Source organism: Podarcis pityusensis, assembly GCF_964106645.2.
Source record: "Podarcis pityusensis genome assembly, chromosome: 8".
Lineage (NCBI taxonomy): Eukaryota > Metazoa > Chordata > Lepidosauria > Squamata > Lacertidae > Podarcis > Podarcis pityusensis.
The window spans coordinates 17,415,833-17,486,295 of NC_138033.1; the positions used below are offsets into that span (position 1 = coordinate 17,415,833).

Genomic DNA, 70,463 nt, shown 5'->3' on the forward strand with positions numbered 1-70,463 from the left:
AGAGGCACGAAGTGCAGAAAGGGGTGTGGTTGACAGCTTGTAGTTGAAGCCGGTACTTCAAAAGGATGCCCCTTTTAGATTTCTTAAGAGCTTTTTATTGCAACGCCAAAGTGATATTGGACAAAAAACAAAGAAAAGTTTTTAAAATATTGCATTACATGTGATAACTGGCTTACAAATACGAGGAGGCCTGTGTTAAGAAGCAAAAATGTTTGAGTATATGTTTGCTGTTGATGCAATTATCACCACCTGCTTTCTGCGTTTTGCTCCCATGTGACTGTTTACAATCTCCCTCCCTGAATCGTGTAAATATATCTGTAACTCAGGATAATGCTTCACTGTCTGATGAAGATTGACTGTAGTCCATGACGCCTTATGCTGCAATACATTTACAGTGGTACCTTGGGTTAAGTACTTAATTCATTCCGGAGGTCCGTTCTTAACCTGAAACTGTTCTTAACCTGAGGTACCACTTTAGCTAATGGGGCCTCCTGCTGCCGCCGCACAATTTCTGTTCTCATCCTGAAACAAAGTTCTTAACCCGAGGTAATATTTCTGGGTTAGCCGAGTCTGTAACCTGAAGCGTATGTAACCTGAAGCGTATGTAACCTGAGGTATCACTGTATTAGTCTTAAATATGCCGCAAGACTCTTAGCTGTGTGCGCTGCAGTAGACTTAAATGTGACCTTGTGCCTATAGCTCTTTGAAGGGGCTGTGGAAGGCAGGAGCCCAAGCAAAGTGACGCCTTCCCCAATAATTTAACAGTTACAGAACATGTTGTTCTTTCTTTCTTCAAGGGATGCAGGTTCCCTCACTAACATTGGCATACACATGGTAAAACAAAGAGGTGATAAAAGACTCGGGAATATAAGAACCCATCTTGTCCAAAATCCTGTTTTCACAGTGGCCAAACAGATGCCTCTAGGAAGCCCGTAAGGAAGACCTGAGAGCAACAGCAACACTCCCCACTTGTGTGGTGCAGTGGTTAAGAGCGGTAGACTTGTAATCTGGTGAACCGGGTTCGCATCTCCGCTCCTCCACCTGCAGCTGCTGGGTGACCTTGGGCTAGTCACACTTCTCTGAAGTCTCTCAGCCCCACTCACCTCACAGTGTTTGTTGTGGGGGAGGAAGGGAAAGGAGAATGTTAGCCGCTTTGAGACTCCTTCAGGTAGTGATAAAGCGGAATATCAAATCCAAACTCCTCCTCTTCTTCTTCTTGTGGTTCCCGTAGGGCTGTGCGCACAAACCTGGTTCCAGCCCCAAATCAATTTGGGGGTTGGAGCTTCTGTTGTAATTCCTCGCCCCCTATACTGTGAAGGGCAGCAGGGCCAATCCTGCTGTGCTCTCCTCCCCAGCGTGTTCTCTGGGGCATGTGGTGAAGCAGACCCCTGAAGCCTGCAGTATTGCCCCCTGCGTTCTCCCGCTGCTGAGCAGAAGCTTCAGTCCTGTTCGGTTTGACAAATGTACCTGTGTTCCCTTGCTGGGAGCAGGTGTGCACGGCTAAAAGGTCCTGACACTCCTGAATCACTCCAGGAGACCCTGGAAAATTGGGTTTTCTAACTCAGCTGGGGATTTGGAATTTGGCATAATTTGGGGAACAGCCCTAATTCCCAAGGAGGCCTACTAATTCTCTGACAGTGGAGGTAAGAAACATTGATAGCCTTATTCCCTGCGAGTGTATCTAACCCTTTTTTAAAGCCATTCGAGTCAGTGGCCATCGAGACATCTTGTGAGAGTGAATCCCATCGTTTATAACTGCACAGAATGAAGAAATACTTGCTTTTGTCCTGTCCTGAATCGTCCTTTTCCATGCAAACAGCGGGTGATTTATTAACGGACATGTGGGGGGGGGGTGGGCAGGAAACAAGTCAATCTATTCTGTCAAATGCCCGGAGGAAACGGTGCGTTGCTGGCGTAATGCCAATATGACGTGTGCCCGTGCACCATGGATGTCTGATAAGCTTCCAGGCAAATCTCGACTTGTGTTTACTTTGGGTTTATTGGCTTGCAAAGCAAACATGGTTCCATGTTCACTTTTCTTTTGGGACTGAAGGGACACGTGCCGGGCAGAAGCAGAGTCAGGATCTTCCTGCTCATCCAATTCTGCATTTGACCACCAGCTCCAAACTCCCATTGGCCATTCTGACTGGGGCAGATGGGAAGCAGGAGCCCCCAAGCTGGAGGGCCACAGGCTGCCCAAACCTCTCTTTTAAGTCCTTGCACAATGCCTTTTATTTTAGCGGACTACATTTCCCACGAGCCCAGGCCAGAAAGGCCAAATGAGGGTAATGGGAGTTATAATCCACAAAGCCTGGAAGGCCCCCCCAATTGGCTACCCCTGCTTTTATCTGGAAGCGTTACTAGTGGATTTGAAGGGAGCCTTTTTTGCAGAGGACGAGAATATGAGGGTTGTCCTTGCCTTTCGTGTTTGCTTGTTTTTTTAAATCAAGGAAGTAGATGCACACTCCCAAGAATGAGCATAGCTCACAAAGGCAACAGCCACAGAATGCAGAGTGTCCGTTGGAAAAGGAAAACGGAAAAACGAGTGGGTGTCGGGTAGAATGGTTGCCTTGAGCTCTTTCAGTTTATGTAATCCCAGTGGAGGAGATGGCTGGGCAGCTGGCACAACGAAGGAGAAACAAGCCTTACTAGGAGGTGAGGTATTTTACTACAGGCCCCACCTGTTGCTTTAGCCTCTGGACCTAGAGATATTACTCCCACACCTGTTTTTCCCCCTTACTTGAGGTGTGTGGTGAACTTTCTGCCCTCCAGATGTGGCTGAACTACAACTCCCACTGTCCCCAGCCATTGGTCATGTTTGCTCGGGTTGATGGGAGTTGTGGTTCAGCAACAACCCCAGGCGTTTGGCTGATTTGACATCTGATGCCCTTTTAAATGTACTGTGGGAGTGGGGGGATTATTGGTTTGCCGTTGTTATTTTTATTATGCATTTTTTTGTTGTTTTGCAATTTTTTTGTCGTGAACCTACGGGTGAAGGGCGGTATAAAAATTTAAACAACATTTGGAGGGACAAAAGGTTCCTGTGCCTGACACTTCAACACTGCTTACTGTTTTGGGGTTTTTTTTGTGTTGGTGGGGGGTTGTTCTTGCTCATTCTGCTGAATGGGGTCCTAGACGTTTGCCACAGACGGCACCACTGTCTGAGGTTTTACAATGAGATTTATTTATTTACAGTGTTTTACAGACACACACACACACACACACACACACACACACACACACACCTTTTAGCAGAAAAGACTTTTGGAGCAGCTTACAAAAATCAGTCCTAAGACAGGCCCTGCTTTCAGACAATTTAAAAGGATATGGCACATAAGGAAAAGGCAATGGGAGGGAGGAGGGGAAAGCAAGTTCTAGTGCAAGTTTTTTGGAAGTTGTGGCCAATGGCTGTGGCAGTTTGGGCAGTTTTGATAAAGGGCAGCCCCTCCCTTGAAACACTGTTCTGCCCCCACTAGATCACATCCAGGAGCAAAGCTGGTGACAATGTCTAGGTCAGGAGGACACAGCATCTCCTGCCACGCAGCTCTTCCCTTGGAAAGCAGCGATAATCCTCAGAGGAAGGGTGCTTGATGGAGATACTCTCCTCCCTTGCCAATATCAGTAATTACTGTTGTGAGCAATAAAAAGAAACACTTCAAAAAATTCCCTCCTCTCACAAGATCCAGGAAAAAATTGTTTAAGAAAACAGGATCTGGTGTTTGCAAATGTTAAAAAAGTGGATGCTCAGCCCCCAAAGTGTAAAAATATGCTATAAAGAACCCCAACTACTTCGGTGGTTTGTTCACCTCCTATATTTGTTCAAATGTTTATCTATCTATTTATTGGGGCTTCCCCTGGGCATCAGGTTAGTCACTTTGAGAGTGTGAGGTGCTGGGGTGAGATGGACCTGTGGCTTGACACAGAGGGTCTTTTCTTATGATCTAATTTTTAAAATGTCTACCCACACTTTTTGACTGCAAAGCTTCCCCCCCCCCCCCAGCAACAGCTTGCAATACATTTAAAAAATGGACGGTAAGATAAACAAACAAGCATAAAACATAGTCAATATCAGAATGCTAATACTGGAGCCCAAACTAAAATGCCATTCAAGAACCTAAGAAGGCCCATCTAGTCCAGCATCCCGTTCTCACTGCCAGTGGAAGCCAAATAAATAAAGGAGATAGGGCAAAACAATTCATGTACTGTAGTTGTTCTTTCCATGCATATTATTTTTCTCCTTGGGAGGCTGAGCGTTCGTCTGATGTCAAATTCAGATTGTGTAGTTATAGTTGCTTAGAAGGTCTTGTGCAACAAACCCTCATCCCCAAAAGTCAAAGTGTGGGAACTGTATGGGATAAAGCTTGCTCTGATGCAACATCGCCAAACCTACACCACCTACCGTATTTTTCGCTCTATAAGACGCACCACACCACAAGACGCACCTAGTTTTTGGAGGAGGAAAACAAGAAAAAAATATTCTGAATCTCAGAAGCCAGAACAGCAAGAGGGATCGCTGTGCAGTGAAAGCAGCAATCCCTCTTGCTGTTCTGGCTTCTGGGATAGCTGCGCAGCCTGCATTTGCTCCATAAGACGCACACACATTTCCCCTTACTTTTTAGGAGGGAAAAAGTGAGTCTTATAGAGCAAAAAATACGGTAATCTCCATGCAAACAAATCAGCATGACTGCTCAATAAGCAGGTAGCCTGGAAGTGCCACTGGTGCTGATACTCAATAGGCTCCGCTCTGTGCCCTTGTAGCAAGCTTTGAGCCAACCCAACCTCCAAAGGAGGCACGGAGCAAGGCCTCTAATGGCAAATGTACCTGGTTGGCAGAGTTGCCTTTCAGGGCCTGCTAACTTTTTTCGACCAGGAGGCACACCTGTAATTCCGAGAAAGTGCTGTTGGCGCGTTACAAAATGGCTGTCATGGGGTGGGTGGGTGTTACGTAGCACAAAATGGCTGCTGCGGGTGTGCAAAATGGCTGTCACATCGGAAAGGGCATGAAAAGAGGCACTAGCGCAAAATGGTGCCAGCATGCCTCTGCATAAATGGGGGGGGGGACCGTATCACCCGCAAGGGCCCTGCCTCAGAGAGATGCTCTTTGTGTCTTTCCTCTGGTCCCATCTTAGGCAGTCATATTCAAAAAGTGCAATGGCTGCACAAGCTGTTTCTGTGTGTATATGACGTACTGGCTCCATGTTTGAGGAGACCCTCTGGGCAAAGTGCTCTGGTGGACCCCCCCCTCTTTTGTTAATAGGCTCTGGCACGCTTAGCTGATAGCACCATGTTGCAAGTCTAGGGGCATTGTAGGAAACTTAAATAGGCCTAGTTGCCTTGGCCTGCTTGGAGTTACTAGGCCACAAAATTATTTTAAGGGGGGAGTCCAGAGCAGATATCAGCAACCCAAGGAAGCAGGTGCCAGTCTGTATATGCATGTGCCTGTGTATGTAGCGGAGGAGCTCTATTTGTTCCGAAACAAAATTGTGCCATTTGAATGCTGGGGAATTCACTTTCCCTACAATGACCTCAAAGACAATGTCTGGGCAGCTCTCCCACGAATGAGTACTGTACATTTATTGCACATTTTAAAATTCCATCATTTGGAAAGGCCCTGCTTTTGTCTGCCACCATGAAATGAGTCAGGAGGCTTGTGTGTGTCTTGGAAAGGGTGCTTGTTTTGAATAGCACACCAAAAATGTTTAACTATTCCTAGGAGTACATAACTGTTTGGCAAGGGAAGGACACCAGTAGCTGATCCAGTGCATACCGCAAAGTGCATGGCTGCATGCTGAAAGTGCAGTGATGTCATATAAACAATGGCTAGAGGAAGTAGGTTTGGATGTGGGTTCCGGTTCCATTTAAGACATCATCTTCACATAAGGAGAGGCAGTTGTCGGATAATGACAGCTTAAAGAAGCAATACAATTGTCTAGCAAAGAATGTTTACATTCCTTTTGAGATTAAAAAAAAAAAGAGGAAAATGTAGCATCTTAAGTTTGATTTGGAATGGCTGATCCTTAATGCTGAAAATGTTGTATTTGTGGACTTATTTATATACTGCCATGAATTTGCGAATTCATGGCACTATATTACAGGCCTCTGCTTCTAGGAGTCTACAATTAAAGTTCACAACTGAGGAAGAGGGAAATGGGGAAGGGGCAACGCTCAGCGGACGAACATCAGTGATCAGTCCCTGGCATCTCCAGGTACCAGGGCTGGGAGAGACCCTTGCCTGATGTTCTGCAAAGCCTCTACCTGTCAGTAGTAGTCAGGGGTAGTCAATGTGGTGCCCTCCAGATGCTGGGACTAGGGCTTCCATCACCCTTGATCATTAATCATGCTGTTGTAGCCTAATGAGTTTTTCATTTAGAACATCTGGAGGGCACCATGTTGGAGGGCACAGTTGGTAGAGCATAAGTCTCTTAATCGCAGGGTTGTGGGTTCGAGCCCAACGTTGGGCAAAAGATTCCTGGATTGCAGGGGGTTGGGCAAGATGACCTTGGTGGTCCTTTCCAGTTCTACGATTCTGTGATTCTATGAAGGGCAGTGGTTTCACTGTGTAAGGCAGCTTCCTAAAAGGAGGGGTTCACTGGAGAAAGAGGCATTTATTTCACTTAGTTACAGTGGGTTATGGAGACTAAGGAATTAATGTGTCACCCACACCCACCTCATTCCCGGCAGTGGAGGGTGGCTAATTGCTGGTGTCAAACCATTGCTGGAGACTCAGTTTCTGTGGAATAAAGGGCAAGGAGTTGCTTCTGCTTTGAAACCTGGTCTTCTAACTACCGTATAACTAAATCTGAGATCTTGTTGATGCATTTTTAATGTTAAGCATTAACTATCCAGAAACAATAGTTTTACACCTTGCGCAGGCACATACTCTCTGTCTTCCTCTCAGTCTTGCAGCAGCCTCCATAATTGGGCAACTATCCAAAGCATAAGATTTATTTATTTTTTAAAAATGGATTCTTCTCCCGAGCTGCGCAGCAAAGGCAGCCTGGAATTCTGATTCCACCGAAGGAAGACATGCGCTGCCGTCCCAGTGATTCGCTCAAGGTCAACGCGACTCCCCAGGCCTGCCTGATCATTTCCCCCGCCCGCAACGTTTTGGGAGCGGAAGAACCCAGGAGTCCGGGCTGCCAGTCCCGGTCCGCTAGACCCCTAACTTTCTCTGGCCCTGGGCAGGAACCCAGCTTCCCAGATCCACTTCCTGATCCAGAAACGAACCCCACGAGAACCCAGCCTGCTTTGCCAGCCTAACTAGGCCGCTCCCCCCCCCTTTATTGGGGTGCGTGCGCGGAATAGAGCGGACCCAGGAGTCCCGGCTCGGCTCCCCGCACCCCCCGCCTCCTCTCTGCTCTGGCCCCTCCCTCTCCGGCTTGCCTTCGCTGCCGCGCTGCGCGGGGCTGGAGCCGCCGGGGGTGCGCGCAACGAAAGGGGCGGCCGCCGCCGCCGAGGAAGGAGGAGGGCGGGGAGGGACGGAGGGAGCGCGGGGCCTGCCTCTCCTTCCTCTTCCTCTGCGCGGCACCAGGGCCGCCGGCCGGGACCAGCGCTCGCCTCTCCATCCCGGCCGGGCGGGGAGGGGGGAGCCGCCCGCCCCGCCGGCCGCCTTGGGCTATGTTCGAGTAAGGAAAGCGCGGCGCGGGGGGACCGGGGTGCATGGCCGGCGGGCGGGAGGGATCGGCGGCGAGCGATGCCGGCCGCGTCGGGAGCGGGAAGGAGAGCCAGGATCGCGCCGAGGGAGGACGGCTCTTGGCTGCAAGCAGGGGGCGGGGAGATGGGGGGATCGGGGCTGCGGGGATCTCTCAAGCCGGGCTGGGAAAGCGGGCGACCGTCTCCTCCTCCTCCGGGCTTGTGCCCGCTCTCCCAGCGCTTCGGAAGCCGGACTGGCCACTTGTCAGCTGAGAGGCGGAGAAGGATGGATGGAGGCAGAGGGATGGACACAAAGGAGCTGCCGGGAAAGAGGGAGAGGGCGGGTGGCAATGGAGGGTTGTGTTTGCGTGGGACCCGGGAAACGGGTTTCTTTCTCCCTCTGTCTCTCTCTTCGCGGAGGTGCAGATCTTCCAAAACACCCGGCGAGGCGGAGGAGCAAAACCCTCGGCTCCTCTGCCTTAATCTCCGGAAGGCGGTGGGGGAGAGGGGTGCGCGCGCGTGCGTGCGTTTGCAACCTCTTTTTGGAAAGTCTTGTAGGATGGGGGGGCGAGGGGAGGTTTCAGATCGGTCAGCCCCCCCCCCCCCGCTGCACTCCGATTTCTCCCACCCACTCCCTTTGCTACAGGTGCGTGTTTATCAGCGTCTAGTTCTCTCACGGTGTGACATCAGTCTGTGTTCAGCAGTGGTAGCAGCGTGGTCTTTGTAGCGCCATCGTTGGGGAAGCCTTTGTTCCGCGTGTCCCTCCACGCATTTACGTGTGCTTGTGTGTGCATATGGATGCAACGAGGAGGGGGCTTGAGATCCCATCCCCCACTGCAAAAACTGATATTCTCCATCGCAATACTGGAAAGTGTAAGGGTGCAGGGAGAGTGTCGCCCGTTGTTCTCCCCTTCATCTACTTGGGGAAGGGGTCGATGAAGGCGAGACTTGGATTGACAGCTGTGCGGAAGGGTAATGGGCAGCAGTAGCTCTTGGCCCATCTGGGAGTTAGAACATAATTCTCTGGCCTCTGCTGACTTCTTGGGCTTGCGTGTTTGTGTATAAACGAATAATAATAATGCCTGTGCTAGCAGACACACACACACACACACACACACACACACACACGTGCCTTGTGATTAAATGGGGGAAAGTTGGAACCAGGATCTCCTGAGATTCCTTCTTTACTCTGGGGAGGTATTTGTCAGTGGCTTTTTAGTAAAAGGAACAGGCTTGTGTGAGGTTCTTCATGATTGGGCTTTTAAGCTAAGGATCTTTTAATTTCAATATACTTTTTTGGGAGTACAGGAAAGTAAAGGGAATCCCTTGAGAGGTGTGTGTGTGTGTGTGTGTGTGTGTGTGGTGTGTGTGTGTGTGTGTGGTGTGTGTGTGTGTATGTGTGTGTGTGTGTGTGTGTGTGTGTGTGTGTGTTTTCTTCAAGCTTCTAATTTAAGTGCTTGTGGTTAAAGCGGTTTTACAAATTGGTTTTACAAAGTTCTGATTTTATTACTTCAATATTTTAAAGGCCAGTCTTAGGATATTGAGAATATGGAGATTATAGGACTAGGGGGTAAGAAAGTAATAAAATATTACATTTGGCCCCAATACAAGTTTTTCAACTCATGCTGGAGTAACCAACATGGTGCTATCCAGATATTTCTGGATTGCAACTCCCACCAGCCCTGCCCATTGGCATATGGAGACCACCATGGTGGTTATAGATTAGAGTCTTCTGGTGATCCAGACCACTGAGTGTCACAAGCAGAAAACAGGATTCCTGATGACCAGGTAGTAACAGGTTACTTAAGTAAGTGAGCCAAGTTTCGTACATCAGACCAATAAACAAATGCGGTATATAGCCAAATGGATCTGGAAGAAAGTGTTTTTTAAAAAATACACACTAATAAATAGATTAGATCCTGAACATAAAGGCAAACCTATCGATGTTCATTTCACCCATCACAGGAAAAAACAAGTCTCTTCATTTCTAGTGTGGATAAGTAATATACTTTCTGTACCATCTGAAGGTCATTTGGATGCCTGAAAACACACAGAACATGAACTCCTGGTAGTCAAAAGACATTCACATTACAGGAAGGTCACAGTTGCCCCATGGATCTCATTGACATTAGCGAGTTATCAGGGAGGCTCCAGATGAAAACTTCTGAAGTATCTTTCCTTACTTGAACCATGGGTTAAAACCACAGGGTTTAGCCCTGAATTCCTCCGCAGCTATACAGTTAGGTGTCTTTTACACATTCTCACAGCTCCGTGAAAACTATTTATGAGCAGCTCCTGTGCAGCCACTCGGGCAGTCAGCTAATCACGCAGATCTTTCACACAGAATCAGAAGTGCTCCCTTGCTGGTGCAGTTCTAATTCCATAGAAAAGACTTAACATCAGGGATGGAGAAGTTGTGGCCCTAGGCATGTTGCTGGACTCCAGATCCCATCACCCTTGACAAATGGTCTCTCTGGCCAGGGCTGATGAGAATTTGAATCCAACAATGAAGGAGGGCCGCACAGGTCCCCCCCCCCCCCCGACCTCTACAATCAGGCCTCTCAGCCACGTCACTGGGTTATTTATGCATTCTCAGTGCATGGGAGCTGCTGGCGGTTACAACGCTTTCAGGAGGCCAGGAAAACATAAAAAGGCATGTCAGGGCAAGGCTGACCCCAACCCACCTCCCCCAGGACATTTGGCTACCCAAGCAACTCCACAGCAACTTGGGTAAAGTGGGCCTCAGGATGCCTTCCTTGTATGTGTGTGGCTCCACCATCCTTTCGCAAGTGACCTTCGGGTGTGTCTTTTGGATCACGTGCGGCCAGCACCTCCGAAAACCTTGTTACCCTAATCAGCTGCTTGAGTTGCTTGTGCAATTTTGATCAGCCGCAGTCTACACTGAGGGTGTTTCGAAAACACCCTGAAGTGTGGAGAATCCCTGTGACAAAAGCTTGAGCCCTTGGGGGGGGGGCACAGCCGCCCCTGTGCCTTCCTATTCTGGAGCTGAGGAGCCCAGGCAATGGAAGTGGCTCACAGGAAACTCTTGTCTCTTCCCTCCTTCTCCCCACAATGCCTGACATCTGGGGCATCATCCTGCCAATCTGGCACAATTCTGGCTACAAATGTGGTTCCTGCCTTGGCACAGGGCTCTCTGATCTGAATCTTCAGCCTCCCACCACCTGCGGGGATGAACTGTCGCTCTCTGTCTGTCGACCCTTTCCCTGTCAGCCCTGCGGTTCCTGTGACAGCCGCCCCCATCTGCTGAAGGCCTGACCTCTTCCTCCCTCTGGACACCGGGGTCTGCGTGGCACGTGGATGGGAGGCAAGGCGAGGGAACTAGGTTGCTCAATGCCATGCCAAGGTCGGCCCCAGAGAGAGCATTAGCATTTCATTAGAGCGTATGCTGTGGCCACATAGAGCATGGGAGAACAAGGAGCATGACATGCACAGTCCCCTCTTGTGCTTTATGAATAGGGAAACAGTGCATACAAAATCTGGGGCCAGCCATGAGAGGTTTTAAGAGGGACTGATCTGGAGGCTTGACTAATTTTGGAGGGTGTTAATGACAGGTTGGGGTGACCTCTGTCAAGGATGAAGTAGGAAGAATTATTTCCACAAGCCTCAAAGATCTGTAGTGTTAATTCTTTACAGGCCTAGGATCCACTCGCTTTAACTATTTTGCAACATAGGGCCTATTTATTATTTCTCATCCATTTACGTTTCTCTGTTTCTCTCTTCTTTCCCACTTTCTTGTGGCACAAAGCTGGGTACAGTTATTGTTGCTGTGGATGTTATTTAATTTACATACAGCTTAATGGCAAACTAGGCATCTAAGGCATTTATGAGTAAAAAAAACCCATGACAGAAACATTAAACATTCCTAATTAAAACATGCAACCAAGCTATCCCATTTAAAAAAACATTGCAGTTAAATTGGGTGGGCCCTTCCTAGCAAGTATGGATGGCATCTGTCTATCTCGGGAGACAATGGAAGGGTGTGCCTTTGGAGGTGAAGTCAAACCATTGGAGAGTTACACCACCTGCTGTGGCTATAGAGACGGATACGGAAGAGACATGTTTTGTTGCAGTGGGGGCAGATGAAGGTGTTTGGCTGCAAGTATACATGCAGCAGTAGGCAGCAGCTGCAGTGCCACAATCAGTGGGTAGCTGTGAGCTGTCCACCATTTTTTTTGTGTCAGCATTGGTAGGCCCTCTGGGGCTCTAGGCTAAGGTTGCCAGATGTTGCGATTGGCCTGTCGAGGCATATCTGTGCTGCAGTCACAACAGTCTGTCTCGTCTGCCAGGGTATCCTGGGAATTGTACTTGTAAAGCTACCTGAGTTGGCAGCTGCCACCACATCTTGCAGTAGCAAATCCTGTAGTTTTTATCTTTGAAGGTGACCCAGAAACTACAACTAATTCAGAATGTGGTAGCTAGACTGGTGACTGGGAGCGGCCACTGAGACCACATAACACCGGTCTTGAAAGACCTACATTGGCTCCCAGTATGTTTCCGAGCACAATTTAAAGTGTTGGTGCTGACCTTTAAACCCCTAAACGGCCTCGGTCCAGTATACCTGAAGGAGAGTCTCCACCTCCATCGTTCTGCCTGGACACTGATGTCCATCGCTGAGGGCCTTCTGGCGGTTCCCTCGCTGTGAGAAACCAAGTTACAGAGAACCAGGCAGAAGTTCCACCCTGTGGAACGCCCTCCCACCAGATTTCAAAGAGAAAAATAACTACCAGACTTTTAGAAGACATCTGAAGGCAGCCCTGTTTAGGGAAGCTTTTAATGTTAATAGACTATTGTATTTTAATATTTTGTTGGAAGCCGCCCAGAGTGGCTGGGGAAACCCAGCCAGATGGGTGGGGTATAAATAATAATAATAATAACAACAACAACAACAACAACAACAATAATAATAATAATAATAATAATAATTATTATTATTATATCTGTGTGCTGTCTGAAGAAGTAGGAGCACGATCTAGTTGTAGAAACGTAGGAGAAACTGCCTTACGCAAGGTTTCCGACAGGTGATTCCCAATCCTCCCTAGAGATGCTGAGGATCGAACCTGGGACCTTCTGAATGCTGTGTGGATGCCCTAGCAATGAGCTGTGGCCCCGTCCTTTGTCTCTAACCAAGCTTGCGGCTGATAAACACCAACAACATCCTTCACCTGAAGCAGCCGATCGAGAGAGGGCATCCTCCTTCAAAGCTGCCTCTTGTTGCTTGTCTTCCTCTCCTGCACAGCCCTAATCTTGAATGCTCCTTTTAATCCTCAGCCTCATAAGAACTCCAGATCTCACCCCAGCCCCCCTCTTTCCCTCTCCATACGAGCTCTCCTCTGTTTTGGTCTCTTCCCCCTGCGCTTCACAGCTGCGAGGGGCAACGTAACACCAGCTTTCTTTCCTTTTCTCCTGGGTGAAAACTGTTAGGCAAGGTATCCCTGTTCAAAGGCAGTGTCTTCTATCCGCTTCCGTAAAGTGTAAGTGAATATCGACGAGGCAGCTATTTATTCTCATCACCCAGGGGCAAAACAAAGAGGAGCCATGCTGCCATTTATTCCCAGGAGGGAGCTGGCTAAGAGCCCTGGGGAATATTGTGGGTTGCTAGTTTCCTAATACTATTCTGGAAGGCTTGCTCCAGTGGCTGCAACTTGGGTTTTTGTCCCCCTTCCTCTTATAACCAGTGAGGCCACCAATGAATCTTCCCCTAGGGATGCCTCAGAATCAACACAGGCAGCCTTTTCTTTGTCTGGATAGAGTTGCAGGGCAGGGGTGAGGTTCATAGAGAACATAAAGAGTCCTGCTGAATCAGAGGAAAGGCCTGTCTAGCCCTGTCCTTCTGTTCCCATGGTTACCAACCCAGATGCCTATTTGTAGTCCACCAGCAGGACATAGGGACACAGGAAGCTGTCTAGCTCAGTGTCGTCTACGCTGATTGGCTGTGTCTCTCTAGGTTCCAGGCAGGGGTCTTCTCCATCCCTACCTGGAGATATATGGGATTGAACCTGGGGACATTATGAATGCAAAGCAGGTGCTCTGCCTGCTGAGCTGCATGCCTCCCACGGTTGTTCCCTAGCAACTGATATTCTGAGGCATGCTGCTTCCAATGCTGGAGGTGATGTGTAACCATCGTGACTAGTAGCCTTGTAATCCACAAATTTGTCTTAACTGCTTTTTAAAAAAAGATGTCCAAATTGGCGGCCATCTTTACATGATGTGTAATTAGATGAGGAGGCAGGCTGGCATGTTTGTGTATCTTCTGCTGTCCTGGTCCCATAGACCGATTGTTGCACCATTTTGCTCTGCAAAATGCAACTAGGGATGCATACACGCCATAAATTTAAAGGACACCAAAATCTTGTGGCCCCCCCAAATAATCATGGGATCTGCAGTTTGTTAATTAAGGGTGCTGGGAATTGTAGTTCTCTGGGGGATAAACTACAGACCAAAGATTCTTTGGGGATGTGCTTTAAATCTGCTTCAGATATATGGTGTGTATGTTCACTGGGACTTATGTTCCCTCAGCTGGAAGTGGGTGCATTCTTTCCCTCCAGAGTCTGCAGCTGCGGGTCCTAGATAAGGCCAAGCAATGGTCCATAGAGAAGAAAACAGGGTCAAATGGTACGATTGGCTGAGAGCCACAGCCCTCCCACATGCTACCCAGAACTTGGTGTTCTGAAGTGAAATTCAAGGACAAACAGGAATTAGGAAGAACGACTTGACTCTTCAGTGCATATTTTGACAGGTTGAATTTATGCGGTTATTTTATTTGGGAATATACAGTAACGAAAAGTGGGTAAGAATTTTTTTATATAAATAATAATACTGATAGTAACAACTATTATTAAGAATGCATGTGAAAAGCAATGAGCACTTCCTAGGGATGCTTATGAACTATTTGAGTTGTCTAGCCATTTCCTTTGCTGTTGAAGGTGGGATTCTATATTCTGGTGAAATTTGGAATTTATGTGCGTTTACACAGGGTTCCCCCCTGCAGAGTTGAGAGCACTTCAATTTAAAATGAAGCACTTAAGGAAGCGCACAGGTCTGTGTGCTTCTTGGTGTCTGAATCTGACACCCTATGAGTCGTACAAGGGCATGGTCCAGAGACCCGCCACTCACAGCAGCCTTGGCTGAAATTAAGCAGATCTGGGGCTAGTATGTGCCTGCCTGGATAGGAAGCCACCACGAATCCTGTACGGAGGCCTCACTCTGTCTTCACTGGAGGAAAGAGATCCAAAACTTCCGGCAATCCTTGGTGGTTTGGCAAAATTTGTCCTCACTAAGATTCTGCTCTCACCCCTGAAAGAGGAGTGGGCTTTTTCTCCCTGACATCACCCTGAGTTTTAGGGCTGGGTTCATCCTTCTTCTCCAGTTGTCAATTGGTGATAATCTCTCTGGTGCTGAGCCTTCAGCCCTAGTCTATACATGCCACAGAATGAGATGTAAGATCCTGAGATGGCAGGGTGGAATGGGCCACTTCTCACTTTCGGTGGGGGATGCCATTTTTTGTATGGTAACCCGCTAATTATAGACAGGGCACCCATGGGCACAGTGATACCCATGGGGATTTTCCCTTGTTGCCACAAAGTCTTTAAGCCCCCATGCTGTTGGTGTCTACCATTTTTTCTCCTTAGAAAAGTAAACAGAGCTGACTAAGGAAGTTGGAAAAGTGATACTCTTTCCCATCTCCTTGTTCAACACATATGTGCCTTTCAAGGCTCAGACTGATTCTATCAGATGTACCGGTGTGTAATTTTTACCAAGACGATCCCTTGGAAGAGTGAAATGTGTTAGTGTATTCTTTCTTTCTTTCTTTCTCTTTTGCTTTCTCTGGGGTTTCATCTGAGGTTGAGGGGAAGGAAGTGACGAAAACTCGCTCAAAACCCCAAATCTGCCCAAAGGCCCAAAAAACTTTACAAACTTGGCTCTAGAGCATTGAGGAACAAGTTAAAAAACATTGGTCCCAGTACAGAGCCTTAGCATCTGGCTGGCTACTGTGGAAAACAGGTTGCTGGATAGACCTTTGATCTGATAACAGCAGGGTTCTTATGTTATTATATATTTCAAACAAGACTGCTTTGGGCAGGGCACCCAGTACCATTCTGGACCTGATCCTGTTGTCCTGGGTGGAACACTTAAGTGTTAGCTTGGAGACTTAGGTGTGACTGACTTGACTTAAAACAAAACAAGGCAAATGCAACAATGCCACATTTTTTATACCAGTCATACTTTCAAGGAACCCTTGATGTTTTAAACACCCACACTGTGTGGAATTGGATAGAATATCAGATTTGAAGGTTGTAGGGGGAGCATACAAACAGGAAGGGGGTGTAATGGGTATTTGGGAGTGTGGGTGGGTTGCCAGAGGCCTGCCTATACCTGGAATGGCTTTTAGGCTGGTCCCAGTAACTCCAGGGTCACTCATGTGGTAGCAGTGATTAAAAAGTTTCACTAAATCCCAAATGCCAGGCCAGCCTAATTCAATAAAGCTTGATGCTGATGAGGGGCATAGGATGGGCAATTGCACATTGCAAAAAGGAAAAAAAGAAAGGCTTCAACATAATTTTTTCAAACTTATTTATTTGTGCTTTTATGTCGTGCTTTTATCTTGTACCGCCCTGAGATCTTTTGATAAAGGGTGGTATATAAATTTAATAAACAAAATGAGCATGAAAGAGGTTTAGTGATTTGCACATGCAAGTTGACGTGCATAAATGCAAATTTAGGATGACTTGCTGCAATCTAAATAGAAACACAATGCACCTCCCCATAGCGGGGAAGACTGTGACCAGGCGACCTATGTGTCTGCTACATCTATGCACAAGTGCTTCCTGCTGATGGGCGACATCAAGCCCCGTCCTGCTCTCCCTTCTTAGGGTTCTTTATGTTTAAACCAGACTCGGTTTAAATAGAAGTGTGCCCTCCAACAGCCCTTCAGGTAGCAGGGTTGCCCCTTGTAAAATCAGACACGTGGCATCGGACACAGTGATGGTGAGGCCCAATTTTAGAACAGTGAAAGGAATGGAAACTCAGTTCACAGAACCCAAGCGGCGTTTGAGAAGGGACTTGGCAGGATATGCACATGTCGGGGGAAGGAGACCAGAGTTTACACCTCACCTCTTTGGGCAGAGAGCCAGGGGGCTTGGCTTTGCCTTGGCTTTTGCCTCTTGTCCTGGTATCAAAAACGTCGTGCTCTTTTCTAGGAATTAACTATAGGCATAGAAACAAATACTGATTTTGGAGGTTGGGGGGACTACAGGCTGGCCAGACAGAACTACACTCTCTGAAGAGGCTTGGGTGCTGCAGGAAGAGGATAGAGAAAGCGTTTGGGACAGCCATCCTCCCAAACACTGGCCTGTGTGTATGTTTCCCCCTGCAGCTGTTCAGTGCAAAGCAGCCACCTGCTGCAAGGGGCTGTCCGGGAAGGGCAGACAGAGGCGGGGTTTGTGCGCACGCGGGTGAGCGAGGGCCAAAATAATGGTGTGAGCTGCGTAGCCCAAACAGCTCTGCAGATCTTTTTATCTTGCTCTTATCTTCTTTGGGTGCCCTTCTCTTTCTGCCTTTCTCTCTCCCCCCCCACCCTGATTTCTTGTTCTCATGAATTTCCCTCCACTCTCTTTCTTTCTTGCTCTCGTTTGCACCAGGACACAGGGCAGATCCTTGGGTGGCCGGTAAGTTCCTTGCTGGATCGGGGCAGGTCTCTCTCTCTGTATGTGTGTGTGTGTGTGCATGATGATAAGCGTGGAAGTGTGAGGAAACATGTCTCCTGAAACCACCACACCCAGTATCCCGGTCTGTGGGAGCCTGGCGCTGCCTTATTCCCAGATTCCCAGCCCTTGCTGTTTGCAGATTGTCGCAGAACCTGACATCGCCTCCAATCGCATGATACTGGTGCCTGGCATTCCATGCAGCAGAGCGGACAGAGTCTGAAGCTTTGTCTGGGCAGGAACGGATTCAAATCCCACTCGGCCTTGAAGCACAGATAGTAATCTTGATCTGGCTGCTTCTGTGTTGGCCTCATCCACCTCAACAGGGTTTTTGAGAGCCTGAAATGGGAATGCTCCCATTGGGTGTGGGATACAAGCTCCATAACTTGGATCCCTTACGCTGGCCCTGTAGACAGTGAACCACAACTACCCTGTCTGCAAAAGGAAGCTAGTATTAGCCATTTGTGACTTTCCGATGGCTTGGAAAGGAAAGGAACCAGCTCTTTCCCAGTTTGCCACAGCTTCCTTGCTACATGTAGACAAGTCTTATAGGCAGTCAAACAAACAAACCACTACAGTGGTACCTCGGGTTACAGATGCTTCAGGTTACAGACTCCGCTAACCCAGAAATAGTACCGCGGGTTAAGAACTTTGCTTCAGGATGAGAACAGAAATAGCGCGGCGTCAGCGGGAGGCCCCATTAGCTAAAGTGGTACCTCAGTTTAAGAACAGTTTCAGGTTAAGAACGGACCTCCAGAACGAATTAAGTTCTTAACCTGAGGTACCACTGTATTTGCCAGCCTGCCCCAAATTTAAAAACTTCAGATTTCCCGATTCTTCCACATTTAGGAGGTGGAGTTTTGGTTTATCTTTCCTTTATCCTTGTTTTATTCTTGTTGCTTGCTAGATTTATGATTGAAGAGGTACCGGGGGTGAACCTGTAGCCCTGCATGTGTTGTTGTTGGACTACAACTCTCATCTTCCTTGGCAATTGGCCATGCTGGCCATGGCTGATGGGAGTTGGTGTCCAACAGCCCCTGGAGGTTCCCCATTCCTTTGGTACAGCTTATGGGGCGTCCACATGGGTCAGTCTCTTATTCTGTTTGGTTTTGTCTTGACCAGTTTCAGCTCTCTACTCTTCCTTACTATAGCCCTAGCACGGATTAAACTCTAACTCTTTTGGCAATCCTCACAGAACTCTAGCCCAATGGTTGCCATTAATCTGATTTGAATTAATTTTATAATGAAATGATTTTAGAATGTTGTATTTATTTTATTGTTGTTAGCCGCTCTGAGCCCGGCTTTGCCTGGGGAGGGTGGGATATAAATAAATTTTTTATTATTATTATTATTATTATTATTATTATTATTATTAAATTAACAGTTTAAACATAGGTTGCGTTTGCCACACAGCACATAATAAATAAGCCTCAGACTATTCTGATCACTCTGATTTCAAGGATGGTGGGGGGAAATGGAGTCCAGCACAAGCCTATATGTGCATTTGCTTGGAAGTAATTCCCATTGTGCCCAATGAAACATTACCCCTAGTTCAGCCTTTGCCAACCTTGAATGCCTTCCCAATGTTTTGGACTACAACTCCCATCAGCCCCAGCCAGCACATCAGGTTGGCAAAGTCTGCCCTTGTTACTGTTCAGGATTCCATCCCTAAATGAGATGGTGATGCACTTTAACCCCTTCCTTTTATTCACATGCTCATAATTATTAAAGCTAGGGCTGTCAATGAAAGAAATAATTTTGTAAAAACATGTTGGGCAACTTAAAACAGCCTCCTGATCAATGAGGCTTCATTGTTATTTAATCATAATTCATCTTTATTTAAAATGAAGGTGATTTTAATGCAGCTCCTTTTAACTACCAGCTCTCTTTTAGAAGAATTATTTCACTCAAGAGAGAATGCTGCTTCTATGATGATGCTTTGATATAGTCATGCACCGTTGAAAAACAAATTCCCCCCCAACCCCCCCCCCATTGTTTTATTCATGAGCAAATTTTGCAGATTTAACTAACGTATTTATCGGTTAACGCTTTTATAATCGTTCAGTTAATATTCCTCCAATGAAGTGACAGCCCTAATTAAAACATAAGAAAATTTGTCTGCATGGGAATATTCCTTGATGTGATGCATGTTTTCCTGTGATCAGGGTGTCCTGGTTTCAAATCCTTGCTTAAGTCATGAGCTGTCAGAGCGGCCTTTGGCAAGTTGTATTATTTTAGTCTCGGTTCCTTATGCCTTTGCTTACAAGGCTGTCATGGGAGTAAATTGTTGTAAGGCACTCTATGCCAAACACTTAAAAGCACATGACTTCCCCCAAAGAATCCTGGGAGCTATAGTTTGTAAATGGCACTGGGATGGTAGCTCTGTGGGGGGGTTACTGTGGTTCCCAGGATGTTTTAAATGCATGGCTTGGATGTTCCATAGCTTCACTGGTTCTGGTGCTCATAGGTGAGTGCAGTTGCTTATGTCGCTAAAACAGCACGGCCCATTCACAAGATGAAGGTATCAGGTTTGGGGGAACCCCACGGCTTGTAGAAGCAATCTTCAAGCAGGGAGAACACCTAAACGCTGCTGGTGGGGTTTCCAAAAACTTCCCAAGGGGAACTGAGCATGCTCCAAGGATACACGGTACATTAATGACCTGATTAGCAGTCATATTGTGGGTTTTTAAAAAAACAAAATGCCAATTGTAGGGGGCTGCAGAGCTCATGGGGAGGAGAGGTTTACGCCTTCTCTCCTAGATGCAGTCTTGATTTTGAAAAATCACTGCTTGCCTCTGTGCAACAATCTGCATAAGGAAAGACATTTTCCCATAAGGCTACTTGCTAATTTGAGGAGGGCAGTTTTTTTTTTTAGCAAGACTGCGACTGAGAAGGTTTAAAATGCGCCTTGAGCGCTGTGGTGTTGATAGCTATGCATCCCTGTACATGCCTAGTTTTTGTTTTTTAAGTGCATGTCATAATTGCTAATCATGGTTATAGAACATGTGGCAAGGGAGATTATTGGGGGGCATAAACCAGATGACCGAATGGAAGGAGTAATAGGGTGGAACAGGAGTAATCCACGCTACAGGCCTCACTTTTTGATTCATTATAAAATAATTCTCTTGGCATGTTCCGGAGGCCACTGGCAAACATTCGTGTTCCCATCCTACATTTCAAAGGCTTTTCACAGGACCTGCTCACACACGGACATAGATGGGAGCCCAGTAGGAACAGTAACGGGGGGGGGGAGGGAATCCCTTTCCCCATGGCTTGTGGGCAGTATGGATGGGGAGCCAGTGTGGTGTAGTGGCTGGAGTGTCGGATTAAGACCTGGGTTCTAGTTCCCACTCAGCCACGAAGCTCACTGGGCAACCTTGGGCCAGTCAGTCTCTCAGCTTAACCTACCTCACAGGGTTGCTGCAAAGATAAACTGGAGGGGGATAACTACACACTGTGGTAATAAGCATGGATAGTCATATACACAACTTCCTTTCACTCTTTCTTTTTTGGAGGAGAAGACCTGTACAAATTGGGTGTGGCCTCGTATTATTTCGTACGCCGTGGATTTGGGAAGGAGAGTATCTGGTCCGTTATACAAACTGGGTCCTTAGCTGAGGGTGGTTTGCCCACAAATCTGACTCCAGTTTGCTCTTCACTCCCCTTCTGAGTGTCTCTTAGAATCTCTGGCGTTTCCTCAGGTGACCTGACTCTGGGATTAGGATCCTGTTTCTTCTCATGAGCTGGGAGCTTTCCTGTTTACATTTCCTCTGCTCTAGTAATAGCTTCTGCCGGACAGGAAATGAAAAAACAAAATCAGGAAACCCAACTTGGAAATTTGTTAAGCTGCAGAGAGGGTTTCTGTGTCTTTAAAAGTTCAGTAGTACAGAGAATATGGATTTTCCTGTTATAGGGTGCTCCTAGACGGGTACTCTTCATGCATGGAAAGCTCCCCCCCTTTTTTTTTGGTAACATCCACCAGGTGTCTTTGGCATCAAAACACCAGCCTGTATTTTTTTTGCTCATTTAATCTGGGTTATATCCTTTCTGATGAGTAACCACAGTGCTTTTTTCTGGGGGTACGCAGGGGTACACATACCCCTAAACATTTTGTGAATCTTTGTACTTTTCTCCATTTACGATATTTATTTTTCCCAATTTGAACTATAAAATGATGATTTTGAGTCAAAATGAGAGTACCCCTAAACATTTTTTTTAGGGAAAAAAGCGCTGAGTAACCACCACCACAATGTGTTGCCAGCAACCATTGAGATATTTCTCAGTGACCCGTTTGCCCCATCTCCCCAGTCTGGAAGCATCCATAGTTTTTCAGTGATAGGAGAAACTGAATGGCGGCAGGTTGTTGGTTTTTTTGTATCCCAGCAAGATATGGCAGTGGCTGCAGCCACCTTGATGATGATGCTAAGCAAGCCTGGGTCTGCTTAGAACTCCTTTGTATGCCATCTTGAGGTCCATGCAGGACAGGTGGGAAATAAATGCACTCAATGATTGTTGTTATTTAGTTGTTTAGTTGTGTCTGACTCATCGTGACCCCATGGACCAGAGCACGCCAGGCACTCCTGTCTTCCACTGCCTCCTGCAGTTTGGTCAAACTCATGTTGGTAGCTTCAAGAACAATGTCCAACCATCTCGTCCTCTGTCATCCCCTTATCCTTGTGCCCCCAATCTTTCCCAACATCAGGGTCTTTTCCAGGGAGTCTTCTCTTCCCATGAGGTGGCCAAAGTATTGGAGCCTCAGCTTCAGGATCTGTCCTTCCTGATAAATACAATTCAGTTCTCCGCAACTCTTAAAGACACAGGTCCTCTTAGGGGTTACATGTGAGCTGGATGTTGTTTGGAGGGTGAAAGCAAGATAGAGGGTTAGAAGGACCAAGGTGGGGAATGCTGTGTATTAAGGCAAACACGGCATAGAGATCATCTTGAGTTTTGTTCCTGGGCAACTTGGGAATGGTAGTGTTTAAATTGGGGCCTTGGCTCATAATTGTCTCTCTGCTTCCTTCCAGCACAGGCACCACATCCCCACGTACGACCCCAAGCAGCTCCCCGTCCCTGAGGAAGCGCTTGTTGCAGTTGCCACCACGACTTCCTCCAGAGTTGACCCCGGAAGCCATGGTGGAGAAAGGCTCAGAGAATGCAGCAGAGCGGACCCCTCAAGCAGTGCACCCGCCCAGCACCCCACTGAACTACCCCCTCAGTGGGCGCAGCTTCATCCGTAATAACAAGGTAGAATGGGTGGGGGCATGTGTGGCGGGAGATGAGAGAAGGTGAACCTGTTTGGGGAACTCTGCTCAGCTTCTGAGGCTCTTCCTAGGGTGCCAGAATTGAAGGAGGTTTGGTTGGTGGAACAATGGAGAAGGCCTTTTCAACTTGGGCACCCAGATTATGGAACAACCACCCATGGGAGGTGCCCCCTTTCAGGCACTTAAGGTTTTCTGTTTCCGCTGGCATTGTTTAGTTGACCCTTGTTTGGTTTTCTTTTAAAATTATTAGGCTGGATTCATAGAATCATAGAGTTGGAAGAGACCACAAGGGCCATCGAGTCCAACCCCCTGCCAAGCAGGAAACACCATCAGAGCACTCCTGACATATGGTTGTCAAGCCTCTGCTTAAAGACCTCCAAAAAAGGAGACTCCACCACACTCCTTGGCAGCAAATTCCACTGTCGAACAGCTCTTACTGTCAGGAAGTTCTTCCTAATGTTTAGGTGGAATCTTCTTTCTTGTAGTTTGGATCCATTGCTCCATGTCCGCTTCTCTGGAGCAGCAGAAAACAACCTTTCTCCCTCCTCTATGTGACATCCTTTTATATATTTGAACATGGCTATCATATCACCCCTTAACCTCCTCTTCTCCAGGCTAAACATGCCCAGCTCCCTTAGCCGTTCCTCATAAGGCATCGTTTCCAGGCCTTTGACCATTTTGGTTGCCCTCCTCTGGACATGTTCCAGTTTGTCAGTGTCCTTCTTGAACTGTGGTGCCCAGAACTGGACACAGTACTCCAGGTGAGGTCTGACCAGAGCAGAATACAGTGGCACTGTTACTTCCCTTGATCTAGATGCTATACTCCTATTGATGCAGCCCAGAATTGCATTGGCTTTTTTAGCTGCCGCGTCACACTGTTGGCTCATGTCAAGTTTGTGGTCAACCAAGCCTCCTAGATCCTTTTCACATGTACTGCTCTCAAGCCAGGTGTCCCCCATCTTGTATTTGTGCCTCTCATTTTTTTTGCCCAAGTGCAATACTTTACATTTCTCCCTGTTAAAATTCATCTTGTTTGTTTTTGCCCAGTTCTCTAATCTGTCAAGGTCGTTTTGAAGTGTGATCCTGTCCTCTGGGGTGTTAGCCACCCCTCCCAGTTTGGTGTCATCTGCAAATTTGATCAGGATGCCCTGATCAACTAGCATAAACCAGTGCAAGGACTTCTGTTAGCACAAGGTGGCTTCCCCCTGCTCCTCTTCATACACCAGAAATTAAAACACTAAAATTAATTACATCTTATACCTGTGTAATGAATACTTATGTAATTAAAATTAATGGGCATGCATAAAATTGAACATTGGCCCTTTCCTGATTGAAGCCCACCCCTCATTGGCCCTGTTTTGTCCTCCCACTTTGTGTTTTTGTCTGTCCCGGATGTGTCCTTGAACATGTTTGGATGGAGGATAGAGAGGGGTGGGCAACTGTGTGCAGGAATTGCCCTACTGCATAAAGGCAAACTTTGCATTAGTTAATCTGCCCACTTTTGCCTGTGTCCCTGCCGGCCACTGGCATGTGGCCCTTGAAATGTTGCATGGAAGGGAATGTGATGCTTGGGCTGAAAAAAAGTCCATCGCCCCAGGTTAACATGTGGCTTACACTAACTCTCTCTCTCTCTCTCTTTTCTTTCTTTCAGAAAATGCAGAGCTGGTACAGTGTAAGTTGTTATTTTTGTTCTTCCATTGGGGTGTACACAAGAATGGAACGCCTCCAGCTTTGGGCCATTAAGAAGCTATTAAATGTGCACAGCAATATTGCCAACGTATGAAAAGGCAGGCCCTTCTGGTATCCATCCAAAAAGAGAGAGCTGGAAAGGGCACGCATCTCAGTTCACGGCCTTCATGCCGCTTGAAGTTATTTGTGACTAAAGCTGCGCACACACTGTAATTTTAAGACACATGACTTCCTCCTAAGAATCCTGGGAACGGGAGTTTACCCCTCAGAGAGCTGCAATTCCCAGCACCCTTAACCCAGCAACAGTTCCCAGGGTCCTTTGAGGGAAATTGTGTGCTTTTAAATGTATAGTGTATACCAGGCATAGGCAACCTCGGCCCTCCAGATGTTTTGGGACTACAACTCCCATGATCCCTAGCTAACAAGATCAGTGGTCAGGGATGATGGGAATAGTAGTCCCAAAACATCTGGAGGGCCGAGGTTACCTATGCCTGGTGTATACGTTTGTAAGACTGCAACCCTAAACACGGCGTTTATTAAGAAGCCCCATAGCAGGGCCAGCTTCTGAGTGTGTGTGTGTGTGCCTCAGGATTGCACGTTGGAGCCATATTTCCAGAAGTGAATATCAACACAAAAAGTTGTTGAACTTTTTTTTGCTGATTTTCCAAAAATCCCCCCCGGATGCTAATTCTGTCATTGGGAAATCCATCTGTATGGCAACCTTAATGAACTTTCTCCCTTGTGCTTGTTTACTGAGAGGTTTGCCCTATTAAGTTCAATGGAATTTACTCCCTAATATGTGTGATTAGGATTTCAGTCCAAAACCTTTGGAGTAGTGTGGCCAGCATTTCATGGGTTTGCTTTCATGGTTTTACTTCCTCCCCCCCCCCCCATTACTATTTTTAAAGTATATTAAAAAAAAATAAAAACCAAGGCATTGAACAATAAGATAATTGAAACGTCGTAAAACTGCAATTACAAAATCATAGAACACTGTACACATGGATCAGTACTGAGTTACATTAATCCTATGAAAAGTCCTTGGCGATACAAATACATTTCCAGTTGGTGATGAAATATCCGGATGGCAAGTGCTTGGTTTCAATAGGAACAGTGTTCTCTATCCCTGGTGTCACTGCGCCAAAAGCCTTGGTTCACAAAGAAACTCTACGAATACTAAGTCATATTAAGTAAATATTACCGTTAAGTAATATTTACTTAACGACTATTGTAGTTCCTTGTCTTATGAAACTTTTACGGCCACTCTAAATGTGACACCGTTCACACAAACAGCAATCGAAATATTATTTTTTTTAAATAACAAGCATTGCATTGGTGGTGATGGTGGGGAGAGGAATCTAGATTTGGGACCCCAGTGGGCAGTGTTGCAGTGAGGTTATTAAATTAGGTCCTAGCTGCCCCACATCATAAGCCAGCCCTGTTGGATGTCTGCCCTAAAGCCCTGTCCTTTGTGCCCTGTTGTGGTTCCTATCTGAATCAGCATCTTGCATCCCTTCATCGCTGGAGCTCAAGGCAGTGCATGCAGTCTTTCCTCCCCCTTCCATTTGTATCCTGTCAACAACCCTGTGAGGTTGGTAGGCAGAGAGGTTGCTGTGACTGGCTCAAAATTCACCCCGTGACCCTTCATGGCTGAGTGGGGATTCAAACCCGAGGGAGGGAGAGGATATCCTGGAACCTAAAAGGCAGTGTAGGAAATAAATCAGCGCTTTAAACTGGGAGTCTATTTATATTCCCAAGCCATGTTTTAATCACGATGAGCACTTTTTTATAGACCGCAGGCATGGGAATAATCTGAGTATGTAAACAAACAAATGCTCCTTGCAGTTGGAAACCTAGCACAGCAGGGAAGATGACTGGCTTAGAACCTTTCTGTCTCATTGAGATGGTAGATTTCTAGCTGTGGCATATTCCTCCCCCACTCAAATGTAGGGACATTAAAATGTGAGGTGTGCAAATGTACCCCTGCCTGCAGTGGTACAGCCCACTCCCCATTCTGCTCCATGAGCAGATCTGGCTAGTCTCATTGAATGAAATGCACAAGCATTTGAGGGGTGGCAAAGGGGAGGGGCAGTGCTTTTTTTCGGGGGGGGGGACGCATACCCCTAAACATTTTGTGAATCTAAGTTTGGCCTCATTGAGGGGCAGTATTTCAATAAGTAGGAAAATGAGAGTACCCCTAGCCAATTTTTTAAAGAAAAAAAGCACTGGGGAGGGGCATGGCTGGTGGTGGGGAACAAGGTTTAGCTAGACAAGACTGGAAGATGGGGCAATCTTATCTCTTATTCCTCCTTCCCCCAATCTTATAGGTAAGTTGCTTCTGCCCTGTAATTTTCCCTTTCTGCTTTGGCAGCAAGCGTAGAACAAAGAGCAGCGGATGTGGAGGGCATGGCCAGGGAATCACAGGATCTTAGAGTTGGAAGGGATCCTGCGGGTCATCTAGTCTAACCCCCTGCAATGCAGGAATATGCCGCTGCCCCATACGCGGATCGAACCCGTTTTGCCATTGCCGCTGCCGAGTTTCGTACCTAATCTTTTAATCGGCGTCTTATTTTTTTTCTTATCACTCTTCCTACTTCTTTGGGTAAGCTGCCCTGGGAACCTTTCTAGGGGGCGAGATAAAAAAAAAATCCTTCGAGCGAAGAAGGCAGGCTCAGCCTCGGAATCTTGTTTTCAGTACCAAACCGACGGGAATCTAGTAATACATAGGGAAAGACCAAGACAGTGTCTCTGCGCACGTGCAGAGCGTGAATCCCTCGCCGCTGAGTTTTATCTCTCCGTGTGTTTTGCAATGGCTTCCGGAAGAGGAATTCTTCAGAAGTGAAGCGGTGCGCCGGGGTTGAGGCGGGCCGGCGGAGGTCGCCTCCCCTTCGCCGGGGGGCAGAGTCCCCCACGTGGGCAGGAGATGGTTAACTGCAGCCTGACACCCAGCCCCCTTTTGTTTCCTGTAAGTGACACCCAGGCACCCGTAGCCAATGGCTGGGCGGTGTAACAGGAGCTGCGGAGCTGTCCCTGGGGGAGGCCTCTCCGCGTCTTCGATGGGCTCCAGAAACTTTCCTCCGCCGCCCTCCTTTCACTCTCCCCAGCTCCTCTGCGCCCCCACTTTTACTTCCTCCCCGGCCCTTCTGCATATCCTCCCCTTCGGGATCCGACCCCTGCGAAAAAGGAAGCACGCCCCGACCTCCTCCCGAGCACTTTCCATGACCCTCGGGGCGCCTGCGAGAACCCCACCCCCTTGCCCCAGCCTGCTCCCTCCCTCTCTCCGATCTTCCTCTTTTGTGCTTCTGCTGTTTTAACCCCATCCTTCCGCTGACACTTTGCCAGCCGCGCTCCCCGCTCTCCCCCCCTCCATTCCACTGTCAGCCCCGTTCTTGACCCATCCACCCCCGCTTTCTGTGCTGATGATATCGCACCAATCCTGCACCTTGCCTTCTTGCTGGCGCGCTGCCCTTTCTCCACCCCGCGCTGCAACCTGTCCATTCTTGTGCCAGTGCGTTTGCTGAATTTTCTGAATCTAGCGCTGCTGCTGCCTTCCTTTGCGTGCGCCCACCCTGCAACCCTCGCTGATGCTGCTTGGAAACCTCCTTCGCCTGCTGCCCTTGCTCCCTGGGTTAAGACGCTCCCTCTGGACAGAGTAAGTGAGATGCCTCGCTCTTCCTACTTCTCTTGACTTTTGCTTAGCACCCCACCACCTCCCTCCTTCCTCGGTTCTGCTTCTTTACCTCCAGGGTGCGTGTAGTCGAACTACTACACCACTCTGGGTCTATGTACACAGCTTAAAACTGCAGCCTGGTCTTGCCTTGCTCCTCTCTCTTCCTTCTACTACATCAACCCCTAAACAGCTTGGCTTGGCTGCAGTGCATTTCCTTTCTGAAGCTCTTCTGTAAGCTCTGGGGCCCTTTGTCCATCCCCTGAGGTTATCAGTTGCCACCCCCACCCAGACCCTCCACTCCAACCAGCAGGTCTCTGCAGCCTCAGATAGCAAGGCTGTGTACACACTCCTGTTTACTCTGCATCTAGTGTACTCCCACCCCAGGTTTGGGAAGTGGTGTGTGCATGAGGTTAGCCACAAGCCTTATCTATCCACCCCCCCCCCTTGTTTCTTACGAAATACTGCATTTTGATCCATTCACCCCCTCCCCCAAACCAGCTTTGATCCAAACTGAGGAAAATAATGACCTCCGCTGTGTTTTAAGCCGCTAATTACACAGCCCCAGTGTGGTTTAGTAGTTAGAGTGCTGGACTTAAAATAGAGGAAAGAGCCAGGTTGAAATCCTCACTCGGCTGTGAGCCACAGGCGGGGGGCCTTGAGCCATCTAATCTCACAACGTAACCTACCTCACAGGGTTGTTAGAATAAAATGGGGAGGCCTGTGTATACTGTTTGTAGCTCCTTGTAGGAAGAGTGGCATTCTTTTTTTAAGGTGGTGATGGTGGTGGTGGTTATAATACCCCGCCCATCTAGCTGGGTTTCCCCAGCCACTCTGGGCAGCTTAAAGCACATATTTAAAACCAGTAAAATGTCAAATATTAAAAACTTCCTCATACAGGGCTTCATCCAGATGTCTTCTAAAAGTTATGTAGTTCTTTATCTCCTTGACATCTGATGGGAGGGCGTTCCACAGGGCGGGCGCCACCACCGAGAAGACCCTGTGCCTGGTTCCCTGTAACCTCACTTCTCGCAGTGAGGGAACTCCCAGAAGGCCCTCGGAGCTGGACCTCAGTGAATGATGGGGGTGGAGATGCTCCTTTGTGTATACTGGGCCAAGGCCGTTGATGGGAAAATAAAAGTCATCCCAGTTGCTCTCTTATCCCATGCCATAGGATGGCCCTGCTAAACCAATAGCTCCTGCCTCCAGCTCTCTGCATGGTGCTGGAAGTGGGCATAGATAGTTTTCTTCTGAGCTGGGTGCCTCTTGGGCTGAGGGTCCCGTGGGAGGGACAGGAAGGGAACGCTTCCATCCTGATGGGCCTGGTTGTCTTTGGCAGATGCTGAGCCCCACGTACAAGCAGCGCAACGAGGATTTTCGCAGGATCTTCAAGGGACTGCCTGAAACGGAGCGGCTTCTTGTAGGTGAGAGACAGGAGGAGAAGGGCGGTGCAGGGAGGCTATGCCAAACGGTGGGATCCAAAGTAGGTGGTGAATGAGGTGTATCAGCAGGCCTACATGTGATGGTTGATAGTGTGGAGCTGGGGTGGGGAGCCTGTGGTGGCCCTCCAGGTGTTGTTGGACTCCAACCCCCATCAGTCCCCATGGGGCCAAGGAAGATGGAAGGACAGCAACTTCTTGAGGGCTTCCACAAACTCTATCTTTGCTGCAGTAGATGATAGAGGAGATCAGAGTTGGTGACAGCCACAGCATGCATTTAAAGCACATGACAGTCCCCAGTACCCTTAACAAACAGCAGTTCCCAGGCTTCTCTGGGGGGAAGCAACATGCTTTAAATGCATGATGAGACCAAAGACTTATTTGAGAACTGGTTTGATGCTTCTCTGTGCAGAGTTACGATTTCTGGAGAATTTGAAAGCACAGGGAGGGCAAAATCCATTTGTCCCATTGTAAGCAAGGGAGGGGAGATAAATGGTTTTGTTGTTGTTGTTTTTAAGTGCAAATTGAAATATCTTTCTCCCTTGCAATATTATTACCTGACAAGCATTTTTAAAAGATTGTGCAAAGATTGTGCGCTTCACTTCTCTTGGCCCAGAACCAGGGTGCAAACTTAAGCATGCCTGACATAATGCACATTCAAAGGCAGTTAGTCTCTGAAGGCTCTAGCCTTTGGCTGTGTGAGAGAGATCATTTTGTAGAACGTGTTCTTTTCTAATTTCGTATTTGTCATGATTAGGATGCGAGAGAGGTTTCCTTGCAGTTTCTTGCATTTTAGGTTCTCTTGTCTTTCCTGTCCATCCTTTAAGTTCTCCTGGCTGAGGATTCCACTCCTGTCAAAATGTATAAAGGAATTATAGTTGGAATTTAGATTAGCCCCTACCCTCCCCGTCTGTAAGTATAGATCCAATTGGCCCCGTTCACAGGTTGGAAGAGAAATTCATTGTGACACCCCCGCTTTATTCACAGCCTGATCTCTCCTACATATCTTTTTTCTGCACTAGCAGGCTTGCTGATTCCTATTTCTGGACACCTCATAAATTGCCTCTTTGTGCCAATCAGCACAAAAAAGCTTACAAATGAGCTGAGTGCCAGTTTAATGGTCTAGAGTAGACTTGCTCCCCAAGACACCGGAGAACTGTAGTTTGATGAAGATGCTGGGAGTTGTGTGTGTGTGTTTAAATGCAACCCTTAGCCTAATTTCATGTGGGTATCAAGAAAGGGGGAAATGGGGAAAAGGAGAGAGGCAGGGAAAATGGGATCTCTCTCTCTCTCTCTCTCTCTCTCTCTCTCTCTCACACACACACACACGAAGGGAGGTGGCATAAGGAAAGGGAAAGGGGAGTGATGGAGAGAACGAGAAAGGGGTTGCAGAAGGAGAAAAGGGGTGTCCCACCCAGTTTTTGCTCTAGTCGTCCTAACCACTGCCAGCACATGGCTCCCAGCACATTACCCCTGAGGAAATGTGGCCCTTGGCAGAAAGAAAGTTCCCCACTCCTAGGTTAGAGAGTCCTTCACAAAACTGTTGTCCTTTATCCACAGAACAATGGAACAACTATTAAATCAGTTAAAGCCTCTGGTTTTGAAGTGTCCTGTTTAGTCACCTGCAACCATTCTGATGTCCTGTCTCTAGAATAAGTGCTCCCGTATCAACCTGCCAGTAAATGGAGGTCACCTGCCCACGCGCTCCTCTGGGTGTGCCAACGTCAGATGTGAGGCAGGGGAGTGACCACAGAGAGGGCGTTTCTGGCTGCTGAGCCTCACATGGGGAGCTCCCTTTGAAATGAGGCGATGCCTTCTTTGTTATTGTTTAGGCACCAGTTTTTTTTCTTCACCTAGACTTTTTAGAGACGTGGGCTGTTTTTAACCAAGATTTGCATCTGCTTTGTTACTGCAGCTTTAGTCGCTGTGTCACTGTGTTTTTATGTGATTGCAACCTATCCCAAAAGAAAACAGTAAGGCTGAGCAATATATTTTGGAAAATGAAATGAAAACAGAGCAGCAAAAGATGAGTGGCAGCGTAAACTGCCGGGATACGCGGAATTAGCTGGTATGACTGACATAATAAGAAACTGAGATGATAAAAGGTTCAAGGAGGATTGGCCATTAGACTATATGAAAAACCATTATAGCAAGATAATTAACCTATCAGGGTGAGAATAACTCAGTTATATCATGAGATAAGGAGAGGGAGAGAGAGAAAACTGAGAAGAACAAGAAGACGTGGATAGGTGGGGAATAGATAGGAAACCATGGAAACAGGGTGAGGGAAGTGTATGAAAAGATGTACTCTTATTATTATTTCTTTTTGAATGTAACAGTTTATGTATTAATGCTGAATTGTAACAGAAAAGCAAATAAAAAATTAAAAACAGAGCAGCCTTGGGTGAGTGCCCAGCAGCTGTGGCCTTCATCCCCCTTATCAACAGGATTGGTCTCCCCACAAGCCTGCTGCTGCTCCCCCAATCCCCCCCCCGACTCTGCCTTGAACCCAAACACTTGCTCTCAGCAGCTGACGTCTCCCCTCTCCTCAGATTACTCCTGTGCGCTGCAGCGTGACATCTTGCTTCAAGGGCGCCTTTACCTATCGGAGAACTGGATCTGCTTCTACAGCAACATCTTCCGATGGGAGACCACGGTGAGTGCCTTGGCAATGTAGCCTAGGGAGAGATGGGTCAGGTACGCAGGCGAGCCCCTTTGCCTTCCCCCCTGCTGCCACTGATCCCTGTTATGTCACTCGTCCGCAACAGATCTCCATCCAGCTGAAGGAGGTGAAATGCATCAGGAAGGAGAAGACGGCCAAGCTGATCCCCAACGCGATTCAGATCTGCACAGAGACCGAGAAGGTGAGCCGGGTGTGTGTGCTTTGGGCTGACTCCCGTGTTATGCACATTCCAGATCTGGACTGGGGAACCTGTGGCTCTCCAGGTGCCTAGAACATAAAAGGAGGCACCTGCTGGAACAGGCCAAAGATCTTTCGAGTCTCCAACAGTGGCCAGCGGGAAAGGACCAGTGGCCAATTCTGGCGAAGCAGCTGGGATTCTTGCAAATAATTCTAGGCTAGGTAGGCCTTGGTGTGATCGAGCTGGGCATTTCTAGTGATCTTTAGACAAAGGGCGGTGTGGACATTTAGCAGAGAATAATAATTTCTAAAATTCTTAAGCCAAGAATGCAGTTCTCTAAGACCACCGAATACAGATTTCTTGGGTTGCAGCTGTTTGTAGATCTTCAGCGTACGTTCTTGCTTTGTAAACGTTATGACACGCTGTTATTATTATTTACTTAAATAGTCACAAGCCACACTTCCACCAAAATACAGTAAGACGGTATACGGCATGCAAAACTGAAATAAGACCTCCATCTCCACACGCGCACCCTGCAGGTCAACTTTGACCTGTGGGCGGAGCCACCTACCTGTCAGTTGCTCGGCATCACCATGACATTAGATGGTAAACATTGTGGTAGCACCATCTACCTGTCAGTGTTTGCCCATGGGGGTGTTTGCTGGCCAGCCAATCCAATAATATTTCCCACCTGCTATTTCTGAAGATGCCAGGGACCTTCTGTATCCAAAGCTTGCACTTTCCCACTGAGCTGTGTTCCCACCTGGTAAGGTGGAAGGCGGCTCACCCCTGTGCCAGCTGATATTCTGCTCCCTGTGTGATAGTTGCAGCTTGCTTTGCACAGTTCCGGTCATGGTGCCCTTCCCAACATTACTGAGTTTCCAATGGCCATTTTGAAGCTGTGCATGAGGAAAACCTGTTTTCTGGAGCTGTGAAGGGGAGCTGTTAGGAAGTGCCCTGCCCTCGGCTTCCTCTTCCTCCTCCTCCTCCTCCTCTGACCTGCCTCCCTAAGGTCTTGGACTTTTGTTCTCCGTGTGAATCTCATGCCAGTGGATATGATCCTAATCATATCTGTGTGCTCCGCTTCCTGCTAACCTTTGTGCCCCAGCAGCATAGAAGTGCAAGGGCACAGGACGTGAGAGATGAGCCTTGTTGCCTCCTCCTGTTCAAAACAAGCTCACAGCCCTAGGCCTCGCCTCCAGCCCACAGTTGCTGGTTTGCACCCTGACCCAACAGTTCCCGTCCTCCTCACCCCACCCTTCAGCTAAAGTTTAATCAGTGTCTGGACAGGCTGTGCTCCGCAGAGATTAATCTCTGCAGAGTGTGCAGCCTTTTATTTTCCTAGACATCTCCTATGTCCCTGCTTCTGATACGTTATCTCAGCTAGAGGGGCAATGCCCCGCAAAAGCAAAAGGGAAAAGAACATCGGGTGACTCTCGGGTGTGCCTCTGGAACAGTTCATGTGAGCTAGTTGCCTCTTAATAGCATTTAATTGCTTTTGTTGTACTTAACAGTAGAATCATAGAATCGTAGAGCTGGAAGGGACCCCCAAGATCATCTGGTTCAACCCGCTGCAATGCAGGAATCTCTACTAAAGCATTACTGACAGATAGTCATTCAACCTCTGCTTAAAAACCTCCAAGGCAGGAGAGTCCACCACCTTCTGCAGGAAGTCTCGTTCATTTCATGTGCTCTGTGGATCTCAGGATTCTAACTCACCTTATCAACTGTTGATAGACAGCTATCAGGATGTAGTCATTGCAGGCAATTAGTCCAGAGCACAAGTGTGGCTAGTAAAAGGGTGAACTTTGATAATGACATTGAGATGAGACAAAGACATGAGCTGGCTGGCCAGATCCTGGGATCCCCGATCCCTGGTGGGCCATTTTGGCAGGTGAATGGACCCCCATAACCTGTCTGATCAAATGGTATCGCGTCGACTCATTTCCCACCCACCCCTATGTCTCATGGCAAGCAGTATTGCAAAGGATAATCCAAGCAAAGCAAAACTTCGAGGCTGATAGGTGATGATACCAACACTTGCTTTCTGCACTTTTATCAGCACCCCCCATACTGGGTTCCCCATGTTGTTGGGCTCCCAGCAGTGCCAGCCAGCATGGTTAGTGGCCACAGATGATGAGAGTTGGTGCCCAACAACATCTGAACGACTGCAGGTTCCTCAGCCCTGCTGTGCAACGACAGCATGCGCACAACTTGTAGGTAGAAGCTATGAATATTCACCTTGATCCCACTGATCTTGGGGCACTGATCTCGGGCTCTCTCTTCACTTGCCGTTCCCAGCATTTCTTCACCTCATTCGGGGCCCGTGACCGCTGCTTCATGCTGATCTTCCGCCTCTGGCAGAATACGCTCCTGGATAAGGTAAGAACGGACCCATTGCTCCTGCAGAAACAACCTAGGATACGGCAGCTTGAAGCTCAGTCCTTGCTATATTTCAGCACTGGAGTTTCAGATCTTGTCATTTTTTTTTTATTTTTTCTTGTATGTCCCTGTCTCTGTGTGAGTGAAGCCTCTGCCCAGTTTCTGAAAATGGGAACCAGATGTTATGGGGGGGGTATGTGTTGCATGTATCTGTGTCAGGACTAAACAGATAAGCCTGGACTGATTTTGCCCTGTTCATCCAAGCTCTTCAACTGCAGTGCTTTTTCTCTTTTCTAATGCTTTGCTCTCCTCCCAGACGTTGTCCCCTCAAGAGCTCTGGCACATTGTCCACCAATGCTATGGCTCTGAACTCGGCCTCACCAGTGAGGATGATGATTACGTCTCTCCCATCGATGAGATCAACGGTTTGGGGTGAGTGTACACTGCCCTGCAGACACCATAATGCGTCCCCACCCTAACTGCAGTGTAACTACAAGGATGCCAGGGGAGATAGGATAAAATACAAGGTTACATTCTACTGAGTCAGGCTAATGGGTGCACCTAGCCCAGTGCTGGCTGCACAGATTGGCAGCACCTCTTCAGAGTCTCAGGCGAGGATCCTTCTCCTAGTTCTGCTTGCTCCAAGCCTCTTACCTGGGCGTGCTTGTGCAGCAGTTTTGTCTCGTCCCCCTTCCAAGAGGCCCTACCAAATTTGAATCAAGGCGTGGTCCGAGCTTTGCCCACATTCTCACTTGTAAGAGAAAGTCTCTTCCCTCTCTCCCAAGATAATGTGTGCGCAAGAGAAAGAGAGCATTCACACACCATTAATGTAGAGGCCATTAATGTGGCCCTCCAGGCTTTGCTGGACTGCAGCTCCCTTCAGTAGAATACGCTGCAGTCTGTGTTTGTGTGTGGTGTTCCCAACAGTTCCTCCAGTTTGCAAATGTGCCCATAGGCCCCCAAAAAGTTGGCAAACCCAGGCTCAGGAATGCTGAGTCAGCCCCACCCAGTGGCTGAAGTTGCCACTAAGTTGATTGTGGATATGGGCGGGGGCCCTTGTGCCTCCTCTTTTTAGGCCAGCCTTTTTCGCCCAGGGCTTCTTTTTGAACCCTCCCTCCTCCTTGTCTCTACATTTCCCTGGCTCTTCTTTCCAACAGAAGCCCGAAAGAGACGGGGGATGTCATTGACCTGAGCGACTTGACTTCCCGCTGCAGCACAGACCTCAAACTGGACACCAGCCCCCTCCTTGACAAAAGGGACGCCAGTCAGAGCATCAACTCGCTGGCCAGCAGTAGTGACGGGACCACCTCGGTGAGGATGGCGGGGTTCGGCTATGGGGGCCATTTGAACGTCTCTTCTTGTACCTTTTTGCCAAAATCTGCCTCTCTGTGTTTCCCACCCGTTGGTCTCTGGAGCAGCAGAGAACATTCTGGAATCTTCCCCCAGAATGCTCTGCAACATGCAAGGGTTCTGCTGTAGCCCAAGCCACAAAGGAATGGTTCCTTGAGGAAGCTTGAAATACACGTAAAGGTGGTAGGAAGAGGCAAGTGGAGGACCGTGGAAAGTTTCCTCACTAATTAAAATAAAACATGTCCAGGAAATGAGTGCAAATTAAATCAGATCAAGGGATTTTATCTCACGTAATAAAACCGTTCCTTCCCTGCTTGCTGCCAAAACAGATAAATGTTTCAAGATCTGGAGTATTTTTAGAAGTCCAGTTCTGTGAGATTGCTTTTTTCACGGCCAAAAAGACTCTCTCTCTGTATCTGTAATTGTTGTTTAGTCAAGCCCTACAGAGCTGGGAAATGTCCAAGAATAGCATCCAGAGGGAGCCCTCAAAACGAAGTTGACATACCTAAACACTTCCTGCTAAAATAGTTTTATGATTTTACTTCCCGATAATGTAAGACGTTTCAGGAAAATGACAGGCTTTTGAACTACTTCAGAACACATTCCCTCCCCTTAAAAGGAAACTGAGCTAGAGATCTTGTCTCGAGAATGGCCAGCACTCTGGCTAACTACAGTTCCTGGGATTCTTTAGCATGAAGCCGTGAGGCTAAGATTGGTTTACGACTGATGTGCTAGTAGTTTAGATATGCTCTGAGCCTGTAAGAAAATATGCTACCTAAAGTTTCCAAAGGAGGTAGCTTTGTTAATAACAAACGCCATAAGGAACTTTGTGGCACCTTAAAGACAACAGATTTATTTTGTCATGGGCTAGAGTCCATTTTATCGGGTGCCACAATAAAACTTGTTAGCAGTCATGATAAATATTAAAAAAAAACAACAGAAAGAGAAAAATGATTGTCAGGATTCCACAGGAGATACATGAGTTTTATTAGAGGTAGGGAAGCGGAACGGTTAAGAAATTGTTACTGCTCAATGCAGCTGCTCAAGATTTAAGCTACCCAGCCATGCCCTTTTCCAAGGTACTCCATTCCATTTCCACTCCTTGGTTTTCCGTTTTCACACTCTCCAGCATCAGTCGCTGTTCTGCAGCACTGAGCAAGCTCATTCCTCTTTTAGCTGTGTCCCCCACCCCTGATATCTCTGCATGGATTTTGAATTTTGGGTACATAAGAATGGATAGGTTCCCAAAGAGCATGCTTGCTGTTAGTATGTAGGATTCCATGATCTGTGTTTAATTTGCAGCTGTACAAAAATTTAGCTGTACTACATTCCAATTCATGCCATCCAGACTTCTATTGCATGCAAGCTGTCAAAATACCATCAGGCATCAGCTGCTGTCCCTCCTCCCCCCCCGCCAGATGTCAGGTGCTGATGCTCAATACCAAATACGCAGCCAGTATTCCCATGTCTGGAAAACATTTGGAGAATTTTTTGCCCACTCGAAAAAGAGCAAACTCCTCAAGTGTGTCACTAACTCTGCCCATCCACTTCCTTCCAGCTGGCAGAGGACCCAGATGAGAACACTGACAGCCAAGTGGATGCCTCTTCCAGCCACACAGTGACCTCAGCAACAGAACCTCCCAGGGACGATTTGCCACAAGGGCCGCCAATGTCCCCCCTGGAGGGGGACCCACTCCCCAGCGAGGAGCTCCCCACGGACATGAGCAATTCTTCCTCCTCAACGCAAGATGAAGGTGAGGGCAGCCTCCCCCCCCCCACTCTCTGTTAAATGGGGTGTGTGTGTGAATTGTCGTACGCAGATAATATGCAAATTTGTGTTATGGGCCCCGTGCCCTGACTCTTCTAAGTACCTAGCGGTGCCCCTGCTGCACTTGAAGCAGGCAGAGGGCCTTCTCAGTAGTGGTGGAATGCCCTTCCATCAGATGTCAAGGAAATAAACAACTATCTTGAGTTTCAGAAGACATCTGAAGGCAGCCCTGTTTTAGGAAGTTTTTAATGTTTGATTTTTTAATCACTTTATTATTATTATTAATAATAATAATAATACAATGGAACCTCGGGTTTCAAACGTGATCTGTGCGGGAGGCATGTTATTATTATTATTATTATTATTATTATTATTATTATTATTAACTCTTTTCTCCTCCTCCTCAAGCTGAGGTGGACGCTTTCTTTTCGGACCTGCCGGGGCGGTTGCTCATCAACACGGTTTATCATGTTGGAGCCGAAAGGCTGCAGCAGATGCTCTTCAGCGACTCCCAGTTCATACACGGCTTCTTGGACCAGCGCAAGTTCAAAGGTAAGGAGGGCACGGGGACGCCTGCAAAGCTACATCCTCCCGTGTCGTTCAGGAGCAGGGTTGGGGAGGATGTTTCAAGCTGTAAAACAATGGATGCTGCCAATATCTGTCATTCTTCATCACTTAGACCCAAATCCATTTTGCAACACTGTCTTTTCGCCCCGATCCCAATTTACAGGAGGGAGGGCCACAGCTCAGTAACAAAGAGCCTCTGTTTTGCACACAGAAGTTCTCTGGATCAATCCTCAGCATCCTTAGATAGTGCTGGGGAAAGTTCCTAAATGGAATCCTTCAGAGCCACTTCCATGTCCTGAGAAATTTATTTATTTATTTATTTATTTATTTATTTATTTATTTATTTCCTGCCCATCTGGCTGGGTTTCCCCAGCTGCTCTGGGTGGCTCCCAACAGAATTAAAAGCACAATAAAACACCAGACATTAAAAGCTTCCCTAAACAGGGCTGCCTTCAGATGTCTTCTAAAAGTCAGATAGTTGTTTGTTTCCTTGACATCTGATGGGAGGGCGTTCCACAGGGCAGGTGCTACCACCGAGAAGGCCCTCTGCCTGGTTCCCTGTAATTTTGCTTCTCGCAGTGAGGGAACCGCCAGAAGGCCCTCAGAGCTGGGTGGAGGCACTCCTTCAGATGCAGTATACTCGAGGCCGTTTAGGGCTTTAAATATCAGCACCAACATTTTGAATTGTGCTCGGAAACATACTGGGAGCCAATGTAGGTCTTTCAGGACCTACAGGGCAGGGGGCAAGCGATTCTTAAAAAACTTAGCACTGCATGATTTGTGTATTGATCTTAAAACTTTCACATACTGTTTCCGCCACTCCGTTTTTTTCAAAAGCACAATAACGAAGGAATTCCTCCTCTTGATATGTCCCCTTTTCTCCCGCAGACGTGGCGCTGACTTCGTGGACTGGCGACAACAAGTGCCACCAAAGCCGCATCATCTCCTACACAATCCCCATCACCAACCCGTTGGGCCCCAAGGCTGCAGCTGTAGTGGAGACTCAGGTGTGGATGTGCAAAAGCATCTTCTTCTTTTTTAAAAAGAAGACGGTGGGGGAGGGGAGCGTTCCCTTTTTATAGCGAGCTGACTGGATTTCAAAAAGCCTTTCAGCAATTGCTTCCTCAGAACCGTTGACTAAACAAAGGGGGGGGCGATGAATAGTAAGTACAGTGGTACCTCGGGTTACAGACGCTTCAGGTTACATGCGCTTCAGGTTACATACGCTTCAGGTTACAGACTCCTCGGGTTAAGAACTTTGCTTCAGGATGAGAACAGAAATCGTGCGGCGGCAGCAGGAGGCCCCATTAGCTAAAGTGGTGCTTCAGGTTAAGAACAGTTTCAGGTTAAGAACGGACCTCCAGAACGAATTAAGTACCGTATTTTTTGCTCTATAACACTCACTTTTTCCCGCCTAAAAAGTAAGGGGAAATGTGTGTGCGTCTTATGGAGCAAATGCAGGCTGCACAGCTATCCCAGAAGCCAGAACAGCAAGAGGGATTGCTGCTTTCACTGTGCAGTGATCCCTCTTGCTGTTCTGGCTTCTGAGATTCAGAATATTTTTTTTCTTGTTTTCCTCCTCCAAAAACTAGGTGCGTCCTGTGGTCTGGTGCATCTTATAGATCGAAAAATACGGTACTTAACCCGAGGTACCACCATACAGTGAACCTACACATTACGTGCATTTGACTTGCGTGATTTCAACCATACGTGGCTGAAGGCAGTCTGGTTGAGGGGAAATGTCTGAAGTCCCAGGCAAGGCTTGCTTGGCTTCTGGGAATTTCCTGCACCATCTTGTAAAAGCCAAAGAGCACACCAAGTGGGTCTTGCCTTGGAAGGAAGGAAGGCCGAGAGCTCAAAAATTCTTTTCGTGCCAGGTCCACTTGGAGTTACCTGGTGCAAAAAGAGCTTTTTAAAATTTTTATTTATTTATTTGGTTTTTCAGATTAAAATTTTACAGTCACATATCCAACATACAACATAAAAACAAGATTCCGAGGAATCTCTTGGACTTCCTTCTCCCCTTTGTGGGTCTTATTGTTAATCATTTCTTTCTGCATCTTTTATAATAATCCAAATCTTTTACCTCTCCATTGTATCCAAAATGCCCCATTAAACTCCCAAGTGATATTCCAATCCTCCTAACGATTTTAACTGTTTACAGTGGCCTTTAAGATAAGTTATAAATTTTCCCCATTCCTTATTAAAATTTTGGTGTTCCTGATTTCTGATTCTTCCAGTCATTTTAGCCATTTTCGGCATAATCTGTCAACTTGATCTGCCATTCTTCTCTGGCAAAGGGACCCCTGACCGTTAGGTCCAGTCGTGGCCGACTCTGGGGTTGCGGCGCTCATCTCGCTTTATTGGCCGAGGGAGCCGGCGTACAGCTTCCGGGTCATGTGGCCAGCATGACTAAGCCGCTTCTGGCGAACCAGAGCAGCGCACGGAAATGCTGTTTGCCTTCCCGCCGGAGCGGTACCTATTTATCTACTTGCACTTTGATGCACTTTCAAACTGCTAGGTTGGCAGGAGCAGGGACCAAGCAATGGGAGCTCACCCCGTCACGGGGATTCGAACTGCCGACCTTCTGATCGGCAAGCCCTAGGCTCTGTGGTTTAACCCACAGCGCCACCCACGTCCCTCTTCTCTGGTAGGGACATGCAAAAAGAGCTTTTAAGCTCCTCCCCTTTCCTCTCTAGCAAGGTCCCCCCTCAGTGTGCCATGTGAGCAGCGCAGTGGCTCTTGGGCGTGGTGGGGCTGCTCTGACTTCCTATGAGATCTCACAAGAGGATGCTCACCACTTCTGAGAGCCAGCGTGCCTCCGGCCAAAGGATGTGCCAAGCACGAATTACTTCCTCACCAGCCACCTTACAGAAGGCTGACTGGCTATCCACACGTCAACTCCACAGGTTTTCTTTGTCTGTGAGCGATTTTCGCATACACAGGTGTCCCTCCACTTAACGCGAGGGTTACGTTCCAGGGCCCCGTGCGCAGAAGTGAAATTATGTAAAATTGGGGGCACCCTCTAAGCACCCTTTAAGCACCCTCCCTGCTGCTCTCTTCGTACTAAAAATACTGTATCCAAAAATATCCACAAACAGAATTGAAGCTCTGGGGTGGGCAGGAGGCCGGAGGACGCACAGAAAAGTGGCTGCGGCTGTTGTGCTACCTCACACCCCAGCTGCTAGGCAGTTAGGCTGAGCAGCGTAAACAAATCCCTGCTGTGCCTCCGGTCTCTTCAAGGCTTCCTCCGCCTTCACTGCTGTCCTCTTCAGGCTCCAACTCTCTCCCATCATTTCCGGATTTAAATTGAATTATTTAATTCTTTCCTGACACTGCATGTGCGCACAGTCCAGTCACACGTAAGGGAGGGGATGACCGTACACATTACCCCTGGAACTGATCCCAGGCATAAGATGCGATTCTTCTGTACTGAGGGAAGTAAAATGCAAAAAGTACAGATAGTGAAATTCAAGATAAACAAGGTTACCCTTTGCACCAGAGATGACGGGTGATAAAACAATCCCATTTGGCAATCTGAGTTAATTACCACCTATATCGGAAAGAAAGCCATTGCCTCTATTCAGACCAAAATGAAGAGTCTGACTCCTTGATGAATTGTAGCTCAGCAGTTTTGTACCACAGCTTCCCTTTCAAATTAGTGGACTTGAGTGTGGCTAAGTCAAGATCAGTGGCAGACCGTCCAGATAAACTGAAATGTTTCCCTGCAGGTTGTATAAATATTGTCATTTCTGTGGTGATTTTCGCGCAGGGCGGTTTGCGCCCTGTGTTTGTCCTCACAGTCAGGGCTGGCCCAAGGCATTTTGGCACCTGAAGCAAACCACAAAATGGCGTCCCCACCCCCTGGCCAGGAAAGAAGGGGCGAGTGAGGATGTACATCAGGAATAAGGGAGGAATAAAGATCCACGTCTGGAACAAGGGTGGGAGGGCAGCACCAATGCCTCCTCTTCATCAAAAGGCTGCTGTAGAGGCAACAACTGTTGTTGCCACAGCAGCAGGGGCAGCAGCAGCAGGTGATGCACTCCTTGGATCTGCTGCCTCTTAGGATCCTACCGCCTAAGGCGGTTGCCTCACCTTGCCTCATGGGTTGGCCGGCCCTGCCCACAGTTCATTGATCAGTTCTCCTTGGTGCATTTGGTTCTGAACAGAGAGAACGGCCTTCCTTCTCACTACAGTGGTACCTCTGGTTAAGAACTTAATTCGTTCTGGAGGTCCGTTCTTCACCTGAAACTGTTCTTAACCTGAGGTACCACTTTAGCTAATGGGGCCTCCCACTGCCACCACGCAATTTCTGTTCTCATCCTGAGGTAAAGTTCTTAACCTGAGGTACTACTTTCAGGTTAGCAGAGTCTGTAACCCGAAGTGTCTGTAACCCGAGGTACCACTATACAGATTTCGGTTAACTCTCTTTCCCGAGTTCATTCTTTTACCACCTATTGCTGCTGTCATAAAGGGTCACCGGGCTTACTTTGTATAGTTCTGAATCATCACTCTCTGTATTTCTTCAGTTTAACTTCCTGTCCTGTCACTGCTTACTACCCCCTTCGTACCACAATATGTATGCATCTAAACCTACATATAGTCACATTGACAGCATATATTTAAAGTACATTGCTTCCCCCAAAGAATCTTGAGAACTGTAGATTACCCCTCACAGAGCTACAAATCCCAGCATCCTTAACAAACTACAATACCCAGGATTATTTGGGGGAAACCACGTGCTTTAGGCATGTTAAATGTGCTTTAAATGTATGCTGTGGGTGTTGAGATAGATAGATAGATAGATAGATAGATAGATAGATAGATACGCATTAGTCCATGGAATCTTATGCTGTAATAATTTTTTTAAGCTTTGAAAGTGCCACAAGACTTTGCCAAGTTTGCTGCAAGCAAGTTAAGGCGGCTGCCCTTCTGTAAAATGTGTGCATGACTGCAGAACTCACAGGTCTCTCTTCTCCCCTTTCTCTCTCAATGGCCAGACTCTATTCCGTACCAGCTCCAAAAGCGGGGGCTGCGTGGTCGACTCAGAAGTGATCACACAGGGGATCCCATACCAGGACTACTTCTACACAGCGCATCGATACTGTATTACTGCTGTAGCCAAGAGCAAGGCCCGACTCAGGTACTGGTTCCTCTCCCTTGTCCCCGCGGCTTCAGGGCTGGTTTCCTCTCCTTTTGGCATGTTGACCCAGTTTATCTTTCGAGGCAAAACCAGCAAGAATCCCTTGGCACCGTAAAACAGGGGTGGGAAACCTGTGGTCCTCCAGGTGATGTTGGACTGCAGCTCTCAACATCCCTGACCATTAAGAATAAGAATAAGAATAAGAATAAGAATAGTAATTTATTATTTATACCCCTCCCATCTGGCTGAGTTTCCCCAGCCACTTTGGGTAGCTCCCAACAGAATATTAAAAACATGATACAACATCAAACATTAAAAACTTGCCTAAACAGGACTGCCTTCAGATGTCTTCTAAAAGTCAGATAGTTGTTTATTTCCTTGACATTTGATGGGAGGGTGTTCCACAGGGCAGGTGCCACAACCGAGAAGGCCTTCTGCTTGGTTCCCTGTAACCTTGCAGCGAGGGAACCGCCAGAAGGCCCTTGGAGCTGGACCTCAGTGTCCGGGCTGAATGATGGGGGTGGAGATACTCCTTCAGGTACACTGGGCCGAGGCCATTTAGGGCTTTAAAGTTCAGCACCAACACTTTGAATTGTGCTCAGAAACGTACTGGGAGCCAATGTAGGTCTTTCAGGACCGGTGTTATGTCGTCTCAGCGGCCACTCCCAGTCACCAGTCTAGCTGCCACATTCTGGATTAGTTGTATTTTACGAGTCACCTTCTAAGGTAGCCCCATGTAGAGCGCACTGCAGTAGTCCAAGTGGGAGAAAACTAGAGCATGCACCACTCTGACAAGATAGTCCGTGATGGAGCTGGTAGACAGCTGTCCTGGACACAGAATTGACCTGTGCCTCCATAGACAGCTGTGAGTCCAAAATGACTCCCAGGCTGCACACCTGGTCCTTCAGGGGCACAGTTACCCCATTCAGGACCAGGGAGTCCTCCACACCTGCCCACCCCCTGTCCCCCCAAAACAGTACAGTGGTACCTCAGTTTTCAAACAGCTTAGTTTATGAACAACTTGGAATTCGAACGCCGTGAACAGTAGGTGTTCGGGCTTGCGAACTTTTTTCGGAATCTGAACTGTTCTGTTTTGAGTGTTACACTTCCATTTTCAGTGCCACACCTCTGTTTTGAGTGCTCCTGCTTGCACTGGAGTAGGAGCTGGATCGAGGCTGCTCAGCTGGGGAGGTGCAGGCACCGTCACACTTGCCATTGAGGGGTTCGCAGCTGGGGGCTCCTTTAAACTCCCCTCAAGGGAGAAGTTTAAAGGAGCCCCCACCTCAGCATCAGAAGCCCTGCACCACATGAAGGCAGCCAGGCGGAATAGTTGCTGGGATGGCAAAGGTAGAGGCAGCCCGGCAGCTGCATCTGAGAGCCCCTAAACTGCTGCTGAGGCAGCTGTCAGGCTGTTTTTGCATTGCCACATGATGCTCTTTTAAACTTCTCTACTGAGGTGAACACAGCCACGCACCCCTCAGTGGAAAAGTGTGACGGAGCCTGCACCTCTCCAGGTGAGCAGTCCCGATTCAGCTCCGATTCCTGTGCAAGCAGGAGCGAGGCAGGGGATCTCTCAGCTGGGAAGCAGAGGCTTTGTGCTCCCCAGCTGACATTCGAAATTAAAACTGAAACTATCCAGAAAACCACAAAGCCAACAAACTTGCAACTCATGAAAAAGCAGCAACACAGCAAATTAAAAAAGCAAGCCAACCGCAAATGAATCAAAACCGCAAGAAAACATAAAACAACACCGACCCTAACCCTCATTCTAATCCTTACCCTAACACTAACCCAGTCCTAAAATTAACCCTAACCCTAACCCAGAAATGGTCTTGTTAGATAGTAAAAATAATGTTAAATTGCTGTTTTAGGGGTTGTTTTTAAAAGTCTGGAACAGATTAAGTTTGAGAATCAAGGTACCACTGTACTTTGATCATGCCAGCTGAGTCTGGTGGGGCAACACCTGAAAGGCTACAGGTTTCCCATCCCTGCCATAGGAGCGTTTATCATGGAACCATACGGTCACAGAGTTGGAGGGAACCTCAGAGTAGTCTAAACCCCCCCCCCTCCGTTCAGTCCAACAAAGAATATAATAACAGCATCCCCGGCAGATGGCCTTCTATCCTCTGCTTGAATACTTCCATAGAGTCTGTGGAGTGAGCTTTCACAGGCCGCTTCATCAGAAGCTTTTATTTCCTTTATTGCAGAGTCTCCTCTGAGATCCGGTACCGGAAGCAGCCATGGAACCTGGTGAAAACGCTCATTGAGAAAAACACCTGGAGCGGCGTGGAAGAATACTTTCAGCACTTGGGTATGGGAAGCAAAAGGGCAGAACTGCACTCCAGAAATCTGAGCACATAGGAGCACCGCCAGGGGCCTTAGGGGCTGGGATTGCCCTGTGCTTTGTCCCATGTGGGGGATCATAGCGCCCCGTAGTTTCAGTGGCCCTGGGTCTGGGTTGCTTTATCTGTGGGCATGTGGGGGGTATTCATGCTCTGGAGGAGAAAGCAGTGGTAGCTGGTGCTCATTGGGACTGGTAGGGTGGGGGGCAGGGAGCCCAACAGTAGGTGGCGCCAGAGTCAATGACAGGCACAGATAGCTAATGCTAGTTTTGTCCCCCTCCTCCTTGCTGAATCCTACAAAGGCAAAACTGAGACTAAGGAGAAGGGACCTGACAGCCAGGGCCCTGGGCTGGTTGTTGTTGTTGTTACACCCTGTCCATCTGACTGGGTTGCCCCAGCCACTCTGGGTGGTTTCCAACAGATATGAAAACATAATAAAACATCAAACGGTTAAAACGTCCCTATAGAGGGCTGCCTTCAGATGTCTTCTAAAAGTTGTATAGCTATTTATCTCCTTGACATCTGATGGGAAGGTGTTCCGCAGGGCAGGTGCCACTACCGAGAAGGCCCTTTAGTTAAAAAGGCAGGCAGGTGGAGGGTTGGCAGAGGGCTGACAGAGGTTGGCAGGGCAGGAGCAGCCTCCCCTGGGAGTTTGCTGTGGAGCTTTCAGCCTCCCCTCCTGCTCCCTCTGTTGCAGAGCTGGCGCTGGTGCAGGCAGAGAAGGCCCTGCTGGAAGAGAGCTGCCATGGCAAGGAGCCGCGGGGGCTCCTGTCCGGCCTGCGCCGCCGGAAGCGCACCCTGAGCTGGAGAGCCCCCCACGTCGAGCCCCCGCTCCCCACATTGCCTGACGGTGAGGGGGCAGCCCGCACCATCCGTCCCTCAGGTAGGCCCCCCTCGCACCGGGGTCCAGCCTGTCCCCTTCCCTTCCGCACTGGGCTGTCTCCCTGGATCCGCAGGGCACGATGCTTGCAACAGCCCTTGACCTGCGGGCCTTCTCCTTCCCTGCAGGCAGCCTGACCTCTCGGCTCTCGGAGCAGCTGTCGGAACAAGGCCAAGGCCAGACCGTCTCCACCGTGATTCTCATCATCAGCTTGGTGTAAGGCAGCTGCTGGCTTGGGAAATGGGGAGCAGGAGTGTTGGGGTGGGATCTGGAGCCTCTTAGGAGCTGACGCGGCCCCAGGCATGTCTACTCAGAGGTGAGTCCCACTGTGTTCAGTGGGGCTCATCTCCTAGCAAAGCACCCGCACACCATACCTGAAAGTGCCGTAGCACCACTTTAATAGTCTTGACCCCGCAAGGTCCTGGGAACTGTAGTTTTGAGTGTGCTGAGAACTGTTAGGAGACTCCTTGCAAGGGTACGAGTCCCAGCACCGTCAACCAGCTAGGAAGCTGGCGGGGGGAGGGGGGAGTCATGACTGCTAATGTGGCATAAGAGTGCTTTAAATGTGCAGTGTAGACGTGAGCTGGATTGGGAAGCAAAGTAAGAGCACAACCTGTTCTTGTGTAGGACAAGCATAGGAAATAATAATAATAATAATAATAATAAATTAAAAAATAAAAATACATACAGTGGAACCTTGGTTGTCAAATGTAATCAGTTCTGGAAGACCGTTCGACTTCTGAAACGTTCGACAACCAAGGCGCAAAGGGCTGCTGCAAGTTCAGTGGAGAAAATGGAGAAACATGCCTTGGAAGCAGTTCGACTTCTGAGGCGCGTTCGAAAACGGAAGCATTCACTTCTGGGTTTTCAGTGTTTGAAAACCGAAACGTTCAGCTTCTGAGACGCTCGAACACAGAGGTTCCACTGTAATAGTAGTAGTAGTAGCAGCATGCCGCCCATATGACTGGGTTGCTCCAGCAGCTCCCAACAAATTATAAAGCCACAGTAAAATATCAGACATTTAAAACTTCCTGATACAGGGCTGCCTTCAGATGCCTTCGGAAAGTTGTGTAGCTTTCTATGTTTGAAATCTGATGGGAGGGCACCACTGCTGAGAAGGCCCTCAGAGCTGGACCTCTGTGTCTGGGCTGAACAATGGGGGTGGAGATGCTCCTTGAGGTATACTGGGCCGAGGCCGTTTAGGGCTTTCAAGGTGAGCACCAGCCCACAACCCACGGTTGCCATGTTTAGTGCATCGCACACATCCAGCCCGATGCCTCAAAGTGCACGAAGCAAAGGTTTTCACTCACCACTTTCTCTCTTTGTGCTGGGTAAGGGGCGGGGCCCTGGTTCAGGGGCGGAGCACACACTTTGCATGCAGATTGGCCCCTGGGGCTTCAGAAAGACACTGTGGCTGAGACCCCAGAGAACCGCAGCCTCTTATGAGCAGCCAGTACTGGATGAGATCGACACATGATCTTCTTCTGGTAGCAGTCAGCTTCCTGCGTCTCTTAAACCTCGCCCTCCCATTTCTGTGTGTTGTTCTGCCATGAGAAAGATGCAAGAGCAGGGTCAGCGGCCTTGCTTGTTTATTAGTAATGGTGAGCATTTGGGGGGCGGGGGAAAGGGAGAGACTCAGGATAGGATCCCCTGCTTGTTTGGGGTTTTTTTTTCCGGGCCGGAAGCACGAGCAAAGCGTCACACGTCTCTTTCTTTCCTTCTTCCACCTCTGCCTCCGCACAGGATCTGTGTGAGGTATCGTATGCCAGTTTCACTCCCCCAACTGTGCTTCTGCCTCAGGCCCCCTTTGGACCTTGCCCCTAACCTGAACCCCATCCTGCACTGACCCTGCTGTTGACTCACAAACACCATCCCTTGCTTTGGATGCTGACAGATAACACCCCAACACCTCACCGCTTATGCTCTTGCCACCCTCCTCCCTGCCGCCACAACCATCTCCTCTGGCTCCCTGTCCCTGAGCCTGTTTGTCATCCTCCACTCGTCTGTGCATTCCTCCCTCCACTCCTTTTGTCCTCCACTTTCTCCCTGCACCCTCCCCTGCTTGCCCCTTTCCCCTTACTGGTTGTCTTGTACTCAGGGCTTTTATCTGAATTAAAAGCAAAGCAAAAGGAAAATAATGATCCATAGACAGATAGCCTGAGTTCTTTACTCTGGCTAAGTTATATGAAGTTGCATACTGCTTCCTTATCTTTGCCTGTGCCTGGCAGTTATGGCAAGGAACAAAGTGCTTCATGACACACCAAAGTTGTGTCCCCCGACAGCTGGGTGGCCTGCTTAGCCCTTCTCTTCTCTCTTCCTTGTGGCTTCTGACCCCTCACCCCCCAATCTCTGCCTTCACATGATCAAAGCTTAATCTGTGAGCCAGGGATTTTCCAAGAGGGAGAACAAGAGAAAATGTGAGGGAGAAAGAATGTGAAAGAGGGAGAAAGAAAAGAGAGGCTGCAAAAGAAAAAGCATGTGAAAGAGAGAATGCAAAAGAAAGAAATCTGAAAGAGAAAAATGCGAAAGAGAGAAGGCGATAACGCAAGCAAATGTGAAAGAGAAAGCAAAAGAGAAAGAAAACAGTGCGAAAGAATGCGAAAGAGAGAATGTAAGAGAGAAAGTAAGAAAGTGAGAGATAATGCAAAAGAAATAAAATCGAACAAAGAGAATGCAAAAGAAAGTGAGAAAAAGAGAAAGAAGACTACTGGCATGTTGAATTTTGCATCCAATATTAAAAAAATGTGCAAAATCATGGATTAAACAGGGATCAAGTCTTGTTGTATATTACTGTCCTTCAGCTCAGGCTGAGTTCACATAGTGCATTTGCAACATGATCTGTACGTTTTCGATATTATCGCTGCAGCCTCCACTTGATCACTTAAAAACTAACCTGGAGGGATCATCACAGACTATTGTCTCTTATCGCATCGGGCTGTTTTCCTAACAAGGGGGGGAGGGGGAGAATGCTTGCTACCACTTAAGCTAAATGGCGCAGACCCATGCTCTGTCTCAACCACCCTCACCAGCATCTGTGTTGAATCCCTGCATTTACTTTCTTTAAATACTGCGCTCTAATGAGCTACATGCTATTGATTTCCCAAAGAGAGATGTCAGATGCTGGCATCATCCACTCAGCGTAGCGTACACTAATAGGCACTCATGCCTTGTATTTTTAATGCTCTGAGCAGGGAAGCTGCAAAGGGTTGTGCGTTCTTTCTTAGAGCCAAATGTAACTGAGCAATATTGCAGGGCCTGAACTTGGGTCCTCTTGTTTGCAAAAAGGCTGAAGGAGCTGGGGAGGGGCCATAGCTCCGCAGTCGAGCCAGAAGTGCCTGGTACATGCGTGGATAGCTCCAGAAAGTTAAAACACACGGAGAAGAGCTATAATTCCATGGCAGAGCACATGTGCTTTACAAAACACATGCTCAGTGAAGTTCCCGTGTTCTACCTGTGCTATTGCAAGCAAAAAGTAGCAGGCGGTGTGAAAAGTCTCTGTTTGAGACCTTGCCAGTCCACAGACAATTTTAGGCCAGATGGACAAATAGCCTGACCTGATATAAGGAGGAAGACTTTTCCCCTTGCTCCTAACACCTTGTAAGTCAATAATAACTAGACAGGGGGACCCACAGTGGCCTAGAAAACCTCTGACTGAATTGAAAAACCTGTTTTGAGGGGATGTGTGTCACCTGGCTGAATGCCAACATGGTGCCCACCCCCCAGGATATTCTACTGCCCATCACCGCTGAACATTAACCAAGCTTGATTGGGCTGATGACATCTGGAGGGTACTTTGTTGGCTGCCTCTGACAGTATCTACCAAAGTAGTTCCGTTAGCTCAAGGATTTCTGTTTGCACAGCAGAACTTCCTCTTTTGCACCCCCTGCATCTTCCCCAGATATGCTCTGGAGGATTGGGGGAAACTTGAGAAAAGATTCAGGGCATGCTCCTGGAGGGGAGGGTGATGGGAAGTTCCACTGTGCAGCCAGAAGCCCTTGTGCTCGCGGAACTGCTTTGTTGGATACCGCCCACCGAGCTGTTTCTGATTCTAGACCTTCTCAGAATAGACCCATCAGAATCAATGAACTTGGCTAGGCTAGGTCCATTGATTTCAGTGGCCCACTCCTGAGTTAACACAGGGGCTCACCCACACTTCCACTTGCCCTGTGGACTCACACTTTCTAGGCATGGATCCGAGCGATTTTCCTCATGCCCCGCTCCTTTCCCAGGGGAAATCCACCCTTCAGTATTAAATCAGAGCAAACGTCATTTTTGCTTCGATTGAGCGCTAAAGAGCTGTTTTCCCGGGGGGGGGGGGGAACAGTGGGACAAGAAGAAGTGGATAAGCCCATAGTTGAATATATATGTTATATAGACAAGTAGATAGATCCCTTCATGTAGAGGAGTAGCATGTCAGGGAGAAGCTGGCTGATAATGCTTCTCTTTGACATTATAAATTTCTACTTGTTTGTCTTTTAAATGTAGAGGCTGAAATGGTTCGAACCAGGCACGGGTTGGCTGCTTCAGCAAGAGCTTGGCCCGAGTGGTCCCTTCTCCTTCCAAGCCATTTCTCTCTCTCTTTCTCTCTCCAGCCTTGTGGTCTTGGTTATCCTGAACATGATGCTGTTCTACAGGCTCTGGTCTCTGGAGCACACAGCCCGGACCTTTGAATCATGGCAGGCCTATGCGCTGTCCAGTGGGTAAGGAACCAAGAGAGAAGTGTGAAGAATGCGACCTTTTCTTACCTTTATGATCTGAAACAATTGTTAAAATTGTTAAATGCGTTGGCAACATTCAGTTAGAAAGGAGGTGAGAGGGGAAAGTGGGCTGCATTTAAGAATACAGAGGCCTTGTGGAACTGGTCTGTGGCGTAGGAGCAATAGCACTGTGGAGGAGCACATAAGGCATGGAGATGAGGGGGGCTTTGAAGACGTTTCCCTGTTGATTGCAGCTAAGAGTACACACTCTCTCCTCCCTGGCAGAAAGCTACCACAAACGGCATCTGAATGGGCTGAGATCCTGGAGCTGCAGAAGCGGTTTCACAGTGTGGAGGTTCAGAAGTGGAAGCAGATCCTCAAGGCCTCTGTGGAGCTTCTAGATGAGGTGAGGTCTGCAGCTTGGGGTATCGCGAGGGCGCTAATGGGGAGCTAATTTGAACACTCTTGTTTGTGTGGGAATGTTGCGGATAGTAGGGGAGGATATATTGATTAAATTTTATCCTTCCTCACTCACGCTAGCGAGCTAGTAGCAGAGCACATTCCCTTGTACATTGCTGGAAGCTAGTTGATGGATTCGTGAGAATCATTTGAGTTAAGCAATCCAGTCTGGCTTGTCCAGATTGGATTGTTCCTGGTAAATCCCCTTTAGTTTCCCTCTTAAAAACAATAATGACACAGCAGTCTTCCTTTAAAAGTAATGATAAGGTTTACTTACGTTCAGTTCACAGTATAGTCCTGAAGGCAGGCTACATCTTGTAGTTACAGTTACAGAGAAAAGTGTGGGTTCATCCTCTGTGAGGCATGAGCCCATGCGCTGCTGGCTGAGAGCCAGCAGACAGCAAAAAGGCAAGATGGAGAAAAGGCGAAAAAGGGAAGGTGGCTGTGTGACCAGCCCATTTGTAGGGTCTGCTAGGGTCATGCCCATCTACCTGGTCACACACAGGGGGAGGATGCTCCAGACAGGAAGTGGATGCGACAGGAAGTCCTCCTGGCTGGATCAACATTCCTCTGTGTGTCCACTCTGGGCAAACAGGAAATGTTGTGTTTGACTGCTTCAGTGATGTTACATCCCACAGTTTGATCCAAGGCAGCCCTACCCAGTGGAAGTTAATGGCAATAGCACAATTTTTCCACAGAGGATGTGGGGGGGGGGCGTATCTAGTCCTAGTCACTTCTTTGGTTGGCAGATGGATCTGTGTCACCAGCTCCCCTTCTCCTGCCCTGGGTAATGTTTGGGGGCCTTGGAGACAGCAGGGGAATCTCTGGCAATGGTGTTTTCTGCATGCTTGGAGCATTTGAAAAACACAAATCCTTTGCACATGATTGCATTGGGATGCACAAAGGACTGAGTCCTTTTCAGTGCTAATGTAGGAATATTTGTGTTGGGCTTCCTTTTCTCAGTCTTCACAAACCCCGGAGTTACTCTGTGTTTCTCTTCCCCCTCCAGCCTTAAGGAGATGTGAGGTGAAGGGGGGAGGATTTGAATTATGGTGCTGAGACAGAGTTGGTTTCCTAAACTTTGCCACCCGCAAGCCATTTTCCCAGTTGAAATCCCTCTCTCTGAAGCTGTTGTTTGCACCACAACAGATGGGGTTTGGGAAGGAGACCCTGCGGCTACCACAGGCCCTGAGAATAAAACTGCTCCTGGGCCTCATTGCTAACAATGACCACTCCTTACTCGGAGGGCTAACACTGTCCTCTTCCCTCCAGATGAAAATCTCCCTTGAGAAGCTGCACCAGGGCATCACGGTGGCCGAGCCCCCCTTAGAGCCGGAGTGAAACCCCCAGCACTCCCTCTCTCCCAAGGATGTTGCTCCGAAACTGCTGCTGGGTCGGTGGCACCCACCTCCCGTGGCCGGCGTGCGACCGAGGGGACGACATTCCACTCCTCGCCAGACCAACAGCTGGACCTTAGCCTCAAGAGTGCCACTCGCAGTGATGGATTCCACCGCCACCACTTTCCTGCTTCGGGGATCTTTCTCCCGGAGCATCTTCCTTCTCTCTTCTTCTCTCTGAGGGTCTCTGCAGTGACTTCATTTTATCCCCTCCCCCTTTAAGTGCTATTTATATTCCTCACAGGACCCCAGAGAGCTTTTGACTTCTGCTGCTCCGGCATTCTTTCTCTACCTTCTTTCCAGCTGTTGTTTGGAGTGTGTGTGACTGGGAACTTTAGTGGACAGGTGGCGGTGCCTGTATCTCTTGTGTTGAGATTTCACCCAACAGCTGGGACAGCAAGGACCCGCTTTCCTCCTCCATGTTGAGGGCAATCGATCTGCGATTTCCTTCTCTCTCACACACACAAGTGGTTGAGAGATGGGAAACCAAGAGTCCGTATTGAATCCTTCCTTGCTCCCTCTCCTCCTGTTTCCATCCTTTGGCGAGCCCGATTGTTTTATTAAAGGGATCTTCTCGACAACATTACCTCTGACAGAAGGGGGAAAGGGTAGGCATGGCCCTGAACATTATATGGCCAGAAATCTGATTTACAGAAGTTGGAGAGCTTCTGAGACCCTTGAGGGGGTTCTGTGCCCCTTGCCCACGTGAGAGTTAACCTAGAGCAGGGATGGCCCTCCAGATGTTGATGGACTACAGCACCCATCATCTCTGACTGCTGGCCATGGTGGCTGGGGCTGATGGGAGCTGGAGTCTAACAATATCTGGAGGGCCACAGGTTCCCCATCCCTGACTTAAGAGCATGCCCAGGCAAGGGAGCCAAAGGCAGCTGGATAAGCAGCTGCGTCAGACCCACCAGTAATCCTATTTATGCATTTCCATCACTGGTGTGGGGGTGGGCAGTGAGTCCAGGAGTACCCCAGTCTATGCCGAAAGCTTTCTGGCTTTGGGAGGTTTCTGCTGTGCCAGCTGCCCTAATCCGTTATTTTCCGCAATGAAAATGCCAAACGCAGCTTTTTTTTTTTTGGAGAGGAGGGCAGTCTGAAGGAGTGCAGCACAGTGGCCACAGAGTCGGGGCTCCTGGGTTTTATTTTTATTTTTTTTACTCCCATGTGGACAGCAACACGCTCCTAGACTCCAGGACTCCTTTGCCCGATTCCTCCTAGGCCCGTCTCCAAGGCAACAAATGGGCTTTGCCAAGGCCTAGCTGTACTGTCACTTTAAAATGAGGTTGCACTGCCAGTCAGGGCCCCAGGTGCCCTTCAAATACTGCCTGAGGGGGATTCTAATCTTGAAATCCACCCCCTCCTGGGGAGGGGTGTGTGTCTGCCAGCCCTATGTTCTCCACTCCTGACTCAAGACCTTGGAAGGCCCAGGTTTCTGACCTCCCCCTTTCTCCCTTCTTCCCCCTCACCAAGGTTGTGGTGAGGGGGCTTCCCCCCCCCCCCAGTTTTGTAGCTGTGTTCAGTGTTAACGATCCTTTGTGTTCAAGGTTCCACAGAGGTGCTGGGGCTTATTTATTAGGGAGCGGAATAAAGACCGTGGATCGGAATCTCTCTGTGTGTATATGGGGAGTGTTTTTAAAGTGTGTGATCTTCTGTGTCTCCTCCACCCCGTCACTAGGGCGCTTGAGTGATCCATGTTGTAGGGGCATAAGTCACAAAGGGCCAGGCTGGGCCTAATCCTTCGTAGCATTGGGGAGTTGCAGAGGTCCAGAAAGCAAGCAATCCCTTTCAGTAGCCATAGCAGGAGGGCCGAAGGAAATCTGCTTTCACGGTTAATGATTCCAATAGATCCTGGCAAAGGATAACAAAAACTGTTGTTCCATTGAGGAGGTGCAGTGGGTCAATGTGTCTGACTGTTAACCAGAAGGTTGGTGGTTTGAGACCACTTAGGGACAGTTGTGGGTAGCCTTACAGAGGGTTGGACTAAATGACTCTTGGGTCCCCTTATGAGTCTATGCTTATTTTTTATGACATGTACAACCCATCTCACTCGCAAGAAGCTTAAACAGCATGCCTAGTCCCTGTTTCTATTTTATCCTCACAAGAATCCTTTGAAATAGATTGGCCCAGGTTCACCTAGGGAGCTTCATGGCCAAGGGGGTCCTGAATAATGCTGCCAACCAAGGCTTGATGACTTCATAGCCATGCACTAGTGCCTTCCATCCTTCTTGACACCTACGGAGTTCAGCTCGGCTTCTTCCTAGAAGGGCTATGTTGTTGATTTTTCCTTCAGGTGTTCTGGACAATGCATGGGAAGGCTGCCCACAATGAGGAGCCTGTCATGTGAGGCTACTCCTTGCCCCCCCCTGCCCCCCTTGGCTGCATCTAATGCTAGTCACACCCAGAGCTGACACGCTAAAATGAATGGACATGACAAATGTAGGTCCATTGAGTTCAATGACTGCTCTTGAGTAAAACTGAGTTGGGTAAAGCTCTTTGTCAGTGTTCTTGGAGAGGCTTCCCTAAAAGATGGCATCCTTCCCCCATCCCTACCCAGGCAATAATAAGTTGCAGGAGTGTGTTATCTGGACCATGTTCTCAGATCATACTAGGTAGGTAGGTAGGTAGGTAGATATCTCATCCCACCTCACAATTAAAGATTCTCTAGGTGGCTTGCAGAAACACACACACATTATTTTTGTTTTAACCATGAATTATTTAAATGACATCCTCCCATCCCAAAAAAGGAATCCAGACCACAAAACAATAAAACAAAAGCAGCAGTTAAACGACGATAAAAATAACACAGAAGACCTCAACCGGCTGTGAAAGACAATCATTAATAGCCTGGACAAGTAAAATGGTCTTGGCTTGACATCTGAAGCTCCTCAGAAGGGAACCTTGAGGGAGAGTGTTCCAAGGTCAGGTTGGCACCACAGGGCAATTTCCCCAGGTGCCACCAGCCTAAGATTGTCTCAGGAGTGCCAGAGACACTGGCAAGTGGTTCTTTCAGTAGGAGACAAAGGTGGGACCCAAGAGGATGCTCTAGAGTAGAACATGCCCACAAATCCTCTACCAGCTCAGGACCCACCGGGTAGATCTCTGGGTTATCTGTAGTTAGATTGGCAAGGATTTCAGACTCCTTATGGTCCATAGCAGCAACAGCAAAATGATTCTCTACCCCAACCTGCCATAATTATATTGCTGAAATGGAGGAAACTCGGAATAACCAGGAGTGGATTTTTGTGTGGAACGACTAGGAGCTCACTTTACTTCTGGGCTCAGAATTCTTTAGTTCCCCTTTTGCACGAGGCTATGATTGATGGATCTGGGGGGTTGTAGTAAAAAGCTAAGTACAGCACACAAGCCTGTCTGCCCACCTGCGCTCTACGGCTTGCGGAATCTAGTTTGTTTTCCTTAAGAACCCAGAAGCTCACCCACCAGTCAGATACAAGTGATGGGAGTCAGGTGGAGCAGGGTGAATTTCTTGTTGTGTTTTGTGAACTGGCAGGAGTATGGGGAGGAGGAATAAGATCCTCGCAAGGGGTGAAGCCAGGATTGGGACACACTGGGGCAAGCTGGGGATGGGGAAGGAAGTATTCGCAGAGAGCTGGGATGGCAAGGGCATAGAGGTCAATGCGCAGGATCCAGAGCAGTAGGACCCATCCCCAGAGCCAAAGAGGCCCCTGTCTCCACAAACGTGGAGGGCTCCGAGACGTCGGGAGCAGCGGACAATGTGCTCCAGAAGGCTGAGGCAGCCAAGGGCCCACAGCCCAGCTCCCTAGCTGGCCAGGTGGGGCTCACTAGCTCTGGGAGGAGGGGTGTGATTCCTCAGCCGGTTTGGGCTCAGAACAGGTGAGCTCCACATGCCTGCAATCTGCATGTAAAATACAAAAGGGATGCAGAGCTCAAGCGCTGTGTCTGCTCAGCTGCCCAAGTTGATGGACCTTGACTTGGATGCTCCTGGACCCCTACGGGACTCTGCTTTGGGTTTGATTGACTCTGGGCTGTATCCTGACTGCTGGACTTCAGGCTTAGCTACTTGGATTGATCCTGGACTTTGGACTTTGCTTGTGTGGCTTGATCCCTGGACTTTGAACTTTCGACTTGACTTGCAGCCAGGTAGGCCAGGGGTTCAGGACACTCACTGTATTCCCCACAGCCCACCGAGCTGCATATACAAGTAAAAATCTACATACGCAGTTCTAAAACTCTGAGCCAGTGTGGCATAATGGTTAGAGTGTTGTACCTGGATTCAAATCTACCCTCGGCCATGAAGCTCATTGGGTGACCTTGGGCCAGCCATCATTTCCTAGCCTATCCTACCTCACAGGGTTGTTGAGGATGAAATGGGGAGGAGAAGAACCATGTGCGCCACCTTGAGCTCCTTGGAAGAAAAGGTAGTATATCAACAACCATTGCAACCACCACCACCACAAAAGCTTCAAAGAAAACTAATAAAAGACAGCCTACTGACAAACCTGGTTTACAGGTAAGGAGCACTGCTAGAGAAGTGATTAGTACAAGGTCAGCCATAACAGGTTTAATTTTGTTTTACTTCGATATTTATTTATTTCAGAACTGCTGGAGTTCACTTCACCATGCCTGTGTCTCCTTTCCCCTTTCTTTGACCGACATCAGAAAATGAAAGGGAATTGTTTGAAGAGATACATAATTAAATGCTTCTTTTGTGCTTCGTAGGCCTCTCGCTCCCCACAGGCTCTGTGCGCCTCCTTCCAACATCCCCCAGCAGCAGAACGGTAAATTTTTTAGTAGCTTTCTTCAGCTTTCTTTGCAGAGGGAGGATAAGAACATTGGTTGCTCTCCTCTCCTTGGTTTTCAGGATCTGTTTCTGCTGCTGTGGGTTTTTTTGAGGGTGCAAAATTGGCCACTAACTGACAGTGGAACCAAGGCTGTTCTGGGTCCAGCAAGCCAAGAAGGCAAGTCCAAAGAAGGTGCTCAGAGGGGAGAGGCAGGCAGGGAAGGTTATCTCATTGTTAGAGGCTGTGACACAGATATCCGCTGCTGACAGCAACATCCTGCAAGCCTCTTGTAATTTCAGTGCTGAGCTGCCTGCATCTTCATAGTTCTGAGCGACATCATTTTGGGGAGGAGGAATAGGGGAGGAAATAAGAACACAAAAAAGCCCTGCTGGGTCAGATCAAAAGCCTATCTAGTCCAGCATGCAAAATGGCCAGCCCAGGCACAGGGGAAACCCACAAGCAAAACTTGAGGGCTTGCATGTCCTGAGGCAGGGCTGGGGAACCTCAGAATAGGGGGCTGAATGGGACCCTCCACCACTCTTGTCTGGCCCTGGGCACTATCCCCAGGGCACATCCCCTCTTCCCAAGCTCTGCACCCTCCTCGAGTGCATGTCAGGTGTGGGTGTCAGGAACAGGTCAGCAATAAATCACATGGCATCAGTGAAGTTAACTCTTTATTCAAGAAAACAAGGTCGACTCGGGAGGCCAGGCCTTGTTAGCTCAGCAACTTGTCCCAGTAGATTTTGCCCCTGTGAGGCATTTCCACAGTTGCCTAAGTCTCCTTCTCTCCCTGGTCCTTCTCAAGCAATCTGAGACTCTGCCACCGTGCCCATCTCCCTCTTCATACCACTTCAGGTTCTGGGAGATCAGGAGGGAGGGGAGCTGGTTTCTTCACCAGCCTGACTCATCTCTGCTTCTGGGCCTCCCTCCTCTCCTGCTTCCGCTTCTGACTCTGATTCTGGACTGCTCTCTGCCACAGATTCCCTGCTCACTAAGACCTGTGACCTCTTCAGCTTCCGGCATCACTTCCTCCTCCCAGTCCTCTCCTTCTGACCACTCATGGTCGTCCCACCACCAGTCCTCTGGCTCTGAGCCTTCTTTCCTTGGGGGTTCCCCAGCTTGTGCCTTGCACCATTCCTCTGCATCTAGCCAGTTCCTGACAGTGCTTGGCTGAAATGTGTCCTTGACAATGCCCTTGCCAGGATGGAAGATGGAGAGAGGCATGCCCCAGGCACAGAACCCAAGGACAGTTGGGTGATTGAAAGACAGCCTACAGCATATGAAAAGGATCACATCCATTGCTCCGCCCGCTTTCCCCTCTGACCCCACCTACTACTGGGATATGACACCTGGAGGGTTGCTGTGAGTGTTTTGCTGACCCTCGGGATCCCTTCCAAGTCTGTGATTCTATGAATAACAACAGGAACATGGGTGCAGGTGAGGCACTCTAGCAGTAGTGTGGGGATTGGTTTCTATGGGTTCACACTGCTGCAAGTTGCTGTAAACCTCTGAAGACTCAGCAGTGTTTAGGTAGGAACAACTGGACGGTCCTTTATGCCACAACCATCACTTGGATCAGAGGAATAATAATAATAATAATAATAATAATAATAATAATAATTGCATTATTTATACCCCGCCCATCTGACTGGGCTTATAGCACATATTGAAAACAGTAAGACGTCAAACATAAAAAAACTTCCTGATACAGGGCCGCCTTCGGATGTCTTCTAAAAGTTGTGTAGTTCTTTATCTCCTTGACATCTGATGGGAGGGCATTCCACAGGGAGGGCGCTACTGCCGAGAAGGCCCTCTGCCTGGTTCCCTGTAACTTCACTTCCTGTGGGATTCTCTTCTCAAATGGTAGCAGAACTCCCAGAAATGGGGTCTCTCAAGTAAGCTCACGGTACGGCCTACTCTGATAGGCAGTGTGGCTCAAGTCTTCCTGCATTGCAGGGGGTTGGACTAGATGACCCTCGGGGACCCTTCCAACTCTACGATTCCCTCACAGTCTATTAGGCTCACACGCCTTTCCTCACCAACCTTAACGGCTCAGCTGAAACAGCATCTCTGAAGGGCAAAGGGACAAGGAACCATGCTGGAGTCAAAGAGGCCCTTGAAAGCTTTGCTTGCTGCTCAGAATGGGGCAGAGTAGTGTGGATGCTGACACCCGCGGCACCGGAGTGGAACGGGAGGGATCTCCACCATCGGACTCCCAGGCAGGCAAGTGTGTGTGTCCATTAGCCTTGCATAAGTGAATGATGCAGGAACCTGTTATGGGAACTGGGAGATAAGGCTGAAATCAGAGAATCTCTCAGAGCCTGGGAGATGGGGAATGTTACGGTGAGGCATTGTGGGAGGCAGGTAGATGATAAGAGGAAAGGGAGAGCGGGTTTGTGACTGATGATGAATATACAAGACTGCACCTCTGCAGTGCTCATTAAATCAGTCCCGAGTAACTGCCGCCTGCTGGTTTCATGCGTGCATTCAGAAATTAGAATTTGAACCGCTCATTAGCTTGCATTAAACACAGGGAGCTGCCTTAACCCCAGGTCAGACCAGTGTTAGAAACTCAGATTTACAAGCTAGGAGTCAAATGGCTCCTTAAACCAGGGTTGCAGTTGCCAAAATGGAATGTCTAGTTGCCATTTTGATGCCAGACCCCACTGGAAAGTTGTATTTTTTGGTTCCTGAAATTTGTTCTGATTGTGGCACATAAAATATCATGGGTAGAATTCTATAGGGTGTGATGTTAAGTGTGTGGAAACGGGCAAGACCCAAGGATCGCTAGGCACGCACTTCCAGATGGAGGAGACGTCAGGTGACATCCTGGCACTCGGGCATCTTCACTTGGTCACACACAGCTGATAGCTAGATGCAAAATGTGCCTGGCGAATTCTGAATACTAGATCAGATTATTTGTCCCATCTAGACCGGTGCTGCCTACTCTTGACTGGCAGAATGGCTTTCCAGGGTCTCAGGCAGAGAAAGGCATTTCACATCACCAGCTTCCCCAACCCCTCCAAGTGGAGACCTGAGTGCTTGCTCCAGGGACCTCAACGTACAAATTGTGTGCTTCACAAGTACCGGTAAGCCACTTCTGAAGCCATCATGGCTGGTAGACATCAGGAATCTGATCACAAATGCAATCCCCTATTAAAGCTATCTAGGTTTCACTAGGGACGTGGGTGGCGCTGTGGGTTAAACCACAGAGCCTGGGACTTGTTGATCAGAAGGTCGGCGGTTCAAAACCCCGCAACGGGGTGAGTTCCTGTTGCTCGGTCCCTGCTCCTGCCAACCTAGCAGTTCGAAAGCACGTCAAAGTGCAAGTAGATAAATAGGTACTGCTCTGACGGGAAGGTAAATGGCGTTTCCATGTGCTGCTCTGGTTCACCAGAAGTGGCTTAGTCATGCTGGCCACATGACCCAGAAGCTGTACGCCGGATCCCTCGGCCAATAAAGCGAGGTGAGCGCCGCAACCCCAGAGTCGGCCACGACTGGACCTAATGGTCAGGGGTCCCTTTACCCTTTACCTTTAGGTTTCACTACATTTGTCAGGGTGAATGCTATAGATCAAGCAATGCATTATGTATTATGTGTTGCCAACTTTTTTTTTAGGTCCAAGGGAACATCTGGATTTTAAGCATCATAGGTGCCACCCCTCTTGTCACTTCTCGCTTCCTCAGATCAGCCCCCTGCCAATATAGGGGATACAAAAAACACACACTTTGCTTTTCCAAGGGATCTGGGATAAAGCCAGATCCAGTAAAATTAATTTGAGGCTTGAAAAGCACATAGGATTGAACAAAGAAATGGGAAACGGGTGTCACTCATTAAAAAAAGTTTTAGAAGGGATTAAAACATACTCTCCCTTACCACCATGGGGGCAGTGAGCGGGAGGGTTGGAAGCTGTGTAGATACCAGCAGAAGACCTCTAAGGTGCCATTGCGCCCATGGGCAACACGTCCAACAGGCACTGAAAGCACATGGGAATCCTGGGAGTGGTGGTTTCTCCCTGATAGAGCTACGAATTCCCAGCAACCTTCACAGGCCACAGTTCCTATGATTATTTGGGATAAGTCATGTGCTTTGGATGTGCTTTGAATGTGCAGTGTGGCTCTGCCTAATACAGTCGTACCTCTGGTTAAGTACTTAATTCATTCCGGAGGTCCGTTCTTAACCTGAAACTGTTCTTATCCTGAAGCACCACTTTAGCTAATGGGCCTCCTCCTGCTGCTGCACCGCCAGAACACAATTTCTGTTCTCATCCTGAAGCAAAGTTCTTAACCCGAGGTACTATTTCTGGGTTAGCGGAGTCTGTAACCTGAAGCGTATGTAACCCGAGGTACCATTGTACTGAGCTACATGGGCCAATGATTTGATTAAGTAGAGGGCATCTCCTGGTGTTCTAAACTTTGTCAGGATAAGAGCATCAGAAGTGGGTCCTCTCCAACATATATAGCCTGCACTGTGTGTGGATTAAGGGATTTCATCTGCTTTTGTCTACCCAATTTAGGACTAAGGGTGGGGAGAGACAAAGAGGTCTTTCTCCTTGGGATCAGGCAGAAGGGCTTAAGTCAAGCATCACTTTCTGGGGTTTACTCCAGGAATCTGTTTTCAGTGCCAAAGAGCAACAGGTCTGCTGATAAAAACTGAGGCTGCCTCTGAGTATCTGCAAAGTGCCTTTCCCTATCATTACCCAGTAGCCACAGACAGGATTGAGCGTGGCACCTCTTTTCTTACTAGGATGGGAGGCAGCAAACATAGTTTTAATTGATCTTCAAAATATATATGTATATTATAACTATATTGTAGATTGTGCTCGAATTTTATGAAGAGCGGGTAAAAATACTGTAAACCCGATAACCAATGAAGAGGCCAAGGAGTTTCATCCTCAGGGACCTATTGCAAGGCTTCGACTCACGTGACACACCAAAGCCGAGAGTGCTTCTGACCCGATGCAAAGTGTCCTTCAGGGCCCGATCAGGGGCATTGTCAAGACTTTCGGGGCAGTCCCTTCTCTTCTTGTAACTAGAATCTCGAGGTGGGCCTGCCGTTTGGGAGAAAGGCGCGCGGGGGTCGAGGACCCACCGTGGGCGTGACTCGCGCTGGCGGGGCGGGGGACACGACTTGGGACGAGCTGCTGCTGGGCTCCTCCGCTCCCGCAGCCACTGCAGAGAGTGACGCATCCCTCTTCCGTCCTGATCTTCCTTGCACACCCGCCCCCCTCGTTGATTATTCCCCACAACACGGCAGAGGAGGCGGAGGCGGACGGGTGGGCAGGTGGGCGCAGTGCTTGGCGCTCACGTCCAGCCAGCTCGCCCTCCCCTTGCCTTCCTACCCTCGGCTTGCCCCGCGTGGCGGCTCCCTGCTCGGCTCCCGCTGTTGCTTGGGCTGCTGCTGCTGCTGCAATGCATCAACTTTCGCTGCGCCCTCCCCCTCCGACTGGCGCACGCTTTGATTCATTCCCAGCCGCCCTCTCCGACAGCAGCAGCAAGAGCAGCAGCAGCAGCAGCAGCAGCAGCGCCAGCGAGCCCAAGCCTTCCGCCGCCAGCGCCGGCTTTGCCGCAGCGGTGCGCGCCGCCGGGGAAGGCTAGGCAAGGCGAGAGCGGGCAAATCGCCGCGTCGCAGCCCCCAGTTGAAGGAAGGAAGGAAGGGGGGAAGGAGAGAGAGAGAAGGAAGGAGGGAGGGTCATCCGGGCAGCGTCTCACCACACACCCTGATCCTTCCCATCCCTCTGCAGCAGGCAGAGTCTTGTCTCCAAAATCGATTCCTTCTCGCTTCAATCCAGCCCTACCGGCGACAGGAAGCGGTTAAAAAGATCTGACCTCTCCCTGTCCCAAGTACAGCCCGCGAAGGGGCTTCCGAGGCGCCGCGCACCGGCCATGGATCCGGCCCTGCTGCGTCCCGCACCTGCTCGTGGGGGCGGGTAGCTCCTCCTTGCGCGCGCCGAAGACGCTTTGCCAATCGGGCTGCGCTGCCTGGTTAGATCGGGGTGTGTGTATGTGCATGCCCGTGTTTTCGCAGAGAAAAAGAGACAGGATGCCCATTCGGAAGGCACTCCGGATTTAAAGGTGACTCGCGGATCCTTGCCGCCAGCGGACCCGGAGCAAGGCCGTGAGCGCCTGGAGCCTGGCCGGCGCACCTCGGAGTGAAGAGGACACGGCTCCTGGGACCGGGAAACAAGCAAACAAATAATTTTTTTGGAAAGAAAATTGGCAGGAAATTCAAAGCTCCAGACGCGGGATCTGCGGCAGGACAAGCCACCCCGGCTCGCCTCGCCCTGGCTTGGTGAGGAGGAGAAAAGACCCCCGCGCGCTCTCCGGGCCCATCCCAACTTTTATGGATCCTCCCGCCGGCTGCCTCTTCTGCATCTCCTCGAGCTCTCGGTCCCCGGCTTCGTCCCGTCGCAGCGCCGCGGCGCAAGGGGCAGCCGTCGGGGCAACTAGCGGCGCAGCGCCCCCTGCCGCCGCCGCCCTCTTCGGGGCCGAGCGGGATCAAGTGGCCGAGGCCGAGTCAGCTGCATCCGGCTCCGGCATTCCAAGGCGCTCTTGGGTTTTCTCCTGCGGGCGCTGAGCTCAGCCCCGGGCTATAAATACCCTCCCTGGAAGACTCTCCCCCAGGATCGTCTGTCTGTTGACCGCAGGAGGTTGCTGGGAAGGGCGGGGGGAGCCCGGCGCTGTGTCTGTCCCCCTAGGCCAAGAAGGGCGCGCACCCTGGATCCGAACCCCCCGGGATGGCTACCCCGCGCCCCATCTCGCTCCTGCTGTGCTTGGCCCTGGGTGAGTTGGAGAAACAGGGGCGTGGGGGCGAGGGGAGGGAGAGAGAGGCAACGGGGTGAATCCGGATCTAAGGGTACGGAGTGGGACCTCGGTGGGGGTGTTGCGGAAGCCCAGTTTAGACGTGCAGGGGGAGCAAAACTAGCTGGGTCCTTCCTTGCTTCTTGGTCTTTGCTCATTAGGGCCTGCGCAGGCACCCGGTTCAATCCCAAGAAAACCCATTTCCTAGATTTTGTGTCGTGGGACTTGAACCCAGTGCAAAACACGCACATCCCTGCCCCCTCCTCAATTCAGCTAAGGGCTTCTGTTTTTGTTTTTCTGGGGCATGATTGAGATAGAATCTGAATCTCTTGGGATTCACTGTTGTGAACCCAGTGCTGAGTCTTCTCTGAGCTTTCACTGGCCCTATGAAGAGGTTCTTCTCTGGAGAGGGTGCAAACAGTCCATCCTGGGGAGCTGGAAATCCAGCTCCAGTTCTTCGCTCCCTCTATTAGGGTTTGCATATTGACCCCAGTCTTAGGGCCCAGGATTTTGTGTATGTTGTGCAGGGCTGAACAGAGGCCACACCACTTCCACTCAATTCTTTTCTGCACTTTTTTTATAGGTCCCACAGAGTCCATTCCATGGCCTCTAAAATCCATGTCAGGATTTCTTTGTCTGTTCCCCAAAGGGCCCCAAAGTAGCACCTCCCCATACAGTCAACCCAGCAGGGATAATCTCAGAGGAACCAGGAGCAGATTGCAAATGTAATAGCAATTTGGGGGTGGGAGTGAGTAGTCACAGTGGCTGCAAAGGTAATGGACTTTTAAGTGAACAATAGCCCAAGGAAGGTGCCCCAGTTTTTGTGTGCTAAGATGTTCTCCAAAAGGGGTCTGAGTGAGTCCGGCTAAAGCCAGTGGGATTTATTCCTGAATCTACAAATGAAGGATCAGGCTGTGCATTTGTGTGCAGAAGAGAAACAGGGAATTGTGTGAAAAAATAAGGCAGGTACAGTTGAAAGGATAGAGGGTTTTGGGGGGAAGGGTTGCTGCAGACAAAATATAAGTGTTTCTCTTGCTAAACTTCTATGGGGGGGGGAATGGACAGGGTAAAAAGAAACTAAGGAAGGATCACACCCATTGTTGTCAATGATCTGGGGTGACCTCCCCCCCCCAAATATTTCGGTGCTTTAGTTTGCCACATATTTTTCTTCTTCTTTTGCATTCATGAGTAACAATGAATGCCAACTGCTAATATAAAATTAGACAAGCATGGCATTTCCAAAGTTTCTAGCTTTCTTTCTTAAATACAAGCAAAATAAAAATGCTAAATAAGGCAGTGTGCTAGGGCATCAGAAAAATCCCGGTGGCAAACTACCCTTAATTTCCATGGGGAAATTGCCCAGTACAAATGTTTCTAGAAAACCTACCTTACCTATTCCTGCCTCCTGCCAGCCTCCTCTTGGGTCCCCTTCCATCTGTCTCTGTTCCTGCATGTCAGCAGCCTTTTCTGATGGGTTTTCGGGTAGGGTAATACCTTCTTGCTTTTAGAAATCTTCCCAGTGGTGCAATCAGGTAATTTTAGACCTTGGACTATCCTCCCCACTCCCAAACACTTTAGATGGCGATGTGTTTGACTCGACTTCAAAACATGGCATCCCGAACCCTGCTTGGGGGACCCTGATTCTTCAGAGTCTGGGACCCTGGACTGCTGCCCTCAAGTCCTAACCTGACTGTGCTGCCTGGTCTCTATCCTCTCCCTTCCATATCTGTGCTTTCCTGTGCCAGGATCTTCCGGTTCATCCCCATAGATTTAGTATGGCTTTGGAGGAGGCAGAGGAAAAGGAGAAAGGTGCTTGGAATAGCTCAGTTGGTAGAGCATGGGCTCTTAATTTCAGGGTTGTGGGTTTGAGCCCCATGCTGGGCAAAAGATTCCTGCATTGCAGGGCGTTGGGCTAGCCTTTCTCAACCTGTGGGTCCCCAGATGTTGAACTACAACTCCCATCACCCCTAGCTAGCAAGGCCAGAGCTCAGGGACGATGGGAGTTGTAGTCCAACAACATCTGGGGACCCACAGGTTGAGAACCGCTGGCAGTGGTCCCTTCCAACTCTCCGATTCTATGAAAACTCTCCCACCATCTTTGATAGCATCTGTGGCGACTTGTGGCCTTCCTCCAGATGTCGTCAGTGGCAACTAGTCCAGCAAAATCTTGCCTATCTATCTGTGGAGATTGCCAACCCTTGCTTTGGGGTTCTCTGTTCTGACCCAGTGGGATGCCCCGACTTCACAAAGTACACAGGGGTGTGTGTGTGTGTGGTGCCTTTAGGTGTTCCTACCTTGCTGAGCACAGTAACGACGACCCCGAGCCAATGTCTCTGTGCGCATTGGTTTCCTTGCGGATCCAGGATAGTGAAAATAATTGGACTCCATAGAGCAATATTTGCTCTCGTACTACACAGCCCCCTGGATCCAGGAAGAATAGAGGGTGGGGGCGGGAATTTCAAAGCAGACATGCAGATCAATCCACTACTTAGCAATTTATTTATTTCCAGTCATTTGTGCCTCTGCTTTTTCGCTTGCCGGATCACCCAGGGGAGTAAAACGTAAAGAAAAAAAAGAAGAAGCTGCATTAAATACACAGAACGATCCTATGTATTTACCCAGGAATAAGTCCCACTGTATAAAATGGGTAAGCGTGCATGGGATTGCAGCCACAACCAGAAATATTAAAATAGCTGATTAAAGCAAATGGGCAACATGACATAGCATAAGGCTGTAACAGCTCCTCAGTATAAAGAACCATTTGCCCACTGAAATAAAACCCATTGGAATGCATGTAGAAATATAGGGCTGGACAGACATAATTCAGGAAGGTATTCCAAAACCTTTGACACCAGTTTATTTATCCACCTCATTGTAATCTTCCGGAGAGCTAGGTCGACATGCATGCTTTCCTCTCCATCTCAGTGTTGTTTTCACAACAGCCCTGTGGGGCAGGTTAGGCCGAGAGCCAGTGACGCCCCCCCAAGATTACGAAGATTGATTTATGGCTGAATGCGGGTTTTAAATTTGGGTCTCCCGATTCCTAGTCTGCTACACCAGAGGTGGGCAGAAAGTAGATTGGGATCTGCTAGCTCTCAGGATGATTTGCAGTAGATCAGCAAGAGTGGTCCCGTCCTTCCCCCCCTTACTCCTAGTCATTCAACAATTGCAACTGCAGAAGAACTTTTCCCTCCTAAATTAGGCCACTGAGATGAAGAAAGCTCACTAAGAGTGGATTGTTAATGTGAAACGATTATGAGCTCAGTTCAGTTCTGGTAATGAAGACAAAATCCCAGGCTCAGAATGTGCTCAAGAGGCAACCTGCCCCGTTCCTTAATTCTAAACTGTAAATATTTTGCACCTAACTTCTGTTTGTGGATCTTGGGGTTATAGTAAAAAAACAAAGAAGACTCAACAAGCCAGTACTATACCACACAGCAAAGGGACTGATGCCTCCTGCCCCCGGAAAGAAAGTTTCTTGGTTGCCTTCCCACACATATTTATGTATAGCTAAAATAAGATAATTATTTGTTTCCAATTTTCAAAAACTGTCCTATGCCTGGTAGCCTGGAAGTGATTTTTTTAAAATATACTCACCTCAGGGGCTGGTTGCTATTTGCAAGCCTGTCTTAATCAAAAGCTCCGGATGCTTTGCAGATGGAAGAAAACCCATGCCTATTTTCCACATTCTGGAAAGTACTGGATGAATCTATTCCCGGTCTCCACCCCCCCCCTTGCATCCTTCCTACACTTTGGCAAGGCTTGTGCGCTGTATTTTGTTATGTCAACAGTACATCTCTCTAGTGGAATGGGTGGGTGATGTCATGGCCCTCCTCCCATCTGTGTCTACCTGTATTTATTTATTATATGGGCTTTTCTCGGGATCTCAGAACGTGATCATTAGAAGTGAGATTCCTAACACTGAAGTGCTTTTTCAGAAATCAGCAATAATTTAGCAATACATGCTGAAGTCAGTTTCTCTCTCTCTCTCTGTAAATATTTTTATTGAAGGTTTTCTACATTGCATACAAGAAAAGCCAAACTAATCTAAAGAAAAAGAATAAAGAATAACCTAAATAAAAAAGAGAGAGAATGGTAAAGAAATAGAGAGGCAGAAGGAGAAAAATAAAAAGAATGAATACCAAAAGTCCTCTATTGGAATTTTATCAAATCCCTTTCTCCATATACAGAAAAGTAGACCCTCCCAGCTCGCACCTGGGCCCCTGATCTTTGATCTGTCATCTTCCTGTGTATATCTTCATCAATCCAAAATAAGGGACTTTTACAAAGTCTCCATAGCAGTGGGCTATACAAAAGGCATACAGATTGATCTGTTTTAAATCCTGAAATTTGCCAACCAGTTGTATTTCACAAGCCATCCAGTGCGCACGGGTAGAATGACGTTAAAACCGTGAAATGGAAAGTGGAACATTTTTGACATCTGTGGCCGCCGATGTGGTAGCGTCGACTGCGCAATGTGTCACAAGTTTTACTCATGCCATCTGAGCTGACAGGAATTTAGGGTTCTAGAGCAGAACTCGCAAACCGTTTGTTCCTTGCGCACCACTACTTCTAAATTCCTCAAACAATTTCTTCACTTCTCTGACTTGAACAAGTGAGGGAAAACTCTTTCAGCCCCCAAACTGAAATTATGGGGGGCTTTATGCCCTTATGGACAACCTTCGGGGGGAGGGTTACATGCCCAGGTGGGTAGGATGGGGGGGGCAGGGTGCTGGCCTGTGGGATTTTGCCGGCAGAGGTGGCTGCCTCAGTCCGCCTCATGGGCCTGCTGGCCCTACAAAAAGCCGACAGACAGGACTCTGGTCCTGGAAATAGCCATCAAGAGTAGCTACTGTTGATGACGTGTGAAATGGTGAGAACCCCTTTCGAAACCATCAGAATTGGTGGCCGTTATCACATTTTGGGATCTGTAATCCCAAAGAAATAGGGACGAGGGTGGCGCTGTGGGTTAAACCACAGAGCCTAGGACTTGCCGATCAGAAGGGCAGCAGTTCGAATCCCCGCGACAGGGTGAGCTCCCGTCGCTCGGTCCCTGCTCCTGCCAACCTAGCAGTTTGAAAGCATGTCAAAGTGCAAGTAGATAAATAGGTACCGCTCTGGCGGGAAGGTAAATGGCATTTCCATGCGCTGCTCTGGTTCGCCAGAAGCGGCTTAGTCATGCTGGCCACATGACCCGGAAGCTGTATGCTGGCTCCCTCGGCCAATAAAGCGAGATGAGTGCCACAACCCCAGAGTCGTCCCCGACTGGACCTAATGGTCAGGGGTCCCTTTACCTTTACCTTTAATCCCAAAGAAAAGCTATTTACAAAAGGGAAGCTGCATGCTTGCTCGCTGTGGTTGAGCTGCACTGACCTTGGTTTGTGGTTTTTTTTTTTTTTTTTTGCAAATGACATACAAATGACACCTTTTTAAATATGTAGCTACATATTTGTTTCAGGTGTGGCCCTCTTGGACTCACCTCTGCTGTTGGACAGGATGCTTTCATTGGGGTGCGAAGGGTGTACAACCCTCGTCAGCAACCAGATTTTCTGGAGGGCTAGAACAGAGTCAGGGGTGGAGGGTCAAGAAGATCCCCTGGTTCCCCCAAAGCACTGCATTCCTTCGTTTGCAAATTTCTGTT

At 48.6% G+C, this 70,463-nt stretch overlaps 2 protein-coding genes and 1 long non-coding RNA gene across 7 annotated transcripts in view; 2 read left to right on the top strand and 1 right to left on the bottom strand.

The window, feature by feature from the left end:
• Positions 1-2,498: 2,498 nt before the first annotated feature.
• GRAMD1A (GRAM domain containing 1A) lies at positions 2,499-54,866 on the top strand. Of its 5 annotated transcripts, none has more exons than XM_081018779.1 (19): positions 2,499-2,655; positions 22,379-22,598; positions 24,267-24,287; positions 29,311-29,395; positions 31,963-32,066; positions 32,179-32,274; positions 34,573-34,653; positions 34,970-35,085; positions 35,811-35,964; positions 37,562-37,757; positions 38,180-38,323; positions 39,227-39,345; positions 43,339-43,481; positions 45,689-45,792; positions 46,521-46,706; positions 46,832-46,919; positions 51,296-51,403; positions 51,686-51,806; positions 53,132-54,866. In XM_081018779.1, the coding sequence occupies exons 2-19, from the start codon at positions 22,485-22,487 to the stop codon at positions 53,198-53,200; spliced, it is 2,049 nt and encodes a 682-aa protein (XP_080874905.1). In that variant the 5' UTR covers positions 2,499-2,655; positions 22,379-22,484; the 3' UTR covers positions 53,201-54,866. The 5 variants fall into 5 exon arrangements, with proteins under 5 accessions (XP_080874905.1, XP_080874904.1, XP_080874906.1 ...); XM_081018778.1 differs by lacking the exon at positions 2,499-2,655 and adding an exon at positions 7,507-7,625; XM_081018780.1 differs by lacking the exons at positions 2,499-2,655; positions 22,379-22,598 and adding an exon at positions 7,540-7,625.
• LOC308484592 lies at positions 29,408-36,734 on the bottom strand. The gene is made up of 3 exons (XR_013990021.1): positions 36,018-36,734; positions 34,513-34,674; positions 29,408-30,261 (listed from the first exon to the last, which is right to left on the bottom strand). It is a non-coding gene; the product is annotated as an uncharacterized lncRNA (long non-coding RNA).
• Positions 54,867-63,293: 8,427 nt separating the features above from the next.
• The window catches only part of SCN1B (sodium voltage-gated channel beta subunit 1), a 26,792-nt gene continuing 19,622 nt past the window's right edge, over positions 63,294-70,463 (top strand). The window contains exon 1 of the mRNA XM_081019359.1: positions 63,294-64,804. Coding sequence (XP_080875485.1) covers positions 64,759-64,804 — 46 coding nt within the window. The 5' untranslated portion in view covers positions 63,294-64,758. The remainder of the gene's footprint in view (positions 64,805-70,463) is intronic.

Coding starts and splice junctions, on each gene's coding strand:
- GRAMD1A (XM_081018778.1), top strand. Junction 37,758..38,179: donor CTCCTCAACGCAAGATGAAG/GTGAGGGCAGCC, acceptor CTCCTCCTCAAG/CTGAGGTGGACGCTTTCTTT. Junction 45,793..46,520: donor AGAATACTTTCAGCACTTGG/GTATGGGAAGCA, acceptor CCTCTGTTGCAG/AGCTGGCGCTGGTGCAGGCA.